Source organism: Scaptodrosophila lebanonensis, unplaced genomic scaffold (genome assembly GCF_003285725.1).
Source record: "Scaptodrosophila lebanonensis strain 11010-0011.00,11010-0021.00 unplaced genomic scaffold, SlebRS2 tig00000043-arrow-pilon, whole genome shotgun sequence".
Taxonomy (NCBI): domain Eukaryota; kingdom Metazoa; phylum Arthropoda; class Insecta; order Diptera; family Drosophilidae; genus Scaptodrosophila; species Scaptodrosophila lebanonensis.
In genome coordinates this window covers 4,101,340-4,170,879 of record NW_022060545.1, presented here as the reverse complement: position 1 = coordinate 4,170,879, position 69,540 = coordinate 4,101,340, and the positions used below count along the sequence as shown (strand labels likewise).

The window sequence follows — 69,540 nt, the reverse complement described above, 5'->3', positions numbered from 1 at the left end:
CACCGTCTCAGTCCAGCCTTGATCTTGGCAATATGATAACCCTAACCTTGAACAACGTTTTGTGTTTGGATTTGTTGTTTTGCTATACATATTTATACGTACATATATATTTTAATGCCTTTTTTACTCGCATCTCATCGCTGTCGTCTTCCCCCGCTGGTTCCGTTGTGAATTCATTTTTTAGAATTTGCTTTTGAAATTGAAAATTTACTTTGAACGTCTGCTCTTTCAATTAAACCAAACCGAGACAGCATACAGACTCACACACACACACACACACCCAAGCCACACCTACACCCTCTACTCGCCACCAACCACCAACCACCCACCACCACCCACAACCCACACATGCAGGCGCAACAGAAAAAAAAACTAGCGCACTAATCAAATGGATGTCCAATAGACAGCTGACCATCAAAATGCCGACGCGGAGGCAGACGTCGGCGTTGACCGCGACTGCGACTGAGACAGAGACCTGGGCTTATCTCAATACGGCAGCTTTAGTTTCGGCTTTGGTTGTGGCTTTAGCTTTAGCGCTGTTTTGACTTCCGCTTGCTGACACGCCGAGGTAGATCGTTTGCTTTTTTATTGAAACTAGTCTTCGCCGTGGTCGGCTGTCAAGTTCAGCTCATTAATTAAAAGCACGAGCGAGCCCCCACATTTGATTTGTATTTGTTATCTTCATACCCTTTAGGCCAAAAAGAGAATTGGCCATTTGTCAGTTGGTTTGCCAGCTAAAGATAAGTGATCCGAGGCGTCCAATAGCAGTACGCTCAAAGCAAATTATTTAAAATATTCAGAAATACGTAACACAAACACTTAAATGTCCTGAAAGGCATTTACTAATTACTTTGTTTATATGTAGGTTAATTCGTTTCCTAACAAAAATATAGTTTCTGCTTACTAGTTGGATAGATAAGTGTATTCCTTACTTATTTTAAGAGACTTTTAACAATTAGAACTTCATTCTTTATCCTTTAATTCTAAAACTCTTTGAATTGTTTAAAATTACTGTTCTTATAACAGGAACTAAATATTAAAAAAAAAAGAACAGTGCTCTTAAATGCAGCGCTGAAGACTCGTGATAAGAAAAGATATTTCACTTGACCTATTGTTAAATTTCTGGGAATATTAGAGGCGACATTTCAAGGTCTTCAAACGAGAGTCAAGTAAAATTTAAACTTAAGTCGAAGCTCTGACTAATCAGTTGGCTTAGTTATATGGTTCCGCAAATCGTTTCAGTTCTGCTCGCTGGCTTAACACAAATTGACCTTTATAAACCTTTAGACTTTGAATAAGAATGTTTAAAATGTCAGAAATTTGTCCAACAATTTCAATAGAAAAGGGTACTCCTAATTCGGTGGTGTGGTTTAGTTGGCATTTATATTTAATTTACATGAGAAGATTGAAATCGAATGACATAAATACCAGAGCTGTTTATGACAAGTGACTGAACCGCGTCGAATACTCCGCACTCCACTTCTTCAAACAAAGACCGATATACATAGATATAGCGTTTGGCTATTGGGCCTACAAAATTGTCAAACTAAATACCAATCCAAGGTTCGTTCTAACTGCTCGTTAAGTGTTTGTACATATATACATACACACACGTGTATGTACTTATATGTATATATAATATTTACTGTATAATTTGCGTGATTATCATTGCTTTTAATTTTGAACAAATTCAATGCGTCACTCCGTCAGTCGGTCGATTTGTGAGGTCGCAACGTCCTTGGCCATAAACCCGTAAACACATTTGCGTGATTACCAAAGTTGTCTTGACTTTTTCGTTAGCTGCGAGTAATTTAAATATGTTTATTTTGATAATTAATAAGTAGAAATTGGTTTATGGCATCTTTTTGGGGCTGGGGTGTGCGAATCACCCAGCTGCACAGCCCCACCACCCCGTCCAACTTGGCCTTGAGCGTGTCAAGCTAAAGGCACATTTTTGAGCTCATTTTTTTTTCTCGCAAGCGCGTCTCCGAAACGATGCAAATAAATCAAGCCCAGCAAAACAACAACATCAACGGCAGCAGTTGCCATAAAATATATCCCGAAAAGCGAAAAATTCTAAATAAATAAAGTAAAACGCGCGACAGAAGCAGCAACAATAACAACAACACCAACAACAACAACGAAAGCAGTAAAGCAAAGTTCGAGTACATTTTGCAAATATTAAAAATTCCATTGCTTGATTTTATTTTAATGCAATTTTTTGCTGTTGGTTTTTATAAACAGCAGCAACAACAACAGCAACAACAACAACACATCGCAGTTACTTATGCGAGAGTGTAAAAAAGTCCAGACAATAACAAAACAAAAGCGAGATGCGGGCACGTCCTTGAAATGCGCGACAGGCCGCTAAACTCAGCGACGCAAATAACTCACAAAAGCCCGAGGGAGCAGTGCAAGAGAGAGAGAGAGAGAGAGTGAGAGTATGACGCTGACGCAGACGCAGACGTTGACGCAGCAAAGGCAACGTCGACGCCACTTCCACCTCCCCCACCATCACACACGTACATATGACTACGATTTGTTCTTCTTCTTTTTTTTTTGGACGCAAAATGCAAATGCAAATTGTGACCAAAAATAAACTCAAATCAAATTGTAAGTAAATGTAAGGTAAATCATGAAAATAAATAAACGAGGCCAAGAGCTAGAGATTCATGCGCCCAGCCACTTAAAAGCGTTCACAAATTATACATAGGACTAACTACTTAGGGTCTAGTTGCAGTAATGGGTGAAATGGTACTATTCCAGATCCCTGTGTTTATACAGTCGGACATGGGCAAATCTACTCGATTAATGTAAACAACCGGATCTTAAGAGGGTCCTTGAAGTAAGTTTCTTTAGTTTCTCTTAAGCATTTTTTCGATCACATATGTAGTATGTATTAAATAAATGGGGACGAAATTAGCCAAATTTATAAATATCTTAATAATGAAGGAGTATTTGGGAGGAAAGGAGGATCGCCTATTTGTTCCCATTTCGGGCAAAAAGCTGCTTCTGAAAGAGATCTACCTCGTCATACTTATCAAAAATATATACACACACACGATTCCTTCTAAGTATGTGTTTACACTAAACTAGAGCAAAGGGTATACAAATATTAACAGAGCAATAGGCGCTGATGATACATACATATGTATATACTTGTATGTACATATATGTACATGTAAATATGTATATGTATTGGAGCTGCTTGTCGAAATGGGCGGCACGCGAAATTACACATGTAAGCTAACCCCGCGATTTGAACTTTTCGTGGTGAAATGTTTTGCTTGGCATGCATTGCGATTTGTTGTTGTTGTTGCGTTTTATATTTTATATACATATGTATGTGTGTATGTATGTATGTATTTCATTTAATTTCATTTTGGCTACGCTTTGTGCAAAGTGCAAGAAATTGCAATGTGTGTGAGTTCAAGGACTGACCCCTCGAACGACGACTGCAGTTGAGCAAAGCGAACGACGCAAATAAAACGAGGGCTGATCGAGCATCTGCAACAACGGCGACAAGCGACAAACAAAGAAGCCGAAGAAAGCCAGTGTTCAAAAAATATGCACATACGCATCTAATTAGAGCATGACCAGTGCTGCAAAAAGGGCGTCACAATCAAATTGTCAGCGAATAATCAAGAGAGAAAATCCCACTGAGGAATGGTATGACAACGACCAGCTATAGAGCTCACAATCTGAATTGAAATTCTCCACCACATGCATACACATATATGTATATGTATGTATGTATTTGTATTCATTACAATCTAGACAGGACACGAATTGAGCGCTTAAGTTAGTTAAGTATGTAGTTTATCTATGAATACAACTAATATTAATTATTGCAGTTCTTATTGTTGACAAATTAAATTCCTAACAAACACATACTCGCATGTACATACTTGTACATTTATGTATGAGCATTCATTATTCATTCTTATCTTTTAAGTTGAAATTATAACGTTGTATTATTAAATATCTTTATTTTATTTTATAATATTATATTACAATATAAATCATAGATTTGTATATGTATCGACAGCACTATTTGTTGATTTACTAAGTAAATAAATAAAATAAATAAATTTTTTTCTGCATTTTGTTACGTGGTTGTTACAACAATATAAAAACTCTTATCTACAAAACAGGGGGAGTACTATACAATTCAATCGTGGACTCTAAGCCACCGAACTAAAAGGAAAAGATATAGTTAAAAATTTCAGATTCCAGAATTTGCATATTTATAGTTTCTAGTTTAAAATTATGTAGTAATTATTAATTACTTTATTTTACTTTACTCCAAAAAACGAAATACGTGATTGTTTTGGAATTTGTATGGATTTAAATGTTGACATTCAAGATAAATGGTTTTCTGAAGTCTCTGGATATTTAGCAAAAGCAGAACTTAGCAAATAACATAGTTTATATATTAAATTCAATTTATACTATAAATTTCTATAAATTTTATATAGATATATAGATAGACAGATAGCAATTGAATTTCCTAATACTAATATGGAATATGTATTGATGTAAATGATAAGATTAAAGATAAACTGTTTTCTGAAATTTCTGGATATTTAGCAAAATCAGAACTTAGGAAATAAAATAGTTTATATATTAAATTAAATTTATAGACAATAGACCAGCAATTGAGCTTCCTAATGATAATATGGAATATGTATGGATGTAAATGATGAGATTGAAGATAAACTGTTTTCTGAAATTTCTGGATATTTAGCAAAAGCAGAACTTAGCAAATCAAATATTTTATATATCGAATTCAATTTGTAGGCGATGCACAAGCAACTGAATTTCCTAATAATAAACATTTGAATGATTTTGAGAAACTCAATTTTAATTTAATTTTAATTGTTGTACTTGAAGCAAGTTTTTTCGCACTTCTCTAACTATTGACACCATACCCAACTTTTGGCTTAGAACAAAAGTATTTTTGTATAAAAAAAAAACAAATAAATAATTTTAGTATTTTTTTTTTTTTTTTTTGATATATTTTCTATGTAATTGTCTATGAGCCCCGTAAAAATACGCCCCTGCTTTTATAGAAACACACAAATGCTCGTCGATTCGTAATTTCTGCTTCTTTTACTTTTGATTTACAAGCTCGTAAAAATCAAATGAATATTTTCATAAATCGACACGTGTGCGTCTCGAATTGATTAATTTAATATTTGTGGAATAGTAGAATAACATCAAATCGAAAATTATTGCTGTTGTTGCTGCCGCCGGGTAGAACAAGTTGCCGGTCTGAGGCGCACGCCCCAAAGTCAAAACATGAACACCAACACCAACAACAACAACGAGATCCGAAAACAGGAATAGGCAGCAGCAGTAACGCACAGAATTGCCATAAAAAAAAAAACAATAACAAAAACAAAAAACAATCACAACAGCAATAACAACTCAAAGTATTAATAAACAATAATTTTTCAAGGTCAACATGCGAAATTTGTTTAGAACCAAAACAAATGTGAAATAATATTAACAACAACAACAACAGCAGCAAAATGGCGTGAATTTGTTTTCGAATTCGAATGTGTTTGCGTGCAAGGGTTGGCGAAAGGGTGGGGGGAGGGGAGATGATGGCTTGTTGCATGTGAATATTATGGCATTAAATGTGCCATGAGTGCACATTTTTAAACTGCCTAATTATAATATAATTGTCGAGACTGAAATAACGGCAGGCGGGAATAGCCAATTACTTTAATACGACATTTGTCTGAATAGCGGAATTTTTCAGACGCCTGTCAACTAAGCTACATATGCGATAACAGAGCCAAGAGGGGCTGTCATTATAGATATCTCTAAGCTGATGCAATTCGACACAGTTTTTTCGATTTTTAGACACCCACATTCAGACTCTTGACTAATCACAGACTGCCATTAAGTACTCATGTTCTTTAAAAATCGTAAATAAATTCCCTTTCAAAACAAACATCATCTTCATAGATGAGCAATAAAAAGAACTGAACTTGGCCTTGGCTTCTAGTAAACAATCTGAAACTTTGGATTGATCGTTTGCACTGTTTATGTTTGAAAGAGAACCATCGTTGGTGTCCCTTGAGAAACACTGTTTTCAGAAATGGAAAGAACGCTCATCATTTTGAGTGAATCGAACATGATTAGGTGAGTTTTGGTTAGGTTAGATTAGATTAGGTTAAGATGGCTTAGTTCCATTCTGATGTCATTTAATTTACTTGTTTTTTTTTGTTCAGCTTTTAACCACCCAGTGCTGCTATTGAATTTAGCTAATTTCACGATCTCCAATATTATTATGTCAGTGAGATTATTTAGAGTGTTTTGTCCGATAGCAATAAACCTGAGTCGGGACAGTTACAATGAAGTTGAGCTACTTGTATTCCCTAGTCTACCTTTCTCCAATTCCTCATCTCTTTCTACAGAAATTCATTGATGGATTCCCTAGTCTACCTACAGAATAGTGGCCTTAAGAGTGTAGTGCTTGCTTTGATGTCCAAAGACCATGTGCGAATACATAGATCTGTGTTCTTCCAGCATTGCTGAGATAGTTTTCTTCCAGGCGAGCTCTTCTGCAATGCAGTTTACCTTAAATTTTGCTTATGGAAAAAATAAATAACTTTTGTAAAATATGGAATATAATTCGTAGAAATTAGTTTAAGCGGAACTTTGAAAGTGGATTTTTCAATGCTTGAAATCTCAACAAATGTGAGTGTTCTATTTCGGATATTAGCCAATTTTTTCCAATTTTTAATAAAAGCAAAAATAAGTTATGTTTTACATTTGGAAAATTATACAGATGCCCCAGACAGTTCCCTTTTTTCAGAATACTGCTTAGCAGGTCCTGCAAATATGAGATTGCCATTAAATGTAGAATATATATAGATTATTGAAGAATTTACCCCTGCTTCCCCACTGTGTACTCATCAATTGCAAATCTGCGCATAAACTATTCTCAAAAGAGTTCAGAAACACGCATGGCAACTAAAATTTCGACTCAACTCACATACAGAGCACATTCAAAGATTCTATGCTGTTGTTGTTGTTGTTGCTATTCTCCAATGATTTTTATTTGTTTTGTCTTATTTTGATCAAAATTTAGCTGCGCGTTTTATCGAAGCAGCAGAGCAGCCGAGAGTCCAAGCCAAGCAAAGCCAAGCGAAGCAAAGCCCCAGGCCTCAAGGTCAACGCTTCGCCGGCAGCGTTTAATTCTCGACGTCTTCTAACGCGAACGCTGTAGTGTGCGTAGGCTGTATGCGTGTGTGTGTGTGTGTGTGTGTGAGTGTGCGATTTGAATAATTAAGTGCGAAATAAATTAATTTGACTAGAACTTTTAGCAGGGGTACGACGTATTTAGTATTTATGTTAGTGTTTGCTTAGTGTGGCTGAGAAACGAACGTTATTTGCCAAATGGTCGCCATTCTTCCAATTCATAAGTCGGTCCGGTGTGTCCATCTCCTGACGTCACTCTCTAATTTTACACTTTTTATACAAAATTTGTTGTCAATATTCAAAAAATAATATTCATCGTCATCCCTCTAAAGAGGAAACTTTGAGTAAAAAATAAGCAGAAATCCAAGATATAGGAATTTGAAAAATATTTATAAACAAGTAAAAGAGTATAAAAAACAATACTGCAGATTTAAATTAATTTATATATAATTGCATCAAAGTCAATACATACTGAAAAGTTGAAGTCGAATGCAAAATATTTAGCTAATTATTATTATTTTTTTGGATATTCTATATTTATAACTTCAGCATATTTTAGAGAAGAATTCTTTAAGCCGAGAAACATTTCATAAATTTTTGCTACTATTGTAATTTTCTGTATCTTCCAGGTTCACTCTGGAAAAACCAAAGTTAGAAAGAATGGTCGGCGAAAAACCCACAACTAGATAAAGTCTTAAAGTTCTTGTATTTTTTGTTTTAAAAGACTCCATCACTCTAGATAGGGAACTTGGGAAAATATGTATAAATAAATTGAATGATTAATTGATAAATATAAATTAACAATCAAAAGATTTCAAGATCAAGCCAATACTAAAGAGCTGAGAACACACGAGTAGGTACAAAAAATTAGTTTGAAAATATTGCGCAAATTTTAAAATCTTCCTATCTGTTCATATTCAGTGAAGGCGCATAATAAATAATTCATACGATATCCTAGCAATCAAAGGCCACAACAAAGCTTGCAATAATGAAAAAAAAAAATTAATAAAATATTCAAATATAGACGAGCAGCATTTACGCCTCCTTTTTGTCTAATCGTATCGGGCGAAAGCAAAAATGAATTGAAACTGACAACAGCAGCCGCCAGCACCACCGCCACCACTGAAACCACTTGCCCCACCGCCGCCAAAAGTGTGGCGAGGAATGCAGCAAACTTCGGGCCGTGAAAGTGGCAGCAGCGTGAAAGTGAAAATGAAATGAAAACGCGGCGCCGACATCGCCACCGCCTGACACGAAAACCCACTGACATCAATCGGGCTGCGAAATGCGAGAGAGACGGAGGAGGACGAGAGCGGGCTAAAAATCATTTAAGCTAAACTGCATATGTCCATAAATTAAAACATTAACAAATTAAATATTATAACAACTGTTGCCGCCGCCGTGCTGCTGCCGATGACGCACCGCTTTATGTCACACCAATTAAATTATTTAGAAAATAAACAAAAAAAGAACAAGAAATTGTAGATATTTATTTGCATTTGCCATAAATTGGCCTTGAAACAGTTATATATACGTACACATATATATATATATATATGCTGATCCACCAGCACAACAGTAAACAGCTGCGCTTAAACAAAAATTGAAACAGAATGCAGTATCGGTGAAAAGAATTAGAAATAAATACAAACACACAAATATTTGGGGACCAACTGAAACTCAGAAATCTGTTTTGGCAATTCGTAAATACGACTATACCTACATACTATATCTACATACAGAATAATAAGCCAGATAGCCTTATCATTTATGTTCAAATATAACAAATGCAATATTTTCTGTATTTTTTTGGATGCTTCTACTTTAGCAAGAAAGAAATTACAAGTTATAGATTTACTCTGCAATACGAGTAAAAAGTGAATACGCGTATGAAATTACATAAAAATCTTTGCAGATTGTTTTATCTTTGTGAAAAGAGAGAGTATTCCCTTTTCAGCCTTTTCATTTTTCTCAATTATGGTATACTTGTATAACGCACTTCCAGCAAAAGTTCTCTATTTTGAAAGACAGAAAAATGTATAGATCCATACAATATTAGGGAGCTACTAAACAGAAAAAATTTATAAAAAAGACAACAACTTTTGAATAAAATGTTCTTTATCATTATGTACATAAAACGTTATATGTTTTTTAAAATATTTTTTTAGTATATATTTTTTGTTACAATGTAGGTTCCCAAAATTGTAAATTAAATGCCAATTACTTGCCCATAATTTAATGGATTAAAAATTAAGCCATAAATAGAAATATCATATTGAACTTAAAAAGTACGAAATTTTATAATTTAAAAAATATTTATTTAATGTATATAAATTTCTTATTAAAATTATATGCCCAAATAACCCTCCAATAATACAAACAAATAAACTTAACAACTTTATATAAATTGGTTGGGAGAAGGAAACATCGATCAATTTAATATTCTTTCTCCAATAATTGTCATAAATAATAAGCCTAATATATCTCGTAATATATGTAATTCAACCTTCATCGTTTAATATATTTAATCTACCACAATTTAAATCTCCTCTTATAGTATAAAATACTAGCCGAAAAGAATAGTACACTGTTAATCCTGTAGAAAAAAATTATAAAAATAATGAAAATAAATTAATATTATTAATTATAAAAACTTCTAAAATTATATCCTTTGAGTAAAATCCTGCTAAAAAGGTATCCCACAAAATGCTAAATTTGATATATTAAAGCAAGCAGAATTTAAAGGTATGTATATGAATTCTTAGCTCTAATTTTCTAATTTTAACAAAATAAACGAATTTTCTAAATTGGATTTAGTATGAATACACTCCCACATGGAAAGCAGAACTTCATCAGAAAAACCCCATCATTTCGTAAAGATCGTAAAATGCAATTATATCGATTTTCACAAATTTGTCAAATACAGACAAATTATTTTAATGAAATTTAAAATTGGCAAAGTATTTTAAACGGCCCCGTTTAGTAGCTACAAACATACGAGTATGTTAAAAACACAATTACTCGTGATTGCCAATGTTCTTCTATTTGGATTAAAGAAGAAAAACTGCAATTTTTGAGTCATGCTGCACTCTGCGGCCGCGTGCTGAACGCCGGGTGGGCGTGGAGCGTGCAGTTATCATCCAATGCCGGCATGTCTCGGTGCGGTCGCCGAAAGACCCCACCGGCTCTTTAGACGCACATAGTGATGAGTAAGCCGAATGTGCGGAAGAGGCAAAAACACCAAAATATACAGCAAAGAGAGGCACAAATTTTAGTCGATGTTAAGAGCACGAATTTCGAAAGAGTTGTGTGCTTGAAAACAGCTTTTTGAGGAAAGCTCTGGTGTGGTGAGTACAGCATATTTGAATTTATGTTTTTAAGAGAAATGCCACACAGGTCGTTAGACAAAATCCAATAAGAAATACTATATTCACGGTAAGAAATGGAAATTTGAAGCCGATTGACGCAACCCACAGAAATTAAAAGCCGCCCATCAATCAGATCACCAAACAACACAAAAGACGCGAATTCAAATGTGAATAACAAATAAAGATTTAAAAAAAATAAAATGTGAATAACAAATATTTGCAGTGACGTGCTGTCGCTGTCTACCAACAACAACAAAAGTCCCACTCGAATTTCTCAGAATGTATCTTACAGATACGTTTTATTGACTGTACTGCAGCGCCAGCAGCGCACTGCTCTGCTCTGCTCGGCCCTGCTTTCGTTCAACGGCAGCGGCAAATGCGCGACCTTGACCGTGAAATATAAATTTAGAAGCTATACACACCGCCGGCGACGACTACGACGTAAAAAATATTCTTTAAAGAGCTTTTGCAGCGCGCACAATATCTATTGTGTGTGTGCCTGTGTGTGTGTGTGTTTGCTTGTAAATGCAACCAAGTGGCTGGCGTCGTCCGCTAAAATGCCAAACAAAATGCCACAGGTATTCCCTGCCCTGGGCAAACGAACTGGGACCAGAGCCCAGAAACCCACCAGTCCCGGTATCAGTCCCGACCCATCCAATTCCCTCCCGAAGCGGTCCCATTTCATGTGTCATGTGCCCGCTGCATGTGACTTATGTAAATATGTGCCTAAGTATGTACATATCTACATATGTGTGTGTGTGTGTGTGTGTGTGTGTGTGTGCAAGTTTTTCATGTATTTTTACAAGTACGCTTCAAAACATTTGACTTTTCCGTTTATTTTTACATCGGCCAGACGCCAGCACATTAATTGAAATTTGAACCACTCTGGTGACGACGCCGGCAACAAAAGGCCGCGCAATATAATATAAATGTCAGACAATTATGCAAATTAGCTGCAGAACATTTGCTTTAGTTTATACTTGTAGAATTGATGTGCTACATGCAGCCAAATCAGAATAGGAATACGCTGTGCCAAGTGGTTATGAAATTCAGCAACGACCATTTGAATTATTAGTGAAAACTTTCGCAGCTATTTTTCACAAATTTGCCAAATTTTAATCTCATATGAATTTAATATTTAAGTGGCATTTTATTGGCTATATAAAGTGGCTGACAAAAAAATTGAAAATTTGCTAGCTCGCTTCTGATAATTTGCCAGTTCTTTTGAATATAAATAAAACATATTTGCTGGAGAGTGGTTTAAAAATAATGATTAACATATGAGGAGTTCCTTTCCCTTCTCCAGCCTCTCGTACATGTATGTTAGTAGTCGTGAAACACTTTAAAAGTAATTTTAAAATCCTTATGGTTTTATTTTCTTTCTATTCTAAACTGTCCCTAATTCGAAGGCTTTCGTTTTTACGCCCAACTTAACAATAATTTGTTCTTAAATGTAAATTCATCCAAGATTTGAATAGGCATTTAAATATTTAAAATAAAATATTTATATTTAAATCTTAAAACCATTAACATTAAAATAGACCTTCTTTAGAATTTTGATTTCGACCTCAGACAAATAAATTTTTAAATGTAAATTCATCAAAGATTTTAATAGGCATTTAAATATTTAAAATAAAATATTTATAGTAAAATCTTTAAACCATTAATATTAAAATAGATCTTCATTAGAATTTTGGTTTCGACCTCAGACAAATAAATACGCCTTTTATAAATTTGAAAAGAACCGATTGAATTCCTTTCAAAATTGTATATATTTGGATCAGAACTGAAGATAATAAAGGCCGCATCGTTTGCTACTTCAATTATCGAACATTTTCAAACTGCCGCTAAAAGACAAAATTTGTCAAATTAGTTAAATTTATTGCCGCTTGGTTTTAAAGTTATTTCTTTGCCCAATTTTGCCGCTAGATGGACCCCTTACGTGATTTCAGCGAATATCGTTTTGTTCAACCAATTTACAATTCAAACGGCTGGCCACACAGACGCGCTCAGCTGACTGTATTGGCGATTTGATTAAAACGTGGGGACGCCAAAATGTTGGAGGAGCCTTTCAGCGAATACTTTCTATGTAACTTCAATGATGCTGTGCAACCAGAGGGTAAATATTCCCGAAATAGAATAAAAAATAAACATTATTAAGCTATCGTTCTAAAGATTTGCCGGATGAGCGTTTGCGCAAACTGTGGACCAACTCTGAATTATGGACAGTGGAAGAGCTTGAAGCGATCGTCAAGTGTTGGCAATTATGCGAGAAGACACAGCTTAAGAACCTGGAGACGGCTACAGAGTTACTCGGCAACTTCGTACAGCTTATCTTAGCGTTTGTACAAAATAACTTCACCGGTCCATTCCAAAAGCTGGCAAAATGCACGGAAATGCTGGCCAATCTGAAATTGGAAGGGCACGAGCCGTTCGAGCTACTTAAGGCCAGTGGCGAGGAACCAAATCCAAATGTGAAAGCAGCAGAGCTCCTAGTGATAGCCAAAGAAATGCTCGCAACTCTGATAGCAATCTATCCCACATCAAAGGTATTTTATCAGACCTTATTCATGATTTCTGAGTATATATCGAAAAAACTTTCCCACAGATTCTCGCTTGGTGGCAGCTTCGACTGATTTGTCTGCAACAGCACATACTCGACGATTTGGCCAGCGAACTTTACGAACAATTCAAGCTTACGGTACCGCTTTTGCGTCCGCATTTGGCAGCCTTTCCCAATGTCGAGCAGCAAGGACTGTTGCTGCTGGAGTTAGCCAATGGCTATTTACAATTCCATCGCTCCGATATGGCTGCGAAAACCCTTGACGAGTTGTGCGCGCATTTGCAGATTGAACTGAAGGTAGAGGGGTTGCTGGGCGTGCGCACTAAATTCCAACAGAAGCCGCTACCACAGCTGTGCCTCAAAGTGGACCAAGAGGCGGCGGAGCCTAAGTTACCCGCAGCTCTCATCACTAATGCACACACGGAGCTGCCCAAATTGCTGCTACTCGATGATGACACCCGCCTTGAGCGCATCCGCTTCATTGAGCCAAAAGACAATGAGGTGATGACGCTGCCCAGCTTGCTGCAAGCACTAGTACTGGCCAAGGTGTAAGTGCATGAGAAGCTCTACTGTCTGCATTATTTACAATGATTTCGATTCCACAGTAAACAATTGAAACGCTCTCAGCCGAAAGATCGGCTGGCCGATGAGGAGCTGGAGCCCTACACACATACGCTGCTGTATCAGACCCACGGACCACTGCAGGTGCGTCAAGCAGCGCTGCTGCTCAACTGCTTGCAGGAATCGAACCAACGTCGCACCGTGGAACGCAGTTGGAAGCAGTGTGAGGAGTGTGTGAAACTGCTGGACAGCGAAGAACTCCATACGGAAAGGGAACGTATTGGCTATGCATTTGCCGCACAAATCTTACCCAAGTGGCAAGTGCAGCTGCAATTGGTGGACCTGCTACGATCTCTGGGAATGACAAAAACGGCACTGGACATATGCCTCAAAATACAGGCCTGGCAGCAGGTTATCGAATGTTACACCAGCCTCGAGTTGCGTCACAAGGCCGCGGAGATTATACGCCAAGAGCTGGACAAGAAACCCACTTCTCTGCTCTATTGCCTGCTGGGCGATGCCATCGACGACCCCACCTGCTACGAGCAGGCGTGGGAGCATTCGCGCCGCACTAGCGGCAAAGCGCAGGCCTATTGGGGTAACTACTATTATAGACGCGCCGAGTACGCAACGGCAATGGAGCACTATGAGCAGTCGTTGGAAATAAATTTGCTGCAGGAGTCTATTCTGCTGCGCTGTGGCTACTGTGCTATTCAATTGGAACGATGGGAAGCAGCTGTGCGCTCCTATCTGGCCTACACCCATCTAGAAGCCAATGGCTTCGAGTCGTGGAACAATCTGGCCAAGGCCCTGATCAAGCTAGGCGACAAGCAGCGTGCCCATCGCGTGCTCGGTGAATCGCTCAAATGTAATTACAGCAATTGGAAGGTGTGGGAGAACTTCATGCTGGTCTCCGTGGACACGGCTCACTGGGAAGACGCCATGCGCGCCTATCAGCGTTTGGGGGAGCTTAAGCAGCACTATTTGGATCAGGAGGTGCTCGCACGCATTGTTTATGGCATTGCCAAGCAGGTGTTTGAAATGACGCCGCCTCAAACTTCCAGTCCTCTGCTAAAGCACGTAACTAAACTCCTGGGCCAGCAGTGCATTCAGCATGGCAATGAGCCTTTGGTATGGGAACTGGCTGCTCTAATGGCGCTTACGCCTCTGAAAAAGGGCGAAAGACTGGTGAAGGCTTATCGTGCGTACACGGCCAAGCATTTAAACTGGGAAACAAAGACGGAGCACGCCATCAAGGCCTTGAAGTTCTGTGTAGAGGTGGCCGAACTATCGTTGGCAGCTGTGTCAGAACATGCTGAGGATGAAAGCGCCCTGACAATCACCTCACAGATCAGCTCGGCACGTTTGGCGGCCACATCCTGTTTAAATGCCCTCAAGCGTGCCATCAATGTGGACGTGCCCGAAGAACAAACCGAGCTTGTGCGTCAACTGGGGGAACTGCTTAACCAGCTAACAACGACAGTGCAGAAACGCATGAACCCCACCTAACTTATAAGAAACACAATACACATTTCATTTAATATAAACTTGTGCGTCAAACCTTACTAATTAAATTGGTAACTGGTAAATGTATTCAAAGAATTTGGGCTGATCCCATAATTTAAAGCTTTTGTTTTTATATATGAATGTAGTCTCATTTACCTGGATGCTGATCTCATGAACAATTTTCCAATTTCGCATTATCTTATTCGTTTTAAGTCACATCCAAAGGGAGATAGGTCGATTATGTACTTTATTTTCGAAGCTATCTCAACCAAATCCGATTTTTTGTTGTTGCAGCGAAGCGTTCCACTAAAGCAGCCACAAAAACGAGTCGGCTTTCAAAAAACTGAAAAAGTTAAAAGATAGTAAATGAACTTTATAAAAAATTTTTTTCAAAAAGAAATGTAAACAAGGGTATAAAAGCTTCGGCGCACCGTTACGAAAAACTTCTACAAAACTGAAAATGTCTTAAAATTTTCAAGTTTCTTTAAGTGTTTGCGTGTTGTGTTATTTTTCAAATCACCTTCTATGAAAACCAACCGGCTCGACGAAGTATTCGGTAACAAAATAATTTAAACAGCTGGTCACACTACCGGTCCAGCTGATGAGCAATCGAAGAGTCTTGTAAATAAAAAGCGCGACCTTATTGAGACAAAATCGCCATGGCGAGCTTTTCGACGCAAAACGAATCAATTCCGACAATGACCCCCGATGAGATCGCCCAGGAGGAACGTATTATTAAACTGCACGACCTTATTGAACAGAACATAATCATTGGTAAGTCTTACTTCGATAATGCAGTGTGGTTGTTTGGAATTGTAAATGGCGGGAATTTTAAAGAACAAGAAGTCGAGGGCAAACCATTTGAAGATTCGGTGACTGCCATTGAGAATATAATTAGGAAGGCGAACACGATAGTCAAGGGTTACGAGCAACGTCAGACCAACTCCCTGGAACTAGTCCTTGACACTGAGCTGCTCAGACGCAACCACGAAGTCATTGGAAAGGCCATACAATGCAGTTCGACCATCACGGATACAATGTTCTGCAAAGCAATCGTAAGTAGAATGGAACATATAAATAATTTTTTTAAGCTAATTCATAAATAAGAGCGATGTAGTTTGCGATGCTGATGGCACAGAGGATTGGGATAAATTGTGCGGGATAGCGTTAAAGTACGGCCGCAGTCTATTTACGAACACCAGCATTTTGCCTTTCATCGATGTGAAGCCAAAGGAGCACATTCCCAAGCAACGCTCCCAACGACCCAAAAAAACGAACGTATGATGGATTTCTGAATATATATTTAATGACAACTAAAGTGAAAATGTTCTTTGATAGGTGGAGGAAAAGCGTCCGTCAACAAGTCATAAACTAGAACGCAAAGATGAGGGCTCAGCGGTGGTGAGCAATATTCACAAAGAAATAAAGATGATTTACAAAGCCGGAAACTGCCAACCAATACCCTTCTTCAAACTAATTATCGATCCTGATAATTTCATGAATACTGTACACAATGCGTTGAACGTATCGTTTTTGGTAAGGGAAAATGTGATATCAATTTCCAAAGGCGTTGATGGACTTCCTCAGGTTGGAGTGGTCACCAATCCCACCGAAATTGCTGACAACGAACCCTTACAGAATATCTGCCGCATAGATGCTAAACTTTGGCAGGTAAAAACATCTACCTACCTTCATTTAACATTTTATTTAATTGGCTTTCTTCATTACAGAGATTCATCAAACATTATAATATTAAAAAGCCAATGTTAACATCCTTCAAAAATGCCGAGAGTTAGAAAACGAAACGATCAAAAAACATGCTTAATACTCAGCTAATTAAAGCAGCATTTTTGCATATCAGGATAAACTTATATACTTTGACATTCTCCTCATTAATTGATATTAAACATATAGTTTAAATTAAGTTAGGCCTTAAAAATGTGTATGTATGTCTGAATCTAAGTAATGTTCATGTAAACAGACATATAATAAACGAGTAGAATGTTAAAGTCGAGTCGTCGAACCCATACTTTTCCCAGGCACAATCATTCAACTAAATAAACTCGCCAGCTTTGTTTGTCGATAAAAAGACTATAAAAAAAAAGAATGTCTTCAATCAATCGGTGAAGAGCTATAGGAGACTGAAGAATTTGAACAAACAAACATTAATACTCCATATTTATTTGGAAAGATTATTAAAGTTTGTACAGCTTCTGTGAAAAATGTTTGTAGGTGCAATCAAAATAAATTCAGCTTGGTAGCTATTATCACACGAACGCCCTGATCGAAAGCCCCACATACGGCCAAGCCCAACTTATCAGGATGCCAATCGTAGCAGTGCACGGGCTGTGTGCTGAGCGTAGCTGCGCTGAGCATTTCGAGTGTGCCGGCTACACCCATTTTGCCGCCATCCGTGTCGTCGATGACACGCTTATCCGGATATTCGTATTGCCACAGACGTATGGAGCCGGTGCCGCCTCCGGTGATGAAGATATCACGATTTTGCGGCACATGGCGCACAGTCCAGACAGTAGCTTTTGGTCCACTGATCACACCATTGGTTCCTACACTGCGTCCGGCATTCCGCTCCTCCACATAACTGAAGCCCTTAATTGCATGCTGTGTGCGCATATCATAGACGAGTAGACCGCCCTCCAACGTTGTCACAGCCATCTTATTCATGGGAATATCGCGGCGATCAAATTCCAGCCCACAAATGCCATTCTTTAGAGTTGTTTCCCAACGCACCGCCAGCGCACGTAAATCAAACAGCTTGAGATCGCCATTGTCGTAGCCGGCGGCCACAATACGTTCCTCGTTGTTAAATGTGTTTCCAAAGGCGACCGCCCAGCAGTCACGCCTTGTGTCGGTATTCACACCATCGCCCATCTGCGGAGCCGGCGATATATCCACCACCGGTGCTTGGCCCTGGCGTATATCCCAAACCCTGACGGCCCCGTCACGACTGCCAGTCACGATTTCTGGTGCCCCGCATTCCAACTGTGTGCCGCCTATGGCATCGATAGTATTGATAATTGTGTTGTGCGCCTTAACATTATAAACTGCCAGTTCGGGATGTTCCAAGTCCCTGTAATGCTTTAACATCACTAAATGCTTAATTAAGGGCGCTTCTCACTTACAGCACTTGCAATCTTCCCTCAAAGTCTCCTATGGCCAAATGACGATTTCTCAGACTCGCCGCACCAAACGATCCGCACTTGAAGGCCGCCTTTTTTTCCACTGTCTTGATCTTCTCCAGTTTGTCCTCATTCAGTTCATAGATGTCCATTATGCCGTGGCTGTTGGGCTTAGAGCCGAGCACCACGAACTTGGCTGACAGTGGAATCCATTTGGTATCGTAGACAGTGTAATTGACGGATTCATGTAAGTGCTCTAACAATTGAGGTTTATCCATGTTGCTGGGATAAATCAAATGCTGTTCGCTCAAGTGGTATTTGCTTTAATTCTAGAATGAAATTATGTACACTAAAATTGCTAGAATGTTCAAAAACGACTTGTTTGAAATGCGTTTCCATAGTTGCGCAGTCGAAGTTCATGTGATTGTACAAACAGCTGGTAAGCAAAATACTATCGGTATCACTACGATATGGTTATTTTTAAATTTTCGGAAAATTCACGATGTACGTTATTACAAATCATTGGCCCGCTGGATATATTTAGTTATTTACCCAAACACAATAATATTAGATTAATTCGAGCAGTCTTAAGACTTTAATACTGAATAAACTCTGTCATCGATAGATTTGCACGTTACAACTTTCTGGCAACTCTGCTCATTTTCTACGCACAAAACAGTCGACACAACAGCTGATTTGCGAAAAAGCTTGCGTTTGCGCTCCCGGGTTTTGTTTAGCATTTAATAAACTCATAAAGATTAAAATGACGATTAGAATTTTTCCTATATATGTTCCAATTAAATATTGTATTAAATGTCATTGCAATATATAATAAAAGCTTTATGTCATTAAAAGCCGTTAGAGTATAATATAATCCAAATGATTTGTATATACTTTTGGATTCGTTTATTGTAGTTATATTTTGGCCCAAACAACAGAAACAAAATATAGTAAAAGCTTCAGTCACGACTCTCGTGGTTTTTTGGTTTGCAAGTTAGTTGCTTGTTGTCGCCGTTCGCGGACGTTTGGCTTTTTGCTTGTGTATGGACGACGCGATTCTTTTGCCTCTCTATTCCGCCTCCCACCCGTCCCTACTCCACTCACTTGGTCGTTATTGGTGGGTCACTGATATTTCGTGTGTGTGTTTGTTTTTGGCGCGCGCCTTTTGGTACTGATTTTCCTCTCACACAAAAACAAAACAAAATTTCCTCTTTGCCGCAGGCATCGGTTAAATAACAAAAAATTGTGCATAACAAAAATAAAATAACGGGAAGCACGTGAATTAAATGCTTTGTTAATGCACAACCTGAAGTTACAAGCGTGTACTTAAATACATAGAAGTATAAACTAGCTATAAGCTCGCTTTAAAGTTGTAAATATGTATTTAACACAAGTGCTAATTTAAATTCAATTTTAAAAGTTCTATTATAACGGAAGGTGCTAATCAAATTCTGTGCGGGTATTGGCAACAAGTGAGACTACCTACAATATTCATACACACACATATTTATGTGAATAACAACAAATACAAGAGGCGCCTATCAAAAAGTTGAAGGTGACAACGCGACGCGATAGTAGCAGGAACAACAAAGAACAACGAGAGCATTTGCACATTTAGCAACAATTAAATGTTAAATACATTGCTTTCTGCAAGGTAATAAAAATGTTGAACTATTTCATTTGTTGTTCGGGTGCCTGTCCCTATTTGGCTTTCTTGTTTTGCCTCGATTTCAATTTAAGGCAATCAAATTAATTGACAATTCTTCTGGTTTTTTCTTCATGCTCATTTCAGTCTACCACTTGTTTTGTTTCTAGGGTGTGTTGTGTTTGGCGTTTAAAATGCGGCTTCCCTGTCCCCACCACAGTCCCCAAACATGTCAACATTTGTCTCAGTTCAAGTGCACTTGACACAAATATATGTATGTACTATGTACATATATGTATGTATACATACGCCTATTTAAGAAGCATAAAGTGGCTATATAATATACATATGTACATATGTACATCTTTATTTATACAGTTGACGTCTTAAGCGGTCACCACCTCGGCTGCTCTGGGCCTATTTCGTCTTTATTCGTTTCCTCGCAGAGCAAATATTCCAGGCGCTCTCATTTTATGGCCACCGAGTGGTGCGTCCGTTTACTTAGTAAGCTAACTGATTGCTTAGCTGGTTATCAGCTAACTAAGTAACTTTCATAAAACGTCTTTAATCTGGCCATAAAAAGTGATAAAATGTACATTTATTGTACATACGAGTGTATGACATTTATTGATTAAAGCTCTTGGCACCTGTTGCCACTTTCCGATTTCTTATAATTGGCATTTTTTTTTGGCTGGGGCTACTTTTTCATACTCGTGACGAATGCTTACTAATAATACTATATATATAAAATATAAGACTAGATAGACTATTAACCTCGAAATAGCTCGACGGTGAAATAGCTTTGAAATTGTGGACAGAGAAGAGAAAAAATATAAAATAATTTTGAATTGCCTGGGGATTGTTCATGGATCAGGAAAGAGTCCACGAATGGGCTCAGCTGTTTCCGAAAATTCAAATGATCATCGACTTGTCTTGTTATGGTAGTCAAGAATAATTATATGCTCTTACTTTTCTGGAACTTAATATGCAAGGCAACAAATGGAACTCTAGATTATACGAATACAGATAAGAGTATTGGAGAAATTTGATCGAAATTCGGTTGCATATTTTTATTAAATTTGCTCGTTTTCTTTCTTATACAAGTATTTCCACAAAAAAGGTCTTTGCTCCCGGCTTATTTATTTAGAGCTTTGCCTCCCGCCTGAAGTTAAAGTTGGGTCTGCCCGAAAATTAATTACTCTGCACAGTTTTGAGTGTAAGTCTATTAAGAATTAGCCCAATGAATTAACCCATAGACATTTCATATAAATAGAAGTGTATTTACTTATCTTGTCATGCTTATCAACAAAAAATTCTGTGACTTTCCATGCAATTATTTGCCTTTATTCATGAAATTGAAAGTATTCCCAAAATTGAAATAAAATTGTTTCTAACACGCAGCAAACGATTAAATCAAACTTCGGGGATTCTTTTTCACAACTAAACGAAATTATAGTCGAAATTAGTCGCCACATGCGTGACATGTTTAGAAGCTCAATTAATTATAAATGATGTAAATAATATACAAGTATTGCAGGCCGAATTTTTCCTATAATCAAGCTTCGATTCGAAAACTTTAATAGACACATAAGACAATTATAGTAAGGCCTCGTGACTTCAATTGGATTTCATTTGTACGCTCGACTCTAAAAGTATATATGTACAGACATTTAAAAGGCAAATCAGGTATTGCTCGCTGTACACTTTATAAAAGAAATGTATTTAGTTAATGCTTGAAAGAAGTTATATGTAATTCCCCAATAAGGAAGTAATACTGTAATTAACTCTGCCTTTTCGTTTGTGATGTGCGTGCGCCAAATAGAGTAGAAAACCCATACATATATGTACGTATTGGTATTTCAATTAAAAGCTGCCCCAATTGTTTTATTTACTTCGTTCGCTCCTCATGACTTCTGTGGAAACGGGTTTGCCACACAATTTGTTGATGCAGCTACATAATAAAAAAACAATAATTGTACTCTATAAACAATGATGTGTGCTCAACAAGCAAACATTTGGTTTGTCAACTCAGCGCCATTATTATTGAAAACGTTGAACTAAGACAAAGGAAATATAAACTCGCAAATTTCTGAAAGATACGAGTATACAACAAAGAGATATGTACATACATACATATGTAGTATGTATGCGAAGCAAACAGTTTTTGCACGTGTTTGCGATTCCTATATATAGCTTTTAAACACACACCCATACACCGGAAAATATAATGGGCTAATGTGAAGAATTTCACGGCAAGCACAAATCGATGGGCAACTGCCATTTGGCGAAACATGCAACTGTTGCATGCAAGCTTAACAAGATAAGTGCTCCTAGGCGGCCATTCCGTTGATCAGCCCACATATGTATACAAACTTACTATATAAATACATTTAGTAACCACTAGTAATTTTTGCAATTGTTGCAATTATAATGGGGTTGGCCCAATCACACTTGGCTTTCCGGCTACTGTTGTTTTGATATACTAACGTATTTGTGTGCGAGAGTTTGTTGCTTCGCTCGCTACTCATAGTTGTAAGCTTTCTTATCGTTTGTGGGGCACTGAATGAAGCCACATAGTATTGCTCATCGAAAATGAACTTTGGCATTTCGCAAATCGAATCGAAAGCCAGATACACAATATACACACTGAGTCTGATAATGGAATAAAAACTTGCTAATGTTTGCATATTTACGTCTAAAAGTACAAAATGGGAACCTGAAATTTGTTGCCGATTTCGTCACTAATGACTATTATTATCAAACAAATTTCAAATTCCCCAATAAAAACAATTAACTTCAAATGCGGAATATGAAAGATATTAGGTAAAATTTCAAGCAAATTCCATACAGATATGTGCAGCGGTCAGTAATGTATTTATGATATATGAAAATGGTTTCTAATAATTTTCGAGTTGAAAGCAATTCACTGAATTAACAACAGTATAGTATACTGTCTAAGAACAGAATACGAGCGTGAAATTTGAAAGAGAAGCAATCGCGTCTCAGCTCTTTGTCTTTATCGCCCTACAACAATTTCTTAGTTGTCTCTTAAAAATGCTGAGTCATTGTACTATATTAGATGCCAATTCGGAGGCGACTCTTTAAAATGTAGTCATATTATTTTCTAAGAATTTGTGCTTCTTAACGAGCGAAAATCCCCCCTGGAAGAGCGCAGAATGCCACTGAGTCTGTGCAAATGAAATAATATGTTGTTTAAATAATGTCTAGCGTTTTGTTAAATGTGCAACTCAAGTTTATAAAAAGCTTATTTAGCTTATTTAGTCGGTTAGTTTAAGCTGCAAGACAAATAATAATTCATATAACATTTTTATGTACTTCAACGTCAAGTTTATCTCTCCCATCACATTTAGTAACAGCATGTGATCAGCGCCTTAGATCAGACAGTTCCAAGTTTTAGTTGTACTATGGGCGTGGAAAAAGCTGAATGTGCTGCAAAGTCTTACATTTTCATTACAACTGGTTAGCTGTTGAGAAGCCCTAAAGTTCAATATGGTTGAGGTATTCTTTTTTTTCTGTTCAAATCAAATACAACACAGTTCTACACATACTATACATAGTACGTAATCATCAACACTAAACGACTAGAGTCTGATATCAATACTCCTGCCATATGGACGTACAGTCATTGCCTGTTCCATGGCCGTCCCTCATCGAACATAGATAATGACAAGGGTCGGTTATCGCTTATCGGTGCCAGAAACAAGTGTCTCTGCTAATGAAAATTTCTGGCTAAAGTGCGTATAGAATGTCATGTGTTTTTGAAGTTGCTGTCAATTTTTGGCGCCGTTCTGTTTGCTAAAACGTTGATTAATGAATTTGATTAGCAAATAAATTTGCTGTATGCCCAAGACGATGATAGATTCAATGCATTGATAACGTTTGCGAATCGCCACATTACGGTCTTTTGCACCCAAAACTGGTTTACTTTTCATTTCACCTTGAGATTTGTAATTTTCCTCCAATTGCTCCACACATAGCGGCTACTCGAACTAATTATAACCTTGTACGGTAACACGGAATGCCAAGTGCTTTAGTTTAAATCGTTTTTATGGAATAATTATCCATTCATTCCCTTTCAAACAAACCATGCAAAAAAAAAAAAAAACAGATAATTATCGCCGCAAAACTGTTGAATCAACACGTGACATATGTATGTGAGTTAAGTGGTATTGTTATTTCAAAACTCAATGAACATGCAATGAGCTTTTAGATATCGACAGGTGTGACTAGAATAATATAATCGAAATCATTTCGCATTCAGATTACGGTTCTAGTGGAAAGTTTTCACATTTCGCAAGTCACGAGAGAAAAAGTCAAACAACAAGAGCTTGTCGAAAATAAAGAAATTGTCCGTCTACATAATCGAAACTATTCTTCTAAAAAACAATTGTATTTGCGTGGTAGACTCATTGGTATCCTCGGTAACTCGATCTATAATGTGGAACTCTACAAAAATTTACGAATTCATTACATTTTTATCCTTTCTTTCTATTTTGTTAGTTCAAATATTTTCCTTATTATTGTTGTTGATTTCATGGAGTTGTTGATATGATATGTTTATGATATTTTTCTAATCGTATGTGTCACAAAAGCGATAGTTAAACCAATAATTTTGGGTGTGCCAATGTCGATTTATAAGACTTAAGTGCAGTAAAATTTTGATTGAACAATAAAGTTGGTCATACATGTTTTTAATCACTTAAATTCTTTTTTTTTTTTTAAATAAGGAGACCTATTTTTTTTAGTTTGCTGAAGTAACTTGCAATTAAATAGCTTAAAATTAAATAAAAAGGTTATATACAATTTTAAGAAAATGATCAAATCAATAGAAAATTGTTTAAAGTGTGAGATATGAAATCGTAGACGCTAAAAGTGTTATCAACAAACGATAACAGCACTGTTTGACCTTAAATTACGAATAAAAATTCAAGGTGGATAGTTGAATTGATGGATACGTGGATAGGTAGATCGTTTATGTTGCTTTATTTAAACGAAATGAAGATCATTATTCATCATAAATTGTTCATTTAATGATAGACAACAAAGGCAAATATTATGTACTCGTAATGCTAATTATATATATATGTATTCCTTCATATATATGAGTACATAGTCCAATATTAAATTTGTTACATCTTTAAAGACTTGTCTTCCAAGTACAATTGAGCCTATGTGAAAATAATCGATACAGGTTTAAAAGAATTATTTACAACCAAAAATAACATTTAATTGAGTACTTGTGGCCGAAATTTAATGACGCTTTTTACTTACTCGTACCATTGTTAGCTAATCTATACTGAGCTATTTAAGTAGTGTTCCCACGCACTTATCACACGCTCATTGAATGCGTCAAATCAATTGAACTCCCATGCCACACACTGCCACAGTTCCTCTCTGAAATTCTCTCTGAATTTATTGGGTTGCACACCTTGTGGTTGATAGCGCTTATGGGAAATGTATTTAACGTTGAACTTGACCTTGTGACTCGATTATGGTTATGGCAAGCCGGTTGACTAAGTCGCTCAATCCAGACGCACGGTGGAAACAATGACGATTTTCGATTTGCAATCTCACTGTAACAGTTTCTGCTTTACTGGCGACGAACCGGTTTTTTTTCTTTTTTTGTTTATCGCTTGGATTTTATGGCAATGCCGATGGTGCGCGGGGATTTCGGGCAGTTAGTCTATGGAGTACCAGTTGGTAACAGTGTTGAAACATATCTTGGACATTAACCCATTATCCTACTTAGTAAGCTTTATGATAATAAAAAAAACGCAATTTTAAGAAATAACACATACTATGTGAATGCCGATTACTTGCTTTCGAATGAAAATAAGTCAAGTAAAGACAAAGTGTTAGGGTTAGGGTTAAGGTATGTTGATTTCCTATTTAAAATGCCTGATTTCTAAACTCTTCTTATATAAGAAATGTCATACTATATTAACAAGTAAATGTAGTATAATAGAAGTAAAAAGTATAATACTACGAGTATTACAGTAGTACTGGCATAATAGGAAATTGTAGAATCAAATTTGGATAAACTTATATGAAATGCATAATATTGTTGATGAAAACTAATTTCAAGAAAATGGTTCAGAATTAAGTTTTTAAAAAACTGGACTCAATCGTTGATTTTAAAAAAATTGGTATTTGAATTCACGCAATGTTATCGCTAGGTTTTATAAGCTATATATAAGCTATGTTTTACATTTTCGTTATTTTTTATTCTTCGAAACTAGTAATTATACACGTAATCCGCTTCATCCATTTTTGAGTTAGTAAGCGACACTAAACTTTATGTGCAAGTTCTCAAAGATTAAAGCCTCAAAATCGACTTTATATAATAATAATATATTTATTATATTAATATTTAACGACTAGCGTACTAACTGTAATGCTAGAATAGAGATCTCAAATAAATAAATAAATATTTAATTTGATTTCCCCTAGGTTGGTACTTTTAGTAATCTTCGATACAATATATTAAGTTGTAAGATATGAATTCTCAGAATTTAACATATCCAAATTATAATATTATAAGTCATAGGTAGCTATTTGGGTCGTCAGACGACAAACAACACAATTGCCAACTCAGCTCACAAGCCCTAAAAAGTCCCAAAAAAGGTATATGCAAATAAATAATAAAAAAAGAAACAGACTCATCCTTTATTTGCTAAATAAAACTGGCAATTAGCGAGTTTGTCAGCACTCCCAAGTTCGTATTGAATAATTTCGGACATACCAGAAGTACCAGTATGTGTATCGTAAGTAGTTGAAAAGCCAATTATGTGTAAAATGGATGATCTGTTTATCTCCTAATTGTAGTCAGACAGTGGGTGAGAATCCGCGAACGTCGCGACGTTCATAGACAATTATCAAATACTACCTATGCGTAATCGGGAATGGGCACAGATAAGCGCTCAGCGATTAGCAATTGTGGGTTAGAGACAAGCACGCATACCTCTCGCGAGGTATGTTTTTGTTAGTCGATGAGCTTTGGTCAGACATCGGATGCCGCTTTTGAACCCACATCCGCGATGTTGATCCAATGATTTGATCAATTAGACGCTGGTGCTAATTTGCAGAGAGTAGACTATTCGTAGAACCATGAGCAAGTGTGAAGTTTGTATATAAAGAGGTGCGTGAGTAATATGACCATTTAGTCGTCAGCTGAACATCAGTTGTGGGTATAGTAAGTATTAATAGACGAATGTGACTTATGAGGACTAAGCCTTTCTTTTCGGTCTATCCTTCTATTTACAGAAACCCAAACACCTCCTGAGGTCAGTGCGCAAGAGCGGCTGGAGACGACTGAAAGACTTACATAATCGACAACAAGGTCGACACAGACTAAAGCAGACTTTTGACGAAGCTGGTACTTCGTCGATAGGCGGCCCAAGTCTAGCCACCGGTGCTGTACCCAAAAAGCGGCCGTTTTACACAAACACCCACCCAAAAGAAAAAAATAAAAATCCCACTACCCTAGAGGAGCTACGAGGCGAACAATATCATCGTGAACTGCTTGAACATCGCTTTACCGATGTGGAATATCTTGAGTTGAAAGAGCCAAGAATATCACTAACAACAACAGCAACGGAAGAAACCTCAATTATGGCCAACGACTCAGATAGCCAAGAGTAGGTCTTCACAACAATCGAATATCTCGCAATTTCTAAGAACTCTACTCTTTTGCAGATCGCGGCCATTGAACAACAATAATGGAAACGGCAGCGCACAAATTAAGATTCAGCCCAAGGTCCAGCCAAAATACAGTGTCCATCGAGATGTTCTCAACCACGAGCTGGTTATAAAGCAGACGGGCTATGCAGCCCGGGACAAGAGCATACCCTCCTCCCTGCGCAGCTGCTGGCAAAGCTGGTCCTTCTTTTCGCTCTTCACCGGCATAATACCCATACTACAATGGCTACCTCAATATTCCCTGCGTCGCGATCTCATTGGCGATATCATTTCCGGATTCACAGTGGCCATCATGAATATACCGCATGGCATGGCCTACGGAATGCTTGCCGGCGTCTCAGCGGGCAATGGCCTCTACATGGCCGTGTTTCCAGTCCTAGTATACATGGTTCTGGGCACATCCAAGCACATTTCCATAGGCACTTTTGCGGTGGCTAGCATGATGACCCTAAAAGTGGTGCAAACATACGCCACAGTGGATGGGACGACGGCGACAACAACACCCGCCACTCTCTTGGTGAATGCTACCTCAACTTTTGCCACCCCAGTGGCAGGAGATGCGATAACTCCGGTCGAAGTGGTTACAGCGTTGGCTCTAACGGTTGGCATTGTGCATGTAAGCTTTCAAATATGTAATACGAGGAAACAATTCTTGGAGTCTTTTATATGTACATAAATATCTATCTGTATTGAAGAAGAATTAGAACCTCTTATATTGACTATTTAGCAAATATTCAATTGGGCTCGTTCGATTTGTTATCGATCATTACTAATTTCACCTGCTGACCGCTGTGAATTAGAACCTCTTATATTGACTATTTAGCAAATATTCAATTGGGCTCGTTCGATTTGTTATCGATCATTGCTGATTTCACCTGCTGACGGCTGTGATTTATGATTCGGATAACTAAAATTAACAGTCGAAATCAGAAAAGAAAAATCGGAAAAATGTGATTATTTGATTTAGATTTTTCGATTTTGACACTACAAAATGCACCCCAGCTGCTGTGACTTCTTCAAAAATACTAAAATCAGAGTATTTGATTAAAACAGTCATCACAAGCGATCGGCAGAGGCAAATCAACAATCGATAATCAAAAATCACAAATCGATACAACCTGGTGAACGCGCCTTAAACTTTAATCAAAGCAGTATAATAACGATTCTTCTTTTCAACTCCTACCGAATTTTTAAAATGTGACAAATTTGTGTGCAAATTTTTTGCCTGTCTGACCGTAGACTTAGTTAAAGAATAGAATCAAATCCTTGGGTTGTTTAGAGACGTATCTGCAATACTGACTCCCGTTTATTTGTAAATTTGCAGCTACTGATGGCCCTATTTCGACTGGGAACACTCGCCTCGCTACTTAGCGATCCGCTTGTCAATGGCTTCACCACCGCCGCTGCCTGCCACGTGGTAACGGCACAGCTGAAGGATGTGCTGGGCATCACTGTGCCGCGCTACAAGGGAGCCTTTAAGATCATTTACACCATCATCGATGTGGTCAAGTCGGTGCCACAGACCAATCTCATCAACTTTGGCTTCTGTCTCTGCATCTTGCTATTCATGACCATCTGCAATGAGTGTCTCAAGCCCTGTATGCGTAAACGCTGTCGTTTTCCGTTACCCGCCGAGCTAATAGCCGTCATTGGTGGAACTCTGATCTCGCGTATTTTCAACATGAAAGAGAACTACAAGGTGGAAATGGTGGGCGTTATACCCAATTGGCTGCCAGTACCGGAGCTACCGCGTCTCGAATTGGTGCCAGTGGTGGCTGTCGATTCAATTGCCATTGCTATAGTCACTTATTCGATTGTGATGTCAATGGCTCTGACTTTTGCGAAAAAGCACAATTACGAGGTGCGTGCCAATCAGGAGCTCTTTGCAATGGGCATTGGAAATATGGTGAGCAGCTGCTTTTCCTGCATACCTATGGCCTGTTCCTTGTCGCGTTCAGTTATCCAGGAGCAGACGGGAGGTGTGTCGCAAATAGCATCGCTGGTATCGGCCTCACTAATAGTGGCTACTATTATGTGGATTGGACCGTTCTTCAGTGATTTGCCGAGGGTGAGTAATGAACATTATCTTTAATCCGAATTAATTTTGTTTAATTCGATCAAAATAGAATTCAGATCAGGCCCAAACATGTCTGAAACAACCATTTTTTCAATGACAGATATTAGATTCGATATTATGGAAATAAAGGGGGTTTATATATTAATTTAATATTAATCGGTGCAGACAAATGTAGCTTATCGACTCGGTTGTTATCATCACCATTATTTCTATTATTAGTAATGAAAAATTGGATTTTTTCAGTGCGTGCTGGCTGGTGTTATTATTGTTGCCCTAAAGCCGATGTTTATACAGGCTAAGGAGTTGAAGAAGTTTTCCAAACAGGGCAAGCTTGAGATGCTCACGTGGCTAACCACATTTCTTTGTGTGGTGCTCATCGATATTGACATTGGGTAAATAGATGAACATGAATTGAAATCGTTGGCGACTATATATTCAACTAAAATTGAATTTCAGTTTGCTTATTGGCATTGGCGTCTCACTGTTGACACTGTACATTAAAGGTCTCAAGCCTTATGCTACACTACTGGGATACATGCCGGAGGCGCCGGGTATCTATGTGGACATCAATCAGCATCGTAACGCTATGGGGGTGCCGGAAACACGCATTTTCCGGTATTGCGGATCGCTCAACTTTGCCACCAGCATGTTCTTTCGACGTGCGCTCAACGAGCACTTGGGCTTGGACAAGAAACCCACCAAAAACAGTGCCAAATACACACCAGTATTGCAAAATGGCAATATGCGTGGTGCTGGTGAGAAGCGGGGCAATGGCGATCTTTCGGATTCATCAGACTTTCGCTTCCTTATCTTGGACTTCTCGATGTTGGGGCACATCGATGTGGCCGGATGTCGCACACTGAGTGAAGTAAGCAAGGAGATGAAGGCGCGTGGAGCTCGTCTGCTCCTGGCCAGTCCAGTGGATCGTGTCTATGACACGCTCGTGCACAGCATGGCGCTCAGCGAGGGTCCGTTCGAGATATTTCCGACGTTGCACGATACCGTGGAGTATGCCAATGCCAGTCGGACCGCATGAGAAGAGGATCGCCCGGAAGAGGGCACCTTGTGATCTTTCACAGTGATAGATTGTGGATCGTAACACCAAAACCTATAGTTATTAAGTTTTATAGTTTGTTGCCGACTTGCAATCATGGCTTATTGTAAGCTTCTAGCCCAATACTTAGCCTAAGTTCGTTTTAAGTGCCTGCCCTGAGCTGTGGAACCCGTTGCCTAGATTATTGGTAAGGCCTCAAGCACGACTCTGTTTCGTTTACAAAATGCCTGTACAAAAATTTTGTATATGTATGTAGTTAACAAGCGTTGTACTTAACAAGCAGCGGAAGAATCGGAAGTGTGTTCTTCTAGTACCTAGTACCTGAGCACCGCCGAGAAATTGAAACCGTGTAACTTATTTTGTGCAATTTGTACCAAAATGATGAACAATTCAATTAGATGTTAATGTTTGTACATAAAATGAAACTAAAATCTAGTAACAAAACTTGTGATTTAATTTTTTTTTAAAACCTATAAATTGTTAATTGGAGATGGCGTTTTAAAAGAGCTTAACAAGATGATGATTTTAAAATTAAATGCTACCCACATTTAGCCCTACCATGATATTTTGTTCACTAGAGCAAGTGTGGAAGCATGGTTTCTCACATGAGAGAGAAAAACAAACCAAAATTTAAAACCAAAATTTAAAATTTTCATTTAATTTTGCCCAATTAGATTAGAGTCTACAATTGTAGCGAAGGCGCTCACCACTTAGTTGTGTTGAAAAAACTGGTCTCCACATGGTTAACGCTTCTGCCTCGCATTTTAGCCAAGCCTCAACACAGTGCTAGCAATTTTAGCGAAGACGCACACCTCTGAGTTCTGTATCTTGCTTAAGTGAGAAAAACATGTCTCCATATTTTTAACACTTCTGTCTCGCAGTGCTGCCATTTAAGCGAAGACGCACACCTCTTAGTTGGGGGCCTTGCTAAAATGGGAGAAATTGGTCTCCATTTTGTAAAAACTTCTGTCCCACATTTTAGCCAAGTCACACCGCAGTGCTACCCATTTCCTTTTTTTAGTTTGTTTTTCCAAACTTATACTCGTACATATAATAAGTACATAATATCATGTATTTATAAGAGTAGGAGGAAACATCATATTTGCGATCTGTGAAATAAAATCGCAGAACTCGGCCTTAATCGCAAAGTGACGGAAATACCTAAGCGATTCGTTGAGAACCTTCAGCTACCATTTGAGTTGTGTACAATCTTTAAACAATTAGCACGCAGTTGACGATATTTTTGGGAATTTCGTGCTAATTTGTTTGTTTGTTATTGTGGGAGGACGGCCGACCTGGCAACCAAGAAGGCGACACAATTGTTCGAGCTGTCGGCAGATCGATTATCAAAGACACGCGGATCTGAGACTAAGGTTGAACGCACCGAACACGTAAGTACGATACCTTGGAGAATAGTTCAAGCCGAATAAAACAATTAAGTTACTTAAATTATAATGTTACATTGAATTATTGTCTTTATCAGTTGTCCCTATAACGCAGGAATTTCTCACATGCGCAACACTTGTCGTCTAAGAAGCAAAGGCAGTTTCATAATCAATTTCAGACTAAGGTCAAAGTTAATGCAGCCTCCAATTCCACTTACATACTACATACTCGTACACACACCCCATAGATGAAAAATGTTTAATTTGTTTTTTTTTGTCAGCTTCACAAATTGTTCGGTTGTTTAGCACTTTTACGGCTGTGTTAACACTAAGTGTGCAACGCCATCGCCCACTCCACAACTCGTCCCCCAAAATCGGCCAAGTTGCACAGCAAAATATACGAGTATACAAAAAATAAAACAATTACTGTGCCTGTAGTTGAGTTTGTTGTTGTTGACGGCATTTTGCATTTTACATGCTGTGGGAAAATTTTGCGTTTTATTATTGTTAATGCCATAAAAATTTATTTGTGCGAGTGTGCCTGTAAAAATGTTCGATGCTAGTGATTATAAAACATACCGTTTAGCTGGACAGTTAAAGTTTTGATATCTAGTTTTCTTTAAATTTAAATTTGATCTGTTTTTTGCTTGAAGTTATGTTTGCAAGAGTTATTGAAAATACAACCTTGATATTGGAGTGTAATTTGATTTAGTTTAAGCTGGGCTTAGTAAAGTAATTATTTATATGCCTAGTAAGCTCGTCTACGATTTCATCTTAAAACTAAGCTTACTCCGGGAAAATGAAGAAGTTCTGGTTGAAGAATTAGCCTTTTCGGCGAAGATGAAGCCAACATATTTGTCCCTTTTACCGAAGGACAGCTGCGTAAGATATTATATTTAAAACAGACCATAATACAGTAGATTTGTTAAATTTTTTAATGAAAAGAACTAAAACACCCAACTTTTTAAATGGGCGTTTACCCATAATGACCATTTTTGTGGTTTACCCGCACCCGCAAACAACGTAGAAAATGTTAGTCATTACGAATTTGTACGTTTTCAAGGTGTCGTTAAATATAGGTAAATAATTCTAAAATTATAATTTGTTTTCGTACAATACAAGTTAAATTCGGTGTGTGTGGGTCTCGTTCAATTTTTTTGAAGGTAACAGACTTCAATGGCGTTAAATTGTTCACACGGCTGAGTCACATGAGAATAATGGAGCGAAAGGCATAGGAAAACTTACACACATCACAATTTACAAGTATGTATGAACTATACTTGTGTTAATAAAAGCCAGAACGCAATACGCAAAATACACCAAAACTTTAAAATTGCAAACTCTTCAGTAAATTGAGAATTGAATGTATCGCTAGAACGTGAAATAATGTGTGCTATTAAACTAAAAATCAAAGTCATTGCCATTATGAATTTATAATGAACTTTAATTTCGCTGGCAGAACAAATAAAATTACTTCAGGAATAAGGATTACAACCACGAACGCATTTCATTACATTTGGCTAAGAAGCTGAACAGAATTTAAATTACATTTATACATAATCGTATCTGTTAGTTGCAGTGAGTGTTATTAGAATTTTGATTTAAGACACAGTGAAGTTTATATAGCTTCGGCCCAGACGAATATTAATTCTTAGCTCGTTATGTGTCGCTGTTTTGTTTATACCTATAATCACAAAAATTGCGCCTGCTTTAAATATATACTCGTAGCTGTTAAACCAACTGAAAAGGTTGTTAAAAAAAATTTAATTATAATAACAGCAACAAATTGGTGTCTAATTAATGAACTGAAGTTTGATTTTAAATTATTGATTATTGATTGTTGCTTAAATGAAGCCGTTGCCAAGAAAAAGGATAGGATTATTAATAAGAGAGAGGATTATTAATAAACAAATTGGTGTCTAATTGATGAACTCAAGTTTGATTTTAAATTATTGATTTGATGTCCCAACATTTCCCCATCTGTAGGTATTTCCGATTGTTGCTTAAAAAAAGCCGTTGCCAAGAAAAAGGATGTTCAGTACAGGGGATAGAAAAGTGAGCACAAAATCGAACCTGTTCACCTGCAAGAGAGGATTATAAATCGGCATGTGAATCGGCATTTTGAAAACTGCATCGAATGAACGAACAACAACAACAAAGGCTCTGCTACTCGCACAACAAAAACAACAGCAGCAGCAGCAGTAACTGGAACGTGTTTTGTTTGCTCAACACATTTTCACACACAAAGAGACAAGAAAAGACTCAGAAGCTTTTGCGGTTTGTAAGCGCGGCCGCCACCACACCCCCTCTGGGCGTTCGTAACACGTCTGTCTCTCTCTCTCTTGCACCTGTGTGGCTGGGGCCGGAGCCGCAACAGCCGCTCAATTCGACATTGCTGTAATATTTGTTTTTGCTGGTGGTTTGTTTTTGCGGGAGACAAGACAACAACGAAGCTCATTGTGATCGAAACTAATAAAAAACCGAGCTACCAAAGTGTTCCCACAACCAGTCGAAAGCACGCGCTCGCGAAGTTTGGTCGAGTCGGTGGTGAATTGTGTTTTGACGTGTGGGAGATCGATCGGTTTTTGAGGAACAGTCGTCGTTGCTTCTTTCCCACTCAAGAAAAATAGTCAAAATAAATTACAGCAAAATCAAAAGTGAGTTAACACTGTCATGCCTGCGAACTGTTTAAAGGATATGCACAAACAAATATAATAACTTATGAGATTTGGCACACTTGTTGCCGTAAATTATGGCACAATACTTAGTAGTAAAGCGAAAATCAAATTGAAAAAGTTGTTTGCCGTCAGCGCAGCAGCATGCAATGCCCGATACACAAACAACAATAACGATAACAACAACAACAATAACAGCAATAGCAACTAAAAAAAAATTCAATAACAATTATCAAGTGTTTTGTGTTCGCATGGCGCGCATGCGCCGCACAACGCGATCAAAAAGAATTCACAAAAGCAAACGAAAAATAAGTTTAAAATAAAACTAAAAAAAGCTTTAAAAAAAATTGCAACTACTTGCACAATGGAGACATGAGAGCGGCATCCGCTAAATGGCCTTTAGCAATTAAAAAGCGAAATTAAAGTATTATTAAGCACAGAGATTATGTAAATATTGTTGAGAGGCTGGCAGGAACACGGATGTGCTTTATCGCAAATATTGCCCGTAATGCCATACAGGGTCTGTGCAATAACTAAATATCAATAATGCGCTGAAAATCGTATATATTAATGAGGTCATAAAATGCAGTTTCATTAATTATGTAATAGACATACTTGCACAAATGTATAGCTTGTATTAGCAAATACAAGCTTTTTCAGCGCCACTCCTATGTCTCTTAGTTTTAACGAAACTCTTTAACTTTTTGTTGTGCTTTCGCCATTTCTGCAGATAATATTCAAAAGAAACAACGATTGTTTACAACATTCGTGTTGTGCACTGTCCAATTTTGTCGTATTATTAAGTTTTTGATAAAAAAAAAGGAAGAATTAATTCCAAATACCTAGACGTGTTTGTCTATATCTTCGAAAATTACAGTAGTACTTACAATAAGTGGTTAAATATTTCTAGAGGCAAAAAATGTTATATTGTTATTCATTCTTCAGACATAAATAGAAAAATTATTATTATACTTTGAAGGAATGGAAAAGTAAGAGAAACTCTTTGGATCAGTAATAGTACTGATTAGAAAGAGTTTGGGAAATATTTAATTTATTCCAAATTTCAAATGTAATATCAAGTGAAATCTCACTAAATTAAATTAATTCGTTAATTTGAATCCGGTTATTTATTTAAAATATAATATACGGAATATAATAATGGTTGTATTGGCTGCTTTTTATGAAAATACACTTCTTATACGCAAACTAGAAAAGAATTTATAAATGACAGTTCGATTGCCTGAGAATGCGATTTTATTTGATTTATTAACCTAACAAATGGTATTGGCTGCCAACATACTCATATGTATATAGGTAGTATAAGAAATACTTAAATTTGAAAACCCACTTTTAGATAAGGAACAACTTTTACAATAAAATTAACTTTTCCATTGTTTGTTAAATTCACACTCCACGTTCTGGCAAAAATAAAACTAATCAATGACTATAAATAATGCAAACATTTCCACTGTCTCTTTATAGCTTTCCGTTCCCGACGATTTGTGCAGCGAACTGCAACTGAGAAATTCGCTACCGGCTGCGTGCGGCTTTAAATTAAATTAAAAGGCATTTGCATAAAACTAAACCGCCAAAATTGGTTACCTAACGAAAACCTCGTTTGTGTTAAACGACACCAAAGTAAGTGGATATGAAAAATTTCATTAAAGAGGTACGGATACAAATAATACGTTATATAGCATAGTCGTGTACAATTAAAACCCCTTTTTATTCACAATAATCTAATTATTACTTGCGATCAACACCTGCGTGCTAATAGTGTAAGAATATTAACAGGTTGCCAGACTATATGACATTTAGATTCAGCTAATTGATTTTAATTAATCAGCAATATTCTTGCTTTATCACAAATAAATATGCATTTCTATAAGAATTGGGGATTGCTCAATAATATGCTGTCAGCATTTTCTTTTGCTAAATACGAGTAGGTGCGAAATTTTATGGATTTTGTTTTCTTTTTTATTATTAATTCACCCGCATTTTTCCTGATAAAGAAGAGAGTTTTGGGTTGGCAATATTTTGAGCCAATTTATAAAAATCGATATCGTTTTGATATATATTTTCTAATCTTATTTTCATTTCGATATCCATAATACACGTAATTCTGTTTTTACACGGTAGATTGGTTCCAGAAAAAGTCGTGTAAGATATTGATCATATTTTTTTTTTAAATCGTTCTAAATGGAATAATGTCGTGTAACCATATATACATTTTTTAATTTTCAAACCATGTTAAATTAAAACCGTGTACAAACAGAATTAGCTGTATAAGCATTACTTAATGATCTGCCATTACTATTTGTAATTTTTTAATACTATTCAAAGAGACTTTTAAAATATGAAAACCCCACAATTTTATTTGGTAGAGGATGGTTGGGCAATTCCAAAAAAACCCCAAATCTTTATTGGCGATCGTCAACTGAATCTCATTATTATGTGTAGCACGTCGCTCCTCCAAACATGAATAGCTGTTAATTACTTTGCATTTAGTTAGAACGCCTCTCCGCCCACAATTATGTTATTACGACTTTCAGATGACTTATACCCTTAGCTGTCATTCTAGGCACGATTTCTTAACATCTGTGTACATACATAGTATGTACTCGTAAGTGGCTAGGAATATCGCAAGTACGTAGTAAATGAACAGTGTGAGAACATTTTTAATAACCGCAATTAACTGACGAACTACGACGAGCTGCTTATTTAAATTTCAAAACAAGTACGCCCGACATCTCAGCTCAGAGATGCCATTTAGATACAATTCGCTTGACTGGCATTACTCACTACTAAAATGAAGTGCAGTGCCTTGTAATTACATTTAATTTATGTTTAGAACAACGTTGTTCAAATGGATTCAAGGCGCACATCTCAGTGTGACTTACGTGAATGTGTTTATTTTTTGGTAGATCGTGTTTGGGATAATGTAGTCCAATTAGTCGAATTTTGGAGCGGTAGCTTTGATTGCACTAAGTTTATAATTTGTGCATAAAAACATACAAAAGTACCTGTCTGTATCCAAGCATGTGTACATGAATATATGGGTATGGCGAGCAGAGATAAGCTGAAAGGCATAGCCATGAGCTCGGAGCCCAGTGACAAGGCTAACAAGCGAACAAATTGGAATTTCATTTAACCTCTCGCGTGTGCGTTACACAAAGTAACGCATTAACAATATTTACTGGTAAAGCATGCATAAACAATTTATTAAGGAAATGACACTGCCTATAAAGCAATAAGACGCACACATTCAATAGTTTACAAGCGAGTTGAAAATTGAAAAACAAAAATTATAAACTTTTTTGTAGGTAGCCGAATTTTAGGTTTAAAGAATTTTAGAGGATTACCTAGATAGTGTCATTATAAGTTCTTGTTTTTTCAAAAGAGAATAAATACAAGCACTGTCTGATCTGCAATCTAGCGATTTTAAATATAAAGTTGGTTAAATTTTTTTTGCCTCGATGGTGAATAGAATTCGCAACGACATCAGTTTCATAAAAAAATAGAAGCAAATATAAAGTGCGATACGAAAAATTGGAGCACATTGATTTAATTTTTGGGTTGCTCAGCAACTGTATAACGCAAAAAAGAATCTAATTTAGATATTATAATAAGTAAGCAGTTAATAATTAGTTTAGTGCCACATATCAGCCTAATTTGAAGTTCGCATCCTCAATAGTTTATGTTAACAAATAGCAACACTTGGATGCAAACTTTTATTCCAGCTTTTATATTTTCTGAGACCCTTGTGTTCATCCAGACAGAAGGACGGACATGTCTAGATCGATTTGTCTAGCCTCGCTGATTAAGAATATATATACTTTATGGGGTCGGAGATGGTTCCTTCTGCCTGTTACATACTTTGCACAAGCCTAATATCCCCCTTTTTACCCTACGGGTACATGGTATAATAAGTAAGCAGTTAATAATTAGTTTAGTGCCACATATCAGCCTAATTTGAAGTTCGCATCCTCAATAGTTTATGTTAACAAATAGCAACACTTGCAAGAGCACATAAGCTGTAGCGACCAACTTGGCTCAAACCAGAGGTTCCACACCACACGGTGGCTGTAACTAAGCCACTAAATAAACAATCAAACACACACACACACACACACACACACGCACATCAACAGCAAGAGCCACAACAACAACAACAACAGCAGCAGCAACCATGCAACAATAATAAACATTTGTTTAGTGCACGACGACGCGTCTGTTACGTCGTTGCTGTTGTTGTTGCCTTTGTTGTTGTCGTTGTCGTTGCCGTCGTCAGACAACAAAGTGTGTCATGGCTAAGTGTACTTTAGCGTCGCATACCGCGCATGCGCAGACGATCGCTCGCTGGCACGCATTGCGCGTCAAACAGCCGCGCCGGCAACACCTGACTGGACAGCATTTTAACAGTGCTCTGTTATCTTTACAGGACTACGACATGGGCTTCAGTTCGCGGATGGACTGCTGCGGGCAGTTCGTCAAATACAGTCTCTTCATAGCGAACTTTGTCATATTTGTAAGTGCCGCCCACAATGCTAATCTCTCTCTTAGCTAATCCCCCTCTAATCCATCTCTCTCTCTTTCCTGAACAGGTGGGCGGCGCTATTGTGTTTTGTCTGACACTTTGGACGCTGGTGGATCGCAGCTTTGTCAATGAGCTCTTGGGCACGAATCTGTTCTCGGGCGCTGTTTATGTGCTGCTGGTCACATCGGTTATCATTTGCATGGTCTCGTTTCTGGGCTGTGTGGGCGCTGGCAAGGAAGTGAAGTGTCTGCTATTGACGGTGAGTGTCGAATATATTTCAAAGCGAAGCTACCACTTAACATATTGGCTTCTCCCCATCTAGTATTTCATCATAGTGGCTTTGGTTTTCGTGACCATGCTAATTGGCGGCGTCTTGGGGTACGTGTTTCGTGAGCGTGTGCAGCAGACCATGCGACAGGTAAGCAGAGGGAAAAGCCAAAGTCTACTTGGCTCATTAACGCCTTAAGCACCTACAAATGAATGGCATTAACCATCTTCACCAGGAAATGCGCTCGACTATGGCGTTGTATGGCAGCCGACGAGAGATTACACAAGCCTGGGATCTGACGCAGGAGCGTTTGCAATGCTGTGGCGTCGATACCTGGCACGATTGGAATCGCTACGGCCCCGTCCCAGAGTCCTGTTGTCAGGAACTGTTTGGCGGACAGCGCAAGGAGTGCACCATCTTCCCAACAATCACGAATTTGCACAACCAGGGCTGCCTGTATGTGACGACCAACTTCATCAGAGATCATGCGGCGGTTATAGGCGGCACTTCTATAGCCGTAGCCATTCTCATGGTAGGTGGCATTGCTCTCGATTGAGGGATCCCTATTAATCATTCATTCATTCATGAATCTTTACAGATATTTGGCATGATATTCTCCTGTTTGCTCTTCAATATGATTGAATAACACACATAGGAGCCATCGGTCGATAGCGCATCAGAAAAATCAGCATCAAACCCATTTACAATATTTATCCACAGTTCTGCTCAATGAGTATTATCCAAATGAATGATATGTTAGCTTCTCGTCTGTATTATAGATATGTGCCCTAGCCTCTACATGTAATCCGAGTTATTAATTGTTACATACTCGTACTTATGTATTTTTGTAATATTTTTATTATACTTATTGCGTTTGTTAAAGTTTAGTCGAATGAAGATGCAATCGCCCAGCAATGAGTTGGCCTTCTATGTTGTGTAATCGTATAATGAATTTAGCTGTACGCATGTTACTGTAAACATATACTTAATAAATCTATGCAATTTTATTAGAAGATAAGAACATAACCCTAGAAAGAGTTTTAATGCCTTACAAAACTATTATCAAGTTCTGTGGAATTTTGCAAAAATTATAGAACAGCAGATTTACCTTTGCAGGTATTACAAACGATTTTCTAATTACATTTGACAGCGAAACTTGGTGTTACCCATAAAAAAATCTCGAATATAAAAATGAATGTTTAAGTCGGAAAACGAGCAAGCAGCAATCAACCAAAACAAATGAGAATAATTCTTCTTCTTCTTGACTGGTCTTCAAACCCGTTATCGGGCTATGACCTGACGTAACACAGCTCTCCACGCGCCTCTGCTTCGCGCGCGTCGCTTCCAGTTGGTCACTCCGCAGGTAGTAAGTGCGTTCTCTACCTGGTCCTTCCAACGTAGGCAAGGCCTCCCCCGTCGTCGTCTCCCCCCAACATCCGCATCGAGAACTTTTTTCGCTGGGGCGTCTTCTTCCATACGCACGACATGACCTAGCCAGCTTAGCCGCTGGATGTTTATTCGCTTGACTATGTCAATGTCAGCGTAGAGCTCGTACAGTTCGCTGTTCCATCGTATGCGGTAGTCGTCGCCAACGCGTATGGGACCGAAGATCTTCCGAAGCATCTTTCTCTCAAACACTGCAAGAGCTGCTGCATCAGTCTGCGATATCACCCATGCTTCTGCACCATAAAGCAGCACGGGGAGGATGAGCGTCTTGTAGAGCGTTAGCTTGGTTTTTCGGGAAAGGTCTCTGCTACTCAATTGCCTACTGAGGCTGAAGTAGCATCGATTGGCTAGAGTTAATCTCCATTTGATTTCTAGGCTGACATCGTTGGTTGCTGTGACGGTGGTGCCAAGATACATAAAATCTTTCACCATTTCGAAAGTATAGTTTTCCACCGCGATCTGGGAGTCTGGTTGCCGCGTGTCCCTGCTAGAGGAAAACATATACTTAGTTTTGCTCTCATTTATCACCAAACCCACTTTTGCAGCTTCCTTCTCAATAGCCGCAAATGCTCCGGTGACGCCTCTCCTGGTACGGCTGATAATGTCTATATCATCAGCGTACGCAAGAAGCTGAACGCTTTTAAAAAAGATCGTTCCGCCTCGGTGCACACCAGCTTTGCGCACCACACTCTCCAGCAGGAAGTTGAAGAGATAGCACGAGAGGGCATCGCCTTGCCTGAAACCTCGAACGGTATCAAAGGGTTCGGAGAGGTCCTTTCCTACCTTGACGGAGCTACGAGTGTTGCTCAACGTCATTCTGCAAAGTCGCACTAGCTTTGCAGGGATACCGAACTCAGACAGTGCGGCATATACACGTTCCCTCCTCGGGCTATCGAATGCTGCTTTATAATCGACGAAAAGATGGTGGGTATCGATTTGAAACTCATGGGTTTTCTCCAGGATTTGGCGTAGCGTGAATATCTGGTCAGTGGTGGATTTACCAGGCATAAAGCCGCACTGATAAGGCCCAATCAGTGCTATCGCAAATGGCTTTAGCTTATCACACACTACGCTTGATATGACCTTATATGCGACGGAAAGAAGGCTGATTCCACGATAGTTGGTGCAGACCGTGGGATCACCTTTTTTTAGGACGGGACATAGGACACCGAGATTCCAATCATCAGGCATGCTTTCAGTTAGCCATATTTTGCAGATGAGCTGGTGCATGCACCCTACCAACTCATCGCCGCCTGCCTTAAACAGCTCCGCAGGCAGCCCATCTGCTCCCGCAGATTTGTTGTTTTTGAGCCGCTGGATGGCTGTTTCGACTTCGTCATGGCTAGGTGACGGTACTTCAATACCATCGTCGGCGATCGGTTCTGTGGGGTCATCTCCGCTGGCGGAATTGTTAACATCTTCGCCTGATAGAAGATTGGAGAAATGTTCCCTCCACAGTCTCAGTGCCGCTTGCCCGTCCACCACCAGATTTCCTTCCGAGTTCTTACAGGCTGACGCTGCGGGCTTAAAACCTTGTGTTAGACGCTTCACCTTCTGGAAGAATTTCCTAGCGTCGTTCCTGTCTCTACAAAGCTCCATCTCCTCTCGCTCTCGCTTTTCTTGCTCTCTCTTCTTGCGTCTAAAAAGCCGCCTCTCCTCCCTCTTCTTCTCCCGATATACATCATGCACAGCGCGCGTTGTCGCCGTCTGCAGGGTTCTTTTGTACGCGGCATTCTTCGCTGCAGTGGCTTCGCGGCACTCCTCGTCGTACCATTGGTTTCTCGGTAGCGGCTGTTGGAAACCAATGACATCTTCTGCGGCTGTGTGCAGTGAGCGGGAAATATGTGCCCAAAGTCCGCTACCAGTATCGGTTTCCGAGAACGGTTGAGAAAGCAGCTCAGAGAGTTGAGCGGAGTAAGCTTCGGCAGTCTGTTGTGCTAGCAGCTTTCCGACTAGTTTTCGCTGCGTGTTGGGGCGTACATTTTTCGCCATGCATAATCGCATGCGGACCTTGGCTGCAACAAGTTGGTGGTCCGAATCAATATTCACACCACGGAACGTACGCACGTCCAGCACACTGGATGCATGCCTTCCATCTATCACAACATGGTCTATTTGATTTTTTGTCATTCGATCGGGTGACTGCCAGGTAGCTTTGTGGATATCAAGGTGTTCAAATCTGGTGCTACTCACCACCATGTTTCGTGCTGCGGCGAAGTCAATTAGCCTCAGTCCATTGTTGGATGTTGTCTCGTGGAGGCTGAATTGTCCGACTGTCGGGGCAAAGACGCGCTCTCTTCCAACCTTGGCATTAAAATCGCCAAGAACAATTTTAATGTCATGAGAGGGGCAGCGGTCATAGACTGTCTCCAGTCTCGCATAGAACTCGTCCTTGGTAATCTCGTCTTTGTCCTCCGTCGGAGCGTGGACGCAAATCAGGCTTATGTTGAAAAATCTCGCCTTGACACGGATGGTTGCCAGCCGTTCGTTCACAGGTGTGAACCTAGAGACACAGTTACGCAATCTCTTGCTGACCGCAAAACCGCATCCAAATTCGCGTCTTTCTGCATGGCAGCTGTAGTAGATGTCAAAGGCTGCTCTTTGGGAGCAACCCTGACCTGTCCATCGCATTTCCTGGATGGCGGTGATGTCAGCTCTTACTTTATTGAGAGCATCCGCCAATTGGATAGTAGCACCTCCTCTGTTAAGGGTCCGGACATTCCAGGTGCATATCCTTAAATCGTGGTCCTTTAAACGTTTGCTAGGGTCGTCAACTTTTGGGTGTTCCTTATCCGAGGCTGTTGTTATGTCCTTCACTGGGAGTAAAAAAATTTTCATGTGGTGGGTCCCAAGCCCTACGCACAAAAGCGCTGCACACATTTGCTCACTTACCAACTCCGGATGGAGCCGGAAAGCTACCCAGAGAGCACCGCGAGGAGGTCGTGTGTCAACTTGATGATGGCAGAGACAAAGATCACTCTGGCCATTTCCACGTTAATGGCAGTCAGGAGCTTTACATTGTTCTACCAAAATCCGAGCCCTCCCTGAGAATAATTCAGTAAGTTGAAATACAAGTAAATAGATTGTCACAAGTGATAGCAACAATAAGGTGCCTTTAAAACCAGTCACATGGAAACGTAACAAGGCCTAGAAACAATCTCAAAGTAAACGGCTTTATAGAATGACAGTCATCGTCAATTTGTAAAGCTCTACTCCTCTTCAGTAATGTATTTGACTATTGAAAATTTTACAATTTTGAACTTCATGGAATATATTTTAGCTTGCAACTAAAAATTAAAAAGTAATACAAACTTAGCCATGATTGGTCATGTATTCTGTGTTCAATTTTTACAATTTGGGACTTAATTCCTTATTATTGCTTGCTTATATTGATATTATTTATATTATTTGCTTTGGATGTAATTAATCAAATGATTTTATTGGGCGATAAGTCTTTTATTGACTAATTTATGAGTTTGCGACTAATTATTAATTGGCTTAATTACTTTTAATTGTGGTTAAGATAATGTCAATCAATCGACGCATTTAAGTACTCGTACTCCCAACAAGCAAATCTATCATTTGTTTTTAAACACGCCTTATTGTTTCTTGCTGGTAAACCAAACTTTCATCACAAAGTATATTGAAAATTAGGCTTAAGCATAGTTTAGAATCCGCTATAATTATTCCAATCTTAATAGAATCTGCAGATGGACATTACGTAAAGCTAAGCTGACCCTGCACTGCATTTTGATGACTCACATTTTATATCCTACAAACATACAAACAATCAAATCTTTCCTCTTTATAATATTAGTAGAGATGGATATTTAAGCCAAGGCTTCATCTAAAGTTAGTCTCTTCAGAACTTGAATCTCTCATGCCCGCCTGCGAAACCGCTCCAACAAATATCTCAACTTGAAAAGAAGTGGGCCAAGTTCTTGATTGTATTTGAAGCTTGACGCTGTTAACAAGATTCTTTGTGTTTAACGTATAGCTGGATGAACTGGTTTAGGTGTCAATTTATTGGCTAACAAATTTTATTGATAAATCACTCTGATAAATAAACATTTTAAAACTGCACATAAATCAAGCTTAGAGCTAAAATACTGTATACAAACGACCATAGGGGTAGCGTTTGCTTGGCAACGCCCGAGTTTGGTAATATCGTTGCGTTCCACCACTGCCAGTAGCCTCCATGGAGGACAGGGTCGCAGCGTTCATCGGATCGCGGCACGCGGGCACTGGGAAGAGCGCTCTGTCTGAACTGTTCCACCTCCTGCTCCAGCAACTGGAGTTGTAGGGGATATATGTTGGCCAGATTGTAGCGCTCGCAAGGATCCTTGTCCAGGTTGAAGAAGCAGGGTGCCTTCAGAGGCTCACACACGTAGATGGGCTCCGTGTAGTTCTGCTGATTGGGTGGACAGCGTTGTGTGGCCTCGGCGCGTAGCTCTGTTATACGTTCATTGGTCAAGGCAGCTGACCCCAATACCTCGTGCACCTTCGAGGAGAGCACATGCTGCACATAGAAGGAGCTAAACGGATCATCCTCGGATTCATCTAAGTCGCCCAGCCAGCTATCGTACTGCCCCTGAAAGCTGCTGCCATTCACATACTTGAGGTTGTCCCGCATGTACGAGGAGTAGCCAAACACATCGTCCATGACGTGCAGCAGTCGACGCGGCTGTGGTTCCCCATTGGTGCTCAATGAGGGCCACAGATTGACGCCGTCCAGCTTTAGATTCGGAGGCAGTGGTACTTCCGCGGCAGCTGCCAGGGTGGGCAGCCAGTCAATGGCATGTATGACCTGATTGGATACGTAGCTGCGCTCTTTAAGCAACGGACTCCAGAGGGCACCCGCAGATCGAATGCCACCCTCCCAAGGTGATTCCTTTTGCTAAAGTCAAGCGAAATGAAGAGACAACCAGCAATGCTATTTTTCGTCTGATACTCACGCCACGAAACGGATAATTGGAGCCGGCATTCGAGTGTATGCCCACAGTAGGCGCCCCATTGTCCGAGTAGAGCAAAATAATGCTGTTGTTTAGCATGTTCCGGTCCGCCAAAGCCTGCATTGTTTCCCCCACACTTTTGTCCAAGCTGGAAACCATGCCTACGATTACAAACCATATTAAGGCACATTCGTTTGATGTACAAAACTAACAACTCTATTCATGATATGTCTCACACTTTAGTGAACAATGCAAATCCAAGGAGGGTCACACACAAAGCATTACGAATCATTTATTTAATGAACTGATGGAAAACATTTAATGTTCTAAGTTGTCTGCCGATTTAAAGCAGCGTTTCAATTGTTTGTTTTTTTTTTTTTTTTGTATTTAATACATTTTTATAAATGTGTCTTCAAATCTCTTTAATGCAGCAAGCTCGAAAAATGAACCCCAAAAGTATGCTGTTACTTATTCGAAAAGAAAAAGTGGATAAATGATCGTAGCAGTAAGAAATATAGCCCACCCAAAATTTGGTATTAGTCTTTCCAATTACACGATGTCCTAGCAGAGTAAGAAGACATCGGCCTGAAAACGCTCCCACTCGAAGCATCTGTCTCTAGGGTCATCTAATTTGGAAAAACTCTCTAATAGTTCTATTAAAGCAATTATTTTAATCATAAAAGTTAACTAAATGAATAGTGATGAAGGACGTAATTCAGGAAACCTAATTACCTAATTACTTAATAACTTAAGGCCTTGATTTTGCTACACAGAATTATTTAGTTGGATGTATTTTGGGCATTTGTGCTCTGTCAATAAATAAATAATACCATAATATAAGGTGCAATTTAACAAATATGTAGTTAATAGCTTTTAAAGAGTACTGTTTACTAATAAACTGAATTTCAAGCTGGAAAAAAATGCCACGAAGGCGTGTCGAAATCATTTAAAACATTTCTTATGCGTTTGCTTTTTGCTCATTTCACTTTTAAAATTCAATGAAAGAAAGCCACATAAATAAAAAAATTTTAAAAAGTGAAATACTTTTACCCCCCACATCGTATAATCACCATTCTTTATGTAAACAAAATGATCTGTAATTTTTATGGCTCCCCTATTTATTCTTAGAAATGGTATAAGGCTCCTTTTATGGGGTTTGATTTGGTTGGGATCGAGGATTTAAATGTTTTTTAAATGTAATGGTTTACATTAATTATATACATAAATTTAGTATAATTTATTACTGTATTGTGGATCAATAGGATAGTTATTTAGAGCAACTTTATTATTAAATGTAGAGAATAAATATAGCCAATTATTTAAGGACTCCTCTTCCCAGGGGTCAAACTTACCAAAGTGGAAAACCTGGACAATTTAATGCAAATAATACTCGTAGTTGCTCATGCATCCTGTTTATCTATTGAGGATCCACACATTCTCTAAATAATATTTAAATTTTCACATTCCGTAGTGCTAGTTTTTTATCCCTTTTCTACCATGTATTACATTTAAATTGTCAATACTCACCGGCATAGGTACGTCGCTTTTGGTTCTGAATGTGTCCAAACTTTGCGACTTCCTCCTCGGGCGCCTGCATGGGATTGTCCTCATTACCCGTATGCACCGCTAAATGGCTCAGTACCATGAACAGGGGTCGACTAGTGTCATGATCCTGAATCACACGTTTTGCCTCTGCCGTAAACACATCGGTGGCATAACTGCCATTGGCTGCTGGCCAGGGGTCTAGATCCCGACGGAAGTCCACGCCTTTCGAGAAATTTCTATTAAGCATGTGATTGCTGTGATCGTAGTAATCTATATAGCCGTTATAGTAGCCGAAGTGATGATCGAAGCCACGCAGTGTGGGCGTCATATCCTTGCGCCAGAATCCGAGATGCCATTTCCCGATTAGCTGCGTTGAATAGCCCGCATCTCGGAAGAACTCGGGCATCAGACGCTCACTCAAGGGCAGACCCCAAGGCTCATCATTAATGATCACAAAGTGCTGCATGCCTAGACAATAAACTATCAGTGAAACGAGTCATTTCTTGATTTCCCACTCACCTGTGTGTATGGGATATTTGCCAGTCAAGAGGGTAGCCCTCGAGGGGGTGCAAAGGTTGGGCACATAGTGCCGATTGAGGATTACTCCGTTGTAGGCCAGGGCATCGATGTTTGGCGTGAGTATTTGGTTGGAGCCATGAAAACTCACATCGTTGATGCCCTAAGTGGCATTGAAATTAGGTGTCTTGTTCGCAATGTTGGCTGTGACGTAACTCACCATATCATCAATTAGAATGATGATAATATTGGGCTTGGTCGAGGCTCCATTATCAGCTTGGCCCCCGCCCAAACAGAGAGTAAGACTCAGCAGCAAAGCCTCAACTGTTCGCATTTCTGAAAACATGATAAAGCTTTTCAATGATTGTACTCCTAACTTCTTCGTTTTGTTAACAATTTTGCATTGTAACAAGATTTTTCATTTATAAAAACAAAATATAAAAGGTAATAACTTTACACTCGTTATCTTTTTATGTGAATCGTAAAACCAAGGCATTCATGCAACCATCAAGGGAGACGAATCATTATTACAGCAGAAAAGTGATTGCATCGACTTAATACAAGCTTAAAAAAAGAGGAAATATGTAGCTTGAACAAATTAAGGCTCCGTTTGAACCAACGCGTTAATAGTACAGCAAGTTAGATTTTCTTATAGATTTCTTCTTCTTCTAGGTATAAGTAAAAATCAATTGTACAAATTAGTTCTATAAAAAGCCCGAATCAAAAAAAAAAGAAGGGTGGAAAACTTTGAAAACCTTCACAATTAATTATTTATAACACACTCTCCGCTCCTTAGTGTATAATTTTAATGTCAAAATTGTAAATAAGCCTCTCATAGTCTTAAATATAATATTAAGTTTCAGATCCCAACTTATTTCATATAAGTCAAACTTTCAAGAATTCGAAGTGAAAAATAAATGAACTGGTTGTCATTTCTGATAGCTAAAAAATAAAAAATAAATAAATAAAAGATGCCTTTAATTTAATATATTTATTTATAGATTCATTTATCCATCTGTTGGTTTGTTCATTTTTTTTTTTTAAGAAACAAGAAATGGGACAAATTCTCTATGATGTTACAAATTAAAAACTACCTTCAAGTGACATTTGGAAATACATATGTATGCTATTGATTAGGAATATATAACAATTATTATGAAAATCGTTGATATATTCTTATGTGAACAAACTAACATACAGTTAAGAAGAACAATTGTTATTGTGAATTGTTATTATGAGTGCTTGATCGCAAAAGGCCTCATAATAATTATTATATATTCCTAATCCATAGCATACAAATTTCCAATTGTCATCCGTAATCACAATCCTATAAGCCCGTTTCTACTTAGAACTACAGCATTTATTTTTTATTTTAACAGCGTCAATTAAAATGTCACATAAATAGTGGCGTTTAGCTATAATAACTAAAATATTTTATAAAATTATTCCGTTTTCATATTTATATTTTGTTACATATACTACATTTATATTATATTATACATTTATATTTGACATTTACTAATTCGATGCGATCGCAACAATCTTTACTTGCTCGATCGTTTTAATGCGATCTTTAAATGTAAACTAACTTACAAAGGTTAAAATAGAAGCTGCTTGTTCCACCTGACTTGTGCCTTTTTCCAAGTTCATTCAACCGCACGCAACAATTGTTAAAGAGTTATATAAAAATATGAATATATTGCTGTTAGTCGTGTCGTTTTATGCTCGTGTATATTTCGTCTCGTAAGTGTCTGTTTACGAGGCGGTTTATCTGAAATCCAAGTGCATGACTCCGATAATGAAATGTTTATGGAACATAAAGTTAAGATATGAGCCACACAATCGTGGCATACTTAAGCCATTCATTAGACTAATTAAAGACCGATTAGAACTGCCAGTCCCAGCGTATTTTTGCATTCAAAATAAATTGCCACACCCCCCCCTATATAGTCACAGCCCCACTCACGCGCACGATCAGGGGCTGAGCTTTATGCATTGGCGCTGATTGGCACGACTTGGCCAGCTAAACGCGTTCCATTTAAGCCGCATTTGTGGCCGGCACAGGTGCCAAGGTTAGGGCTGGCTCGACAGAGACATTGACTGACACGATCAGAGAAGACGTAGCCAAGACCCATGCGTCACGCATCGATAATTAAACGTAGCCGGAATGTGGATGACAGGTTTCTGGCTGTGACTTGCAAATGTTCTGCCACAGAATCTTCGCGGAAATACCCGAAGTAATAGTTGCCCGTCCACAGAAGTTGGCAATAAAAATGAAAATTGGAGTGCCTAGTGACGGCAATTAAAACTGGTTTAGTGGAAGCTTGTTGCACTACTTCACAATAACAATAACAATAAAAATAATATCGCTATGAGGATTTGCTTAAGTTCCAGGGGCCAGGGTCAACATTGGCAACAGCTGTGGCGCGTCATTAAATTAGTTAACGGCTTTTGCCCAAGAGGCCCAGCTGGTAAGACGGGCAACCACTTTACAATTTGATTTTGAAAGAGGTAATACGCGTTGTGTTTGCAATCATCACGCACCATTCTGCCTGTTTCGGTTGAATGCTAGGTCAGACATTTTATCACTCTACTGCTATCGAAATTAAGTTAATGTCTCAGTCTTAAGTGAGAATCAATGGTAAGGTCATCATAGAACACGTTTTTGAAAATAGATTGGAAATGATAACAACTGATTAATGCACTTAAACGTCACAATTTTCTCACTACTTTCAAGTACTTCACTCAATTATGCAATCCCTAAAGTTCAAAGTTGAGCCGCAAATATTGCCAACATGTCGTATTGCGAGAGCTGGCCAAATACTTCTTATCCAATCGTTGTCCAATTGATTCCTCACATTGTCACACATTTTATAATTTTCCCAATTTTACCTGAAAACACTTTGGGGCCAATCGAACGACGCTCACGCGAATAAGCAAGCTTTGGGAAATCGTAAGAAAATCAACAGCTTCTAAAGTGGAAAACCGACATCCAACACTGAACGTTTCTTATTTTTTTTTTTTTTTTTTTTTTTCAGCGCTTCACGGCTGATCCTTCCCGGTGCGCCTGCTCAGCGCGACTAAACGCGCTCTTCGTTTGTGGAAGCGGTATTTAAGCGGCAGCGCTCTATCTGTTTGCTCGACTCCAGCACGACGACGTCACAAGACAAACGGCAGGTTTTTGTTTTGTTTTATTGACTGACGATGCATAGTTTATAAGAGATACAAAACAAATAAACAAAACATGTTTTTGCAAAGATACAGCACAAATGGTAACAACAGTGGTAATGGTCTGCGAAAGAAGCCGCCTTATCAATATATTTGGCGTTTGATAACACGAGCAGGTTCGGCTGAAATGGAAAGTCGTGACAGAGAGCGAGAGAGAGAGAGAGAGAGAGAGAGAGACGAAGAAAGAGGAAAGGAAGGAATATTTTTGTTGCGCATACGCCAAGTGGGACATAGTTGGCATTGGTCAGGAATACTATATTACTTTGCATATATTATTATTACTATCACTATTATCTCTGATCGCAATATACTGAGAGATTTGCGTCTTCTCCAATATAAACAGCTAACGGGCTTATGTGCGTGCGATATCAGAGCCGGTTTGCGGTTCATCAATTTGGCTCTGACTTTGTTTTAGCGGTTTTCAATGTCAAGTTTGTCGTATTTTCAAGCTGATATTAACTGTCAATTAATTGAGCAAAAGGGAGGGTGTGTTGATTATTTTTTTAGGTAAATTAAACAAATCTTCTCATTTTTTGTTGATTATAGCAGACAATTGTTTTATCTAAGAAGATACAATTTTTTATCATTTTCTCAACTATTTATAATCAAGAAACTTTCTTCAGAATTGACCAATCATGATGAAACTTAACATAATCACTAACTAGATGTAATAACCAAAATTCCAAAATGAAAAAAAAAACACGATTTGCGGGGGATCGAAAAAAAACTCAAACTCGTACTTTCTCGGACTTAGGAGAATCTGGATACCAAGTTTGGTTATTCTAGCTCCTATGCTTTCTGAAATCCTTGCGTTCATACAGACAGACGGACAGATGGACCGACAGGGCTATATTGACTCGGCTTGCACAAGAATATATATACTTTGTGGGACGGTTACTGCCTGTTCACTCTTTGGTTACAGACTAATACACTCAATATATAGTAACTGGAAAGAGTGAGCGAGTAATATTTGTATTGCGCATACGCCAAGTGGGGGTCGATATTTATTGTCAATCAATTGGGTGTGTTAATTATTTTGTACGGATAATTAAAAACACATTTTAATATTTATTGTTGGATAATACTGTGCAGTAATAGCAGGCAATTGTTTTATCTAAGGAGATACAATTTCTATCACTTTCCCAACCATTTGTGGTCATGTCTCAAAGGTTCTAAGACTGATATTGGTTTTATTGCATAGTGAAATAATTCAGTTCATCGATTATGTGCTCATTGGAAATACTTATAATTCCACTTTTTTCTCCACTTTCTACACCTCGACCAAAACTTCGTATTTATCCGATTCAACATAACTATCATGTTTTGCGGCGCACACCCGCGATTGGCCAAATAAATTGCCCATGACAACGGCACCGTCCAGGAGAACTCTACAGATGTAGACGCGCTCGCCGGAACTCGATGTTCCAACGGATACGGCATTACGTTCTAGATGGCCATCAAAGCTGCGTACCCATTCATAGCTGCGTCCATCAGTCGCTATCAAAATATCGTAGCTTTTGGTCCAGTATTTCGATGTGGTTCCCGCAAGATAGATTGCACCCGTAGGCAATTTTATTTTGGCCGGATAAACGCCGTTGTTTGCGGGATGGAGCCGACCCACGTAAATGTTATACCAATCGGGATCGAGACCGGCAAAAACGGCACCCCTTGGCAAAGGCAGGCTCACATTCCCGGGTACCCAAGTGTGTATTGTGTCTGAAGGATAACGAAAGTTAGAAGACCAGGCGACTATATCACCATACTAGAAGGCAATTACCTGCAATGCCAGCCTGTGTCGCTGCGCCGACGACACAGAGCGTTATTATAGCGCAGGCTATGGGAAATCGCAACGAAGGCATGCCGCTACGCTTCTCGATACGACTACGAATAGGTACTGAACGATCGAATATGACGAAAGTTTTATAACGTAGCGCCCATTTATGTGCAGAATGATAAGGCCCCAATAAGATAGCAGGACTGGCATTATTTATAGCACAGTTTACTTTTAGAATTGTATGTCCGATTATCAAAAGGAAGTACTTTGCCTCAATTAGTAATCGTGCATGGCATATGGAATGTATTAGATTAAGAGCACACAAATTAATCTTATTATATAAGGAGGTCTTGGAAATGAATACTCGGTGTACATTTTTTAGTGAGTATTCGTTTTGGAAACAGATTTGGCATATTGGTCGAACAATTAAATATGTAAAGATGGAATCAGCCCAGAATTTATTGAAAGTCCAAATTCAAATTTTATTACTACGAACCAATTTAATTGTAAGATGTATAATGACTCAAATAGAAATAGATGGCACGATTTGTTTTTTAATTTTCGGTTGAGTATGCTAACAAGTAATATATTTCGCTAAAATAAGTGAAGGATTTAGGACTGGTCGATGGCACTACTCTAGTGCTTGATGCCTCATATTCGAATGACATATACAAGTATTTCAATATATTGTAAAACAAACGGGGATGAACACAAGCTTAAGTTCGAAATAGAAGCAAAAATGTGGTTTGGAGCATACATCAAAATTGTTTCGATTGTGCTTGTTTAATAATTAGATAGTCTTATTCATGTTTATGTTCTAAGTTACCATAATGTTATGGTGGATAGTGCTGGCAGATAAGGTTGGAGCCTCAAATAATTTTAGTAATTTGTAGCAACATCTGCATAAAAAATATAGGAAAATATATGTAGGGATCTTTAGTGAGTTCCCTACGAGTGAGTAAAAATCTGCTCCAGAAACTCCGTCAATAATAAGTACACCACACGTCGTCGTTTTAATCAATTGAGTACAATATTTATTCATGTGCAAATTAAATCAAATTAAATTAAAGTTTATTCATAACTTGTTCACAACGTCTGCTCGCTTCCGAAGTCAAACTCTTACTCCTAAAACGATATACTTTCTTAGACTACCCTGGACTGACCACCCCGATAGTCCGATGATTATCTGCTGGTTCAAGAGCTGCCAACCCTACATTCGGCCGTCCTGATTCATTATTCGACCCGAATGATGGAGACCACATTTTCATATACTCTGCCAGCGTATTGGTCTTTAATGGCCCTTCACCATCGCCCACTTTCTCAACAATGTACCGGCCATGTCTTAGTTTACGCGTCACAACATAAGGACCCAAGAATTTTCCCTTCAGCTTCAATCCGGCGCCAAATTGGGTACGCTTGATAGCGACCATATCATTGACTTGGTACTCTTTTTCTGGCTTTCGGGACTTGTTGAATAACTTGCGATTTTCATCTTGTATTTGTGCTATGTTCTCTTTAGCTGTCTTGCGAATATCTTCTTTCTCCTGCTGCAACTCCAAAATATACTCTTCCTCTACAAGCTTTTCTATATCACTGTCATACTTGGTTCTCATTTGTATGCCTGTCAGAATCTTAAATGGAGATATCTTAGTACTTCTCGGAGGGGTGGAATTTATAAACGATTGTACCCTACCTACATGCTTGTACCAGGCTTTCGGATCCTCTGCGCAAAGTTTGGTTAACATAGTAGTGACCACCCTATTAATTCGCTCCACCTGTCCATTACCACGCGGCACTCCTGTCGCTATCAGCAAATGTTGGATACTCTGTTCCTTACAATATTCCTCAAACACGTGTGCAGTAAATGCGGTACCTCTATCGGTGATCACGCGCTTTGGGTTTCCAAATACTTCGCCCTGTTTCTGCAACTTGTCAACCACCTCATCGGCGCCTGTACTCTTTGTTGGATAAAGCCAAACAAATTTAGAAAAAGCGTCGACAACTACTAAAACGTGGTTATATTGTTTCCTAGTCAACTCCATCGGTCCGATATGGTCGATATGATATGTTTGCAAAGGCTCATCAGATTTGTCGATTACATTCAAAAACCCTTCTTTCTTTCCAAATTTCGCGTCACTCACAATGCACTCTACACAAGACTTAACAATCCTATCTACTTTCCCTAACAACTCTGGAATAAAGTATTCTCGCTGCACTAAATCGGTAGTTCTTTTAACACCAAAATGCCCTTGACGATGAGCTGTCATTATGATTTCGTTTTCCATCCTGGTTGGTATTACAATCAATTCCTTAACTGGGTCCTTGTGCAAGATTTCATACTTCAAATAAAAGTCGTCGTAAGTACCGGACTCTAACACTTTACAAATTGCTGCTATCCACTCATCCTGACGCTGAGCTTGCTTTATTCGGTGTCTTAGTGAATCTGCCAACAATAAACAATGCACTCTACTCAATGCATCGACGTGTTTCATTTTTGTCCCTGAACGATGCTCAATTTCATAATCGAAGTCCTGCAGAAATATGGCCCAACGAGATACCTTCACTGGAACATCTTGCTTCTTCATCGTTAACGCAAAAGCATTACAGTCAGTAACGATCTTTATCTTTCTACCAAGCAAATAAACTCTCCACTTCTTAAGAGCCTGCACTATAGCGAGTACTTCAAGCTCGTATGAAGGATACTTTTCTTCAGCTGGGGTTGTCTTACGACTCATATATTCTACCGGGTGGAGACTTTGGTCCTCCGAGTCCTTTTGTAAGAGTATGGCACCATACCCATACATACTTGCATCGCAATGAACTTCTGTATAGCCCTTCTGATCAAACAGTTTTAAAACAGGGGAACAGGATAAATAAACTTTTAACTGATTGAATGCTGCTAACTCTTCCTCGCCCATTTTGAAACAAACATCCTTCTTCATCAGATTTGTCAGTGGTCTGGCAACGACAGCAAAATCCTTAACAAATCTACGGAAATAAGATGTGAGGCCCAAATAACGTTGAACTTGTTTCCGGTCTCTCGGAATTGGAAAGCTTTCAACTGCCGAAGTCTTCTCTTTAGATGGTCTTATTGTTGAATTTTCTATTATGTAGCCCAAAAAATTCACCTTGCGCTGTAACACCTGAGATTTTCCCCATTTAATGCGCAATCCTGAAATCTCTGCGAGGCACAATACCTTCTCTAACTTTCTGAGTCCTTCTTGCTCATCTTTTGATGGAATAATGATATCGTCCATATATAGGATCAATGTACCGTCGTCTATCAATGGTCTTAGAACAGCAAATATATACCTCATAAAGACCGGGGGTGAATTAGAAATCCCGAATGGTACGTAATTAAATTCATATTGTCCACTTTGTGTGACGAAAGAAGTATATTTACGAGAATCCTCATGTACCGGGACATGAAAGAAACCATTAGACAAGTCCAATGTAGTGAAAATACGTCCTTCTTGAAGTTTGAGCAAAACATCATCAATTAACACCATTGGAAAATTGTCGCGAATTATCTTCTCATTAAGTTTTCTATAATCGCAGCAAAGTCTTTTTGAGCCATCCTTCTTGGCGACAAGCACCACAGGGGAAGCGTATTCGGACACACTATGTCGAATTATCCCCTCCTTTAACCAATCCCTGATCTGCCTATCGACTTTCTCATTGTCTACGAAAGGTAAACGTCTAGGTCTTTGACGGACTGGTACTTCATCTGACAATATTATTTTCATTTCGACAGGGCTTCTTTCTGGTTTTACTGGGCTATAATTTTCTACCAATCTCCCTATTTTTGACTTCATATCACGGTTCAAATGCGACAGCTCTATTCCTCGTGAAAACTCTTCGATAACATTGGTAGACAGTATTTGACGGAACGCATTTTCCAAATCATTTATTGAACTCGCTGATTCTGAAGGCCTGGTCCCTTGAGTATCACTATGTTGAGTGAACTCTAAGTCACGGCTTCCCTTTGCCAAACTACTGCTAATTGCTTTTTCCGATGAACTGATTCCTTCCATAACCTGGCACCCTTCACTTGTCGAATGAAAGAACACTCCTTTTTTTCCTATGCTCGCACTGACAAAATCGAGAACATCACTTCCGATCACACCTTCGTACAGCGTATCATCGTCACGGACTATGTGAAAACACATTTCCAAAGGAGCATCGTCCAACTTAGTGACCACATTAAACGAACCCAATGTATAGATTTTCTTGCCTCCTATTCCGATCAATTCTTTTACATCATTTTTCAATGCAACTGGGAAAATCTTTCTGTAAACTTTCTCGCTCATCGTACAAATATCGCTGCCAGAATCAAACAATGCAGTGATCTCTATATTACCGATGGCAACATTTTTAAAAGCCCGATTGAAACTGGTCTGAGAAAATTGCTGGACATTCGACATTTTCTTCTCCCTTTCCATTCTTGGACCTTTTGCTTCGCATTGATTTGCCTTGTGGCCTAGCTGATTGCAATTGAAACACTTGACGGCATTTTCTTTGCAATCCTTTGCAATATGGTTGTTACCTCCACATTTGAAACAACGCCTATTGTCCTTGATTTGAATCGAACTATTCTCAAATTTTGATTTTGTCTTTAGTGTACTTCCTTGATTCGAACTGATCTTTTCATAAATTTTAAGTTGCTCACGAAACTCCTTGAAATTGTTTGCTTGGTATAAGCAGCTCTTGTTTTGCTTGGTATCTTGAATGCCTTCAATAATATATTCAATAATGCTTTCTTCATCTAACTGGGATTGACTTGCCAAAGTACACATACTATAGAAATATTCAATTAAGCTTTCCTTATGACTCTTCTTCCTATTTTCCAATAACTTATGGAGCTGCTTTGCTGTTAACTTTTCACTAAATTCACGTTTTAGTGCTTCCTTCAGAGAATTCCAATCATTAATACCGGATTGACTACTCAAAAATAATTTCGCTGCACCTTTTACTAATGTCCTGCCATAAACAAACTTTTGTAAATCATTCCAATTCACTGTTAAAGCATTAAGTTCAAAATCATGCAACCAATCATCAACTTCCGGAGAGCCATTGCCAGTAAATGCTAAAAGGGAATCTTCGATGTCTCTTAATGTGAACGCCATATTTACCGAACTATCCACTGCTGCTTCGTTTACTGGATTTAAAACTTGAGCGTCTTCTGTCTGTTCGTCCCCAGTTATGTTAATCGTTTCTTCATAAATAGATTCCTCGTTTTCGTCTTGATCGAATCCAAAATAGGACAATAGTCTTTCCTGTAAAACTGCTTTAGCGCCTGAATGCTTCAACTGTAACTCTTTCAATTTTTCCTTCAACTCTGCCACTGTTAAGCTTAAAATTTCGTCGCGTTGCATATTACAATATTAGCTTATTTTAAAGTCTGTGAATTAAATTTACATTAAATAAAGTTTAAGTTGAGTCCGCTTGCTTAATTTGCTACACCATGCATTTCTTCTATATGATCAATACTTGCGTATACAGACATCATATGTGAATACACACAAACAGATGGTGCTTTTTCTTCTTGGTCTTCTTTACGTCGTTCGCAGGGAATACAAGCCGCACGTGGCCGTGCGAATGGCCACTGGTATTGTTCGTCGTCTGTTGCTTTCCTCTATGTTCGCAATGCGGGCGAAAACGAATAATGTCGGTTTTCGCCTTTCTTGGTCTGTAGATCCGTCGTTTTCTCCTTTCCTTAACGTTCGCTATTCTTTCGTTCGCCTTGCACGAAAACGAATAGCGTCGTTTACATCTTCTTTACTCTTTACTTTCGTTGTTTGCTGATTTCCTCTACTTTCGCAATGCGGACGAAAACGAATAATGTCGGTTTTCGCCTTTCTTGGTCTGTAGATCCGTCGTTTTCTCCTTTCCTTAACGTTCGCTATTCTTTCGTTCGCCTTGCACGAAAACGAATAGCGTCGATTAAGTCTTCTTTGCCTTCTATTTTCGTCGTCGTTGTGATTTCTCTCTGCTCTGCTTCTACTGTTTGCTACAGTACCTTCGTCTTTGCGTCGTACTGTAGCCTCGTCGTATTTTAGCTCTTCGTCGTTAGCTACTTCTTCGTTCTACACTTTGGACGAAAACGAATGGCGTCATTTTACGTCCTCTTTACTGCGTTTAGCAATGCTGATTCTCTGCATCTGTTTTCGTCTGATCTTCGTTGCGTCGTTCGTGATAATTTCACAATGTTGCGCAAAACTTAGTGGTTGGCAACTTATACATACACGTACACACACATTAAATGCTTCATTTGTACAATTTCTTAATGTTAATTTATAATTTGCACATTCACTTGTGGTTCTATCCCGGACGAGCCCCCAAAATTGTAGGGATCTTTAGTGAGTTCCCTACGAGTGAGTAAAAATCTGCTCCAGAAACTCCGTCAATAATAAGTACACCACACGTCGTCGTTTTAATCAATTGAGTACAATATTTATTCATGTGCAAATTAAATCAAATTAAATTAAAGTTTATTCATAACTTGTTCACAACGTCTGCTCGCTTCCGAAGTCAAACTCTTACTCCTAAAACGATATACTTTCTTAGACTACCCTGGACTGACCACCCCGATAGTCCGATGATTATCTGCTGGTTCAAGAGCTGCCAACCCTACATATATAATTGGCAGGACTGCCGTAATTTCTATACAGCATCTTTATTCTTACAAAATTTAAGCAATTCATCTTGTTTTTTAGAACAACCATTATTTAATAAATAAGACCGTGCGTTGGAACTAACAGAACACACCCGTTTTGTTTCTAAATATCTCCCCAAACTTTTTCCACAATAATTCTTAGAAATGCAGTAAATAAAGATAGAAATATGTCGAGCTGAGTGACAGTCTTGCAAAAAGTTATTATCACTTCTAGGAAATGTAGAGCATTTTGTGATGCCCTTTTAAAAAAGTGCTTCCCAAAGAATAAAGAATTGATTTGATAAACGTATTAATATACCTAAGTGATTCATTACACTACCAAAATTACAAAAATATACAATCTAATCTGCAAGGCATGACTATTAAAAAGTAACTCTTCTCTTGACTACAACTTATCAGATATCGATCCTTAAATAATAACTGATTTATGTGATAATGCTTATCAAAGTTCTTCCCTTCAATAAGCACTGCCAATTGGGCCTATATAACTGAAAGCGGTTGGAGAAGATACCAGCATACTACCAGTGGCAGAAGTAAAACTAACATCCACCATGAATTCGGCTTTGAAATTGACAGCTTTGGTGCTGGTATTCGTCCAGCTGCTCGGTGCCATACACGGCGGAGTCTACGATAATACCAACTTGTGGGTTGCCTCAGACAAGACTCTGGAGTTGCCCGAAAGTGCAGTGCTGGGCGGATTCGATCCTTACGGCTATTATATTTATGTGGGCCGCGTCGTCTACAGCAGTTCCATCTTGCCGGCCCGCATAGTGCCTGAGACTGGCACTGCCACCTACAACACCGAGTCCCTCAGCAACTCTGCTACTTCCTACCAGGTTCTCGTTGCCAACGAGACAGTCAGCTACCATTGGGTGCGAAGTTTCGACGGCTACAGAGAGAAAAATGCCGTCTCTGTAGGCACATCTGCCACCAACGATCGAGTCTTTGTCTGCCGCGCCAAAACCGATGGGGCCCTACTAGTTGGTACCCTGTACTTGGCCCAACGGGTGTGCATCATTAAGTATCAGGATTTGCCACTCCGCAAGTTCGATAAGTACGAGGTTTTGATCAGGAAGAAGGAACTACTGCAATGGCAGCCATTTGGACCATCTAATTAGATCCATAAAAACCTTCAGCCGGCGTTCATAATGAAATGTTCACTGCCAAAGTATCAATAATAAAAAGTATTGCACATTTTCAACCAATTATTGCCGTTTCTTTATCGGATATAGCTACTTGAGGTAGAACTTTGAAGACCTACTCCATACTATCAAAACTAAATACAAATTTATTAAGAGATCTCTGATTCCTTTGTTATTATTAAAATTGTTGACTAAGTGTGTAACGACCACTAAGTCAACAACTATAGGACATCCTTTTTGAAGTGTATCTTCGAATAAAAGGTATGAAGAAGCAAACTAAAGTTACAAATATAATATTATAAATGATACAAATATGAAATGTATTTAAAATAAGTGTTTAGGACACAAATATTTGCATTTCATATGACTTGCTATTCAAATTATCTTTTTGATAAGTAAGAGAGCAATTATAAGTTAAATGTTTTGTAATTGAATTGGATTTAGTTTGTTTGATATTGTAAGGCGATTAGTTGAATTATCGGTATAATCGAAAACAATACGTTAGACTATAAAAAATGTAGTTAAACTCATCTAATAAATTAATTTGGCGTTTACATTATGCTCTCTCTGTCTTTTAAATGAATGAGGCGCAAATACCCAGAAAACTCAAGGCATATTCTTATATGACTCGCATTTTACTAAGTACAACTTAAACTTAAACTCTGCAAACAAAAGCTTAAAACACGCTAGACACGACATTTTAATAAATTCTGGAAATAAAAAAAAATTGTTTTTTTTCTTTCTTTTACATATTTCCAAGACATTGTCTCGATATCATCTACAAGTACTTATAATTCCCACAAATGACGTATGCAGCTTTTCCAAATTTTGATTAAATAATGCAACAAATTAAGAAGAAATAGTCCGCCCTAATAATGAATGTGTGGTGGATTTCAGATTGTGAAATTTATTTCTGAAGATTTAGAGAGGAAAAGGCGCCCCTGCGGCGTTTAGTAAGAAGTTAAAAGACAAGTCTACAAGATACGTTTGGAGCCTCGAGTTCTTAAAATTACCCTTCCTGTTATTCAATATACTCATATATATATATATATATATATATATATATATATATATATATATATATATCTTAAATCTTTGAATATATGTGCCTTTATACATTGTTCCATTTTTCAGCTTTTTCAATTGAAATTTATTTCATAAAAACGTACCTAGGTACTATCTTTTTTTTAATTCACATTCAATTTCCTTAAAATATAAAATAATTCTGATATTCTACAATCAATCCACATCTCTATAATAAAGAATTCAAGGAATTGCATCTACAAGTACATTGAATTCTCGAAAATAATCAAAACTATTTTTTATAAATATTGCAGTCTTTCAAGGACTATTCCATAGGACTATGCATTGCACAAATGGCTTGCAGAAAAGACTATTCTATAGGACTATGTATTGCATAAATAGTTTGCTGAAATATGTTCTGATTTTTCGATCGATATTTAATTTAAAAAGTGAATATATTATTTATATTAGAATACATTATTTATAACTTAAAGCTTTTCATTTGAAACAAACGGTGTACTTCCAAACTAACGATTGATTGGTGGATAAGTGGTTCCATAGAAATAATAAATATATTAATGAATGTTTATTTATTACATATGGTACTCTACTCGAAATTCTTATCGTTTATTATTAATCTACACCTGGTGGTGATAACGGACAACTACCAGGTAGTCTTCTGCTATAAAAGTGACGAAAAGAAAGCCTACTAATCAAACGTTTGCCGTCAACCGATTCAAGATGACCAAATCAACCTTGTTCTTTGCTCTCTTCGCTATTGCTTGTGGCTTGGCCTCTGCTGGTGTTTACAGTAAGTTGATTGATTTTTTGCGATACTTGTAATATAGTCAGTAAACCAAATTTTCTTCCTTCAGATAATGAGCATACATGGGTGGCTGGCAATCTGACCTTAGCCTTCCCCAAAAATCCTGTGCTTGGCGGTTTCGATCCTTATGGTTACTACACCTATGTGGGTCGGGTAATATATAATAATGCGGTGTTGCCAGCACGTGTTGTTCCCGAACTAGGACTGGCCTACTTTAATACGGATTTAGTGAGCTCGAAGGCCTCCAGCTATCAGATATTGACGCAAAAGGCCAATGTCCTGTATACTTGGGTGCGCAGCTACGATGGTTATCGTGAAGAGGACTCCGTTTCCGTGGGCACTGCAGCCAACGATGAGCGCGTCTATATTTGCCGTTCAAAGTCCGATGGGGGCCTGCTGTTCGGCACCCTCTACCTCTCCCAGAAACTGTGCATTATCAAGAGCGACGATCTGCCATTGCGGAAATTCGACAAATACGAGGTGCTAGTGGCCAAAGCTATTGAGTCGCCAGTGAATAACTCCACGATTACACACTAGTATTTATGTGTTGAGTAAAGTAATAAATATGTTATTTATTTGTCCTTGTGAGCATCTTATCAAGCTTTATTGTTATTTAATTTAGCGATTGATTACGCGATTAATTAAGTGTTCGCCAATAAAACTTAATTTATATTTTAAAAACTATTTATTTGATGGATAGATTCAATTGAATGTTTGAAGACTGTTTTTAATTTATATGATTATTTTTCAATACAGTAAGTATTTTTTTGACTAACTTAACACTTTTAGAAAACTGATATTAATGTGGAACTGATAGAACTAGTGTAATGCCACTTAAAAAAAAAAACAGTTTGATTTCAATTTCATTTAATGGCAAATCTTAATATGGTCGAAAGCAAAAAACTATATCAGATGCAGATCAATTTAATTGCGATTAACCATGGAGATGACTTTTAATCTAATTACTTATTAACTGTGCTAGTGACTCGAAATATCTCTTGATATAGTACATATAGTACTTCTGAACTTCGACAATTCGAGCGTGTAAGTTATTTGCATTTTCGACTAAAATAGTACGTGTCTACACACATTTTTCTCTTTACGAAAATACTTGTGTTAATAATTATGCAATTAAAATATAAAATAAACGTTTATGATATTAAAACAGTTCTGTTATGAGGAAAGCATTAATTTGTCCAAAGAGACATTATGCTAATAAAATTCTTATCGGGCTTGCTTGGGATCTTGAAGTTAAAATAAGTATGCGCTCATACCTTTTTTATGAAATAAAAATCTTCAAAAATATGGGGCTTTTAATTCGGATAGGGTGTTCTATTCTGAGATAGGTACCACGGAGAATTTATGAAAAACAATAAAACTATTTCTTTCCAATTTAAAAAGTAGAAGGCGTCCAACCTGAGGCAGGCTTTGCTTTAAATTAGCACATGAAGCCGAATTTAAAAAATAATCCTTGCGGGTTTTGAAAATAATCTTTACCCACAAATGGTTACTTAACCGGACATAACTGTGAGTTGGGGCATAGCTGGCCGGACTGGCTAAAAACTTTCCCACAACGGAACAGAGATTAAGACAAAATGTTTTATATTTATACAAACTTATATTTATTTATTTAATTTATAGTTGCATTTTTTTTAAGTTTCAAATATATTTTTCTTTCTTTTAATTAAATTTTTTCCCGCTGCTTTCAATATTATTATTTTTCTACCACTATAATTCCTTTTCGCTAAATCTAAAAACGTCTCTGAGTTAAGTAAAATTCCACCGACGAGTCGGATTCATTAGATATTATTGTTATTTGACTTTTTCTTTTTATTAACGTATCTGTTTCTTCATCAACAGCTTTGTTTGTCGCCACTGTTGAATAAATTAATGAATAAATAAAAACACAGCTTAGCTGTATTATCTGTTCACGTGTTGTAAGATATATTTTTGTCATTTTCATTTGGTTAAATAAATAACAATATGTTAGCTGTGATAGGATTCGTATGTACATAATACTTAATATTGTATGGATATTATTAAATCTATTCATATTTTAGGCAAAGAATCGAGATGCTTCTGCTTTCCATTCCACTTTAAGATCAATTGTCGAATCTGTAAGGATCCACGGTTCAATTTTCAATTAGAATATACAGTTCCATTGCAGTTGGTGATTCAAGATTATGGCAATCAATTGAGCCTGGCATTACTATTCCTAGTCCTATTCTTTTGTAATTATAGTAGTTCTCTAACATTTTCACAGCCATAGGCCGGTAAGCGTTGCCAGGAAAATAAACAATATAAACGGCAAATTATTGACGCATAAGCATTTGGAGGCAGTACCTGTGCCAACACCAACATCGCCAGCCTGCTGTTCGTCCTCCCACCATGTCCATTCGTTTTTGTAGTAACGTGGATCGCACTTGGGATCAGCAGGTTTATTGGCGGGCGGATGCGCCTGTTTAGCAAATTGTTCAATGCGATCCCACATGTCCAAAAAGAAGCTGGCATTGCGATGATCTTCATATAAATTATTCAGTTCGCAGGGATCCACATCAATGTCAAAGAGACAGGGCGCCTTCAGAGGTAGACAAGGGGTGCCCGGCAACTCTGAGCAGCCCAGTTGTGCTTGCTGCCGGAGAGCAGTTATGTTGCGCTCCGCCCCTCTATTTACCTCCTGAAGATGCTGCCAGACGCTGGTGTTTCGAATGACCTGCTCATAGCTGGCAGCACGGGGATCTATTTCCGTGGCATGGCGACTACCCAGCCACCCATCGTAGGCACCTTCAACTGTGGTGCCATTCACCACCTTCCACTTGCCCTTGGTGTAGGCAAAGTAGGCGTCTGTCTCGTCGATGTTGTGCAAAATCTCACGTTCCACGGACTCGTAGCCGTACTTGAGAGCTGACCAAAGATTCAGGCCATCCACTTTAAGGGTAGGTGGCAGTGATATGCCCGCCGCCTCGGCTAATGTGGGCAGTAGATCGCCGATATAAAAGGGTTGCCTCCACACGCTGCCCAGCTTTTCGAACTCGGTGCTCCAGATGGCCGCTGAGGAGCGTATTCCCCCTTCCCACGGCGAGTTCTTTTGCTGTTAAAACAGTTTAAACACAATGTGATTATGAAACACTTTCCATTGCAAGGTATTAACAGGTTTGACGAGAAATGGAACTTAGTCTTTTGAATTAATTTGCTACGAAAGTAGTCATAGCAGTAGTCAGATGTGAAAATAATAAAAGTCTTAGCAATCCCGTATTTTTTCGAAGTTCACTATGCGAAATTTCTTTTGAATAATGCTTTCCTAAATAGACGAAGGAGGGAACGTTTCCTGAATAAATAAAAATAATTTCCAAAAAATGATTTCAGGACTTTTTAAATCCCCTCATTGTCAACTGATTCGAAATTTAAATACCAATTTTGACTTATCGACAATCTCGTGCAGCCAATCAAATGATCAATATTTACTTTCGCCACTACATGGTGATCCATTTCAATTTTAAAAGAGATCGAAGAAGTTCTCGACCATCCACTGTCTTTTACAAAAAGATTGTCTGTGATGAGATGCCAATGGATTCAACCATTCTTTTTTTATATTTATATTTTAAAAATTATGTCAACTTACCCCTCGAAGTGGATAGTTGGATGCTTTTGTGGCATGCATACCCTCAGTGGGTCCTCCGTTGTCAGATAAGAAGAGCACAATGCTCTGTTGTAGGAGCTGGCGACGGGCCAGCGCATCAATTACTCGACCCACGCTCTTGTCCAGACGCGAGACCATGGCCGCATAGTATCGTCGGGTCTCATCCTTGATATATGCGAACTGTGCCAATTCTTCCGCAGGTGCCTGCATGGGCTGATCATCATTGGCCGCATGTGGCGCCAAGTGGCTGAGCAGCAGAAAGAGTGGCTTCGCCGTGGCATTGTGCTGATCGATTAGCTGTACAGCAGCCTCGGTGAGCACATCAGTCAAATATTCTCCCACATGTTCATGGGACACTTGCAAGTTGGAGCGAAAATCGTGTCCGCGGGAATAATTTTTGCCCTGTAAGCAATATTATTATTATTTACTACTCGGCAAGACGATAAAAGATCTTAAAGAAGCAGCTTTCTGGCAGTTCTTTCCATAAAACGTTCGTTAAAATCTGAAAAAGTATGCCTGCTTACATTTTGCATAAGGGTCTGATCGTAGTAGTCCACATAGGCACCCAGATACCCAAAGTGGTGATCAAAGCCGCGTTCTGTGGGCGTGAAGTTGCGTCTGGACATGCCCAGATGCCACTTGCCAAGCAAACTCGTGTAATAGCCGTTCTGTTTGAAGATCTGCGCCATGGTTGTCTCATTCAGGGGCAAGCCCCAGGGCTGGTCGTTGACAATTACATAATGCTGCATACCTAGTAGTAGTAAAAAGTAAAATAAAGTATCATCCAAGTTAATGAGAAACTCTCCGACTTACCCGTATTAATGGGATATTTGCCAGTGAGCAGAGCTGCACGACTGGGAGTACACATTGCGGGGGTATAGAGATTGTTCAGTATGACGCCGCTATAGGCCAGTGCATCGATATTGGGCGTGAGAAAATGATTTGAGCCGCGAAAACTCACATCATCGAAGCCCTGCAATAAAGGCGGCATTAATTTCGACAGTCTAATATTCTCATACGATAGAATAACTTACCATATCATCTGCCATAATGATAATAATATGTGGCTTGCCATTTGCCTCTGCTTGCCCATTTGCTACGGCTAATGCGGTAGACAGCAGTAAAATTAGCCATGCCTTTTTGTTGTTAACTCTATTGTTGTTGCTGTTGTTTTTATTGTTGTTAGTCTCCGTTGATAGCCGCTTGTGACAAGACATGACGCTGCATGAGGTCGCTGGGGTAACTAAAAAGAAATTAGTGTCAAAAACGCTTTAGAAAAGGAAATTTGCATAGCGTTTAGTTAAATAGGCCAAATAAAACTTGGTTTGTTTGTATCATTAATACGATAATGTATTCTGAGCAGTTGAAGTACTTATATACTGGCAAATAGGTAAGCAACTGCGAAGAATCGCTGATCAGACATACTATAATAGGTTAATGATATTCCCAGGTATTACCTTTTTTGTTCGGATGTTTTTTTAAATTTGTAAATCTTTGTTTAATGCATTTAAATAAATCTGTATCTTGTTAGCATTTTTATTTGTGTTATTCGAAGTAGGTGTTCTGCATTTCGAAATAAATTTTTATCAGAATTCTGTGGGAAACGAAATCCCGGTCTACAACATTTTTCTTATTATTGTCTTTAATTTAATTGGCTTATGTACATGTTTTAATTCTGTTCTCTTGTCGAATCAGAGAGTCTAGCATTTCCGCCGACGACATTAATCGCTTTCGGAGTTAATTGTAAATAGCAAATTAATGTTTAAAATTGTAGATGAACATTTATTGTAATACCCCTTTAACTACAATTGTTCATATTACATTTTGTTTTTATTATTGAGGCTACATCTTTCAAGTTATCTTTCGTATTAAAACATTGACCATTTATTTAAGGTCATTCAAACCGTGAAAGGCCGTTGCATTGCATTTTCAGTACAACAGTCATATTTCGGCTTAAATGGAATTACGGGTTACGATATTAAAAAGTTAATTAATTCTTAATCCCACACATATATGTACACTAATTATAATAAAAACACATCTGCACCTTTTTTCGTTTGTTGAATCAATATTATCAGGGAATTTGTTTAACAAGCTGTGACGTTATTTATTTTCCAAGTAGTTGAAGCAAAAAGTTGAGAAAATGTTGTTGATATTTAAAATAACTGTTGCTTTGCAGCTGTCGCCGTAATTTTTGCATTCAATTCAATTGCCGTAGATTTGGGTATTTATTTTAATTGTTTTAGCGCTGACCAAAGTTTTTGCAAATTCAATGCGATTGCTAAATCATTCAACCAAGAATGACTATAAATTTTACAGCCGGCGAGTTAAATGAAGTGGCGTATACACACACATATACACACATACACACAAACACACACATCCACAGGCACATAAATAAATCTTTATAGGCAGTGTTGATCACGAACAAATAAAAAAACACAATGGGCTGCTTATCAGAATGACTGATTTGCGCTGAGAGAAGATGCACACAAACATACTTACATACTTGTATATTGGCATGTTTGGCACATTGTTAGGAAAAAATCTACTTACAATTAACTATTGAACAAAAACCTGCACCTCGTCGACGATCCGCCACTGACCTGCTACCGGTTTCGTCGATGCTTGACAAGCAACTGAACCCGCATGCGGGTGTTGTGCCAGAGCAGAGCCCCAGATAGCCGATCGTTATCTTCTTTAATTTACTCTAACGAGCATCACAAAATTATGTGAAGATGTGTGAGAGAGCCGGAGAGCTTAATGGCCAGACAAAATGCTTGCATACTTTCAGGCATCGCATATAAACAGATGTGGTCCACAGGCTGAGAGAAAAAGAGTTGCAAGAAGCACATTCTTCCACATAGTATGAGTCATCAATAATTATGATCACTAAGCAATGCTAGATCTAACATCGTGGTGGCTATTGTGGGTGAGTGCAAAACATCAATTGGGACAATTCATTGATCCATTTACTTAACTATGCAGACCAAACATGGATGTCAAATTGGACAAATTTGTGATTAATTATACCTAATCAAATGCATTTCAGCAGAAACGCT

General features: G+C 38.3%; 10 protein-coding genes across 11 annotated transcripts; 6 read left to right on the top strand and 4 right to left on the bottom strand.

Moving 5' to 3' along the window:
* The first annotated feature begins 12,606 nt into the window (after nt 1–12,606).
* Nucleotides 12,607–15,300, top strand: LOC115622315 (tetratricopeptide repeat protein 27). Its single transcript, XM_030516221.1, has 4 exons — nt 12,607–12,702; nt 12,759–13,132; nt 13,192–13,694; nt 13,752–15,300. Exons 1-4 carry the CDS (start codon nt 12,639–12,641, stop codon nt 15,214–15,216), a joined length of 2,406 nt encoding a protein of 801 aa, XP_030372081.1. The 5' UTR covers nt 12,607–12,638; the 3' UTR covers nt 15,217–15,300.
* Nucleotides 15,301–15,816: 516 nt separating this feature from the next.
* On the top strand, nt 15,817–17,225 carry LOC115622316 (non-structural maintenance of chromosomes element 4 homolog A). The gene is made up of 5 exons (XM_030516222.1): nt 15,817–15,987; nt 16,051–16,268; nt 16,321–16,491; nt 16,552–16,884; nt 16,944–17,225. Exons 1-5 carry the CDS (start codon nt 15,873–15,875, stop codon nt 17,007–17,009), a joined length of 903 nt encoding a protein of 300 aa, XP_030372082.1. The 5' UTR covers nt 15,817–15,872; the 3' UTR covers nt 17,010–17,225.
* A 149-nt stretch (nt 17,226–17,374) lies between these two features.
* Nucleotides 17,375–18,728, bottom strand: LOC115622862 (WD repeat-containing protein 92). The gene is made up of 2 exons (XM_030516947.1): nt 18,354–18,728; nt 17,375–18,301 (listed from the first exon to the last, which is right to left on the bottom strand). The coding sequence occupies exons 1-2, from the start codon at nt 18,626–18,628 to the stop codon at nt 17,452–17,454; spliced, it is 1,125 nt and encodes a 374-aa protein (XP_030372807.1). The 5' UTR covers nt 18,629–18,728; the 3' UTR covers nt 17,375–17,451.
* Nucleotides 18,729–19,386: 658 nt separating this feature from the next.
* Nucleotides 19,387–31,283, top strand: LOC115622253 (solute carrier family 26 member 10). The gene is made up of 6 exons (XM_030516152.1): nt 19,387–20,004; nt 27,280–27,653; nt 27,712–28,330; nt 29,039–29,782; nt 30,035–30,183; nt 30,248–31,283. Exons 2-6 carry the CDS (start codon nt 27,628–27,630, stop codon nt 30,825–30,827), a joined length of 2,118 nt encoding a protein of 705 aa, XP_030372012.1. The 5' UTR covers nt 19,387–20,004; nt 27,280–27,627; the 3' UTR covers nt 30,828–31,283.
* A 3,464-nt stretch (nt 31,284–34,747) lies between these two features.
* Nucleotides 34,748–40,736, top strand: LOC115622775 (CD151 antigen). 2 transcript variants are annotated; one of them, XM_030516833.1, is made up of 7 exons: nt 34,748–34,887; nt 36,388–36,543; nt 39,347–39,433; nt 39,510–39,701; nt 39,765–39,860; nt 39,946–40,242; nt 40,309–40,736. In XM_030516833.1, the coding sequence occupies exons 3-7, from the start codon at nt 39,356–39,358 to the stop codon at nt 40,354–40,356; spliced, it is 711 nt and encodes a 236-aa protein (XP_030372693.1). In that variant the 5' UTR covers nt 34,748–34,887; nt 36,388–36,543; nt 39,347–39,355; the 3' UTR covers nt 40,357–40,736. The 2 variants fall into 2 exon arrangements, with proteins under 2 accessions (XP_030372693.1, XP_030372692.1); XM_030516832.1 differs by having other exon boundaries at nt 36,388–36,574.
* A 4,422-nt stretch (nt 40,737–45,158) lies between these two features.
* LOC115622710 (arylsulfatase B) lies at nt 45,159–51,181 on the bottom strand. The gene is made up of 6 exons (XM_030516741.1): nt 51,062–51,181; nt 48,390–48,505; nt 48,173–48,332; nt 47,636–48,121; nt 46,112–46,269; nt 45,159–46,053 (listed from the first exon to the last, which is right to left on the bottom strand). The coding sequence occupies exons 2-6, from the start codon at nt 48,501–48,503 to the stop codon at nt 45,229–45,231; spliced, it is 1,743 nt and encodes a 580-aa protein (XP_030372601.1). The 5' UTR covers nt 48,504–48,505; nt 51,062–51,181; the 3' UTR covers nt 45,159–45,228.
* Nucleotides 51,182–52,114: 933 nt separating this feature from the next.
* On the bottom strand, nt 52,115–53,256 carry LOC115622297. Its single transcript, XM_030516200.1, has 2 exons — nt 53,175–53,256; nt 52,115–53,113 (listed from the first exon to the last, which is right to left on the bottom strand). Exons 1-2 carry the CDS (start codon nt 53,254–53,256, stop codon nt 52,668–52,670), a joined length of 528 nt encoding a protein of 175 aa, XP_030372060.1. The 3' UTR covers nt 52,115–52,667.
* A 6,658-nt stretch (nt 53,257–59,914) lies between these two features.
* Nucleotides 59,915–61,052, top strand: LOC115622899. Its single transcript, XM_030517019.1, has 2 exons — nt 59,915–60,216; nt 60,296–61,052. Exon 2 carries the CDS (start codon nt 60,399–60,401, stop codon nt 60,963–60,965), a length of 567 nt encoding a protein of 188 aa, XP_030372879.1. The 5' UTR covers nt 59,915–60,216; nt 60,296–60,398; the 3' UTR covers nt 60,966–61,052.
* A 1,683-nt stretch (nt 61,053–62,735) lies between these two features.
* On the top strand, nt 62,736–63,438 carry LOC115622949. The gene is made up of 2 exons (XM_030517084.1): nt 62,736–62,823; nt 62,888–63,438. Exons 1-2 carry the CDS (start codon nt 62,754–62,756, stop codon nt 63,373–63,375), a joined length of 558 nt encoding a protein of 185 aa, XP_030372944.1. The 5' UTR covers nt 62,736–62,753; the 3' UTR covers nt 63,376–63,438.
* A 1,320-nt stretch (nt 63,439–64,758) lies between these two features.
* On the bottom strand, nt 64,759–69,104 carry LOC115622293 (arylsulfatase B). Its single transcript, XM_030516197.1, has 6 exons — nt 69,035–69,104; nt 67,513–67,721; nt 67,292–67,451; nt 67,003–67,229; nt 66,461–66,880; nt 64,759–65,929 (listed from the first exon to the last, which is right to left on the bottom strand). The coding sequence occupies exons 2-6, from the start codon at nt 67,693–67,695 to the stop codon at nt 65,096–65,098; spliced, it is 1,824 nt and encodes a 607-aa protein (XP_030372057.1). The 5' UTR covers nt 67,696–67,721; nt 69,035–69,104; the 3' UTR covers nt 64,759–65,095.
* Between the last annotated feature and the right edge of the window lie 436 nt (nt 69,105–69,540).

Excerpts from the sequence above, each read along its gene's own strand:
- LOC115622253 (XM_030516152.1), top strand. The coding sequence starts at position 27,628 with ATGGCCAACGACTCAGATAGCCAAGA. Across the intron at positions 29,783-30,034 it reads TCTTCAGTGATTTGCCGAGG|TGCGTGCTGGCTGGTGTTAT; the intron begins GTGAGTAATGAA and ends GGATTTTTTCAG. Across the intron at positions 30,184-30,247 it reads CTCATCGATATTGACATTGG|TTTGCTTATTGGCATTGGCG; the intron begins GTAAATAGATGA and ends ATTGAATTTCAG.
- LOC115622297 (XM_030516200.1), bottom strand. The coding sequence starts at position 53,256 with ATGCCTTCGTTGCGATTTCCCATAGCCTGCGCTATAATAACGCTCTGT. Across the intron at positions 53,114-53,174 it reads GACACAGGCTGGCATTGCAG|ACACAATACACACTTGGGTA; the intron begins GTAATTGCCTTC and ends GTTATCCTTCAG.
- LOC115622775 (XM_030516832.1), top strand. The coding sequence starts at position 36,554 with ATGAAAAATTTCATTAAAGAG. Across the intron at positions 36,575-39,346 it reads TGAAAAATTTCATTAAAGAG|GACTACGACATGGGCTTCAG; the intron begins GTACGGATACAA and ends TTATCTTTACAG. Across the intron at positions 39,861-39,945 it reads TGCAGCAGACCATGCGACAG|GAAATGCGCTCGACTATGGC; the intron begins GTAAGCAGAGGG and ends CATCTTCACCAG.
- LOC115622899 (XM_030517019.1), top strand. The coding sequence starts at position 60,399 with ATGAATTCGGCTTTGAAATTGACAGCTTTGGTGCTGGTATTCGTCCAG.
- LOC115622316 (XM_030516222.1), top strand. The coding sequence starts at position 15,873 with ATGGCGAGCTTTTCGACGCAAAACGAATCAATTCCGACAATGACCCCC. Across the intron at positions 16,269-16,320 it reads CAATGTTCTGCAAAGCAATC|AGCGATGTAGTTTGCGATGC; the intron begins GTAAGTAGAATG and ends TTCATAAATAAG. Across the intron at positions 16,492-16,551 it reads AACGACCCAAAAAAACGAAC|GTGGAGGAAAAGCGTCCGTC; the intron begins GTATGATGGATT and ends GTTCTTTGATAG.
- LOC115622949 (XM_030517084.1), top strand. The coding sequence starts at position 62,754 with ATGACCAAATCAACCTTGTTCTTTGCTCTCTTCGCTATTGCTTGTGGC. Across the intron at positions 62,824-62,887 it reads GGCCTCTGCTGGTGTTTACA|ATAATGAGCATACATGGGTG; the intron begins GTAAGTTGATTG and ends TTCTTCCTTCAG.
- LOC115622293 (XM_030516197.1), bottom strand. The coding sequence starts at position 67,695 with ATGTCTTGTCACAAGCGGCTATCAACGGAGACTAACAACAATAAAAAC. Across the intron at positions 67,452-67,512 it reads TCATTATGGCAGATGATATG|GGCTTCGATGATGTGAGTTT; the intron begins GTAAGTTATTCT and ends CCTTTATTGCAG. Across the intron at positions 65,930-66,460 it reads CCAACTATCCACTTCGAGGG|CAAAAGAACTCGCCGTGGGA; the intron begins GTAAGTTGACAT and ends CTGTTTTAACAG.
- LOC115622315 (XM_030516221.1), top strand. The coding sequence starts at position 12,639 with ATGTTGGAGGAGCCTTTCAGCGAATACTTTCTATGTAACTTCAATGAT. Across the intron at positions 12,703-12,758 it reads TGATGCTGTGCAACCAGAGG|ATTTGCCGGATGAGCGTTTG; the intron begins GTAAATATTCCC and ends ATCGTTCTAAAG. Across the intron at positions 13,133-13,191 it reads CAATCTATCCCACATCAAAG|ATTCTCGCTTGGTGGCAGCT; the intron begins GTATTTTATCAG and ends ACTTTCCCACAG.
- LOC115622862 (XM_030516947.1), bottom strand. The coding sequence starts at position 18,628 with ATGGATAAACCTCAATTGTTAGAGCACTTACATGAATCCGTCAATTAC. Across the intron at positions 18,302-18,353 it reads GAGGGAAGATTGCAAGTGCT|GGACTTGGAACATCCCGAAC; the intron begins GTAAGTGAGAAG and ends AAAGCATTACAG.
- LOC115622710 (XM_030516741.1), bottom strand. The coding sequence starts at position 48,503 with ATGCGAACAGTTGAGGCTTTGCTGCTGAGTCTTACTCTCTGTTTGGGC. Across the intron at positions 48,333-48,389 it reads TCATTCTAATTGATGATATG|GGCATCAACGATGTGAGTTT; the intron begins GTGAGTTACGTC and ends AATGCCACTTAG. Across the intron at positions 48,122-48,172 it reads CAAATATCCCATACACACAG|GCATGCAGCACTTTGTGATC; the intron begins GTGAGTGGGAAA and ends TTTATTGTCTAG.